Source organism: Dipodomys merriami, unplaced genomic scaffold (assembly GCF_024711535.1).
Source record: "Dipodomys merriami isolate MVZ:Mamm:240054 unplaced genomic scaffold, mDipMer1.0.p SCAF_1, whole genome shotgun sequence".
NCBI lineage: Eukaryota > Metazoa > Chordata > Mammalia > Rodentia > Heteromyidae > Dipodomys > Dipodomys merriami.
The window spans coordinates 61718262-61790200 of NW_027202270.1; the positions used below are offsets into that span (position 1 = coordinate 61718262).

Genomic DNA, 71939 nt, shown 5'->3' on the forward strand with positions numbered 1-71939 from the left:
TTCATTTTTATTGCTGTGGTTTGGAAATATTCCCTGAAAATCCTGTGTGAAAGCTTGCTTGTTAGTCTATCATACTAGCAGGAAATGATGGAACCTTTAAGAATTTGGGCCTACTGAAAAGACATTAAGTCATTGGGGAGGTGTGCCCTTGAAGGGACATTGGGATCCTGGTCTCTTTCTGACTCTCTTTTTGCTTCTTGGCTGCCAAGAGGAAAACATCTACCCTGCACTTCCTGAACCCCAAAGCTATATGGCCAAAAAACATCATTCAATGACACCTATGGAACCATGAGCTAATATAATACTTTCTTCCTTTAAATTGATTTTTCTCAGATAATTTGTCATGGACGGGGAAGACTAACATATTTACATTTGAGAAAAGGAAATATAATCAACAGTAATATTTTGAGAATCTTTAATATGTGAAACCTAGTACATATTTTCCAATCCACATAGCCAGTAAAGATCAAAGCAAAGGTTTATCTCAGTTCTGATTCTTAAGGTGGTACAGTTTCTATCATGAGCTAGCCTACCAGCTGTGTTGGTCCAACTCAGATAACTTTCTTTGAATATTGGCACCAAGACTGAAGGTCTTATTCTTCAGAAGGTTGAAAACAGCTGAGGTCAGCCTACCAAAAGGGGAGGCTGATACTATTTCCATTTCAATTCATAAAGTCCCCAAGCAATAAGATCTCAGGGACACTTTTTTTTTGTTTTATTTTTATTGGGGCTGAAGCATGTTTTTATTTAAAATTTCCTTGGAGGAGTTTAAGCCCTGAGCAGGATAAATTAACACTGACTTTATACATCAAACACTACTAAACTACTCCATGCAGAAATTCATGTTATTAAAATGAGTCCTGTGTGTGAGATCATTCTATCTTGTTACATTGCACACTAGGGCAAGCTAGTTGGAATTAATAGAAATGAATAATTAATGAAATAGAAAAAATATTCCTTTTAAGTTCCAAGATATGTCCTGTCCTGTTCTTCTTTTCCTGGCTTTCCTTATTTCCTTTTTCTATGATTTTGTGACATTTTGAACCATCCATTCTCCTTTCCATGTCAGACTAGCTATAATGGCAGTCCAGGCACAGGCAAGGAGCTAGCACTCTCTGTTAGGACATGGCATAGGAGACCAGAACAAATGCTCTTCTTTCTTCAGTAAAGGGCACCAAGGACTTCTAGAAATACTTCACTTTTCAAAGATGGACCCACCAGTCAGGCTGGTAAACAGGAAGAAGCCCTGGAGCACCCTAACTGAGATAAGACAAAGTTTAGATAGAACCCTCCCACTGCAATGACTGTTTCTGGTTAGTCTTTGAATTAGTATATGGTTAGTCTACAGCCTGTTAGTCATAGTACAGTCAAAACAGCACCATGGGCACCACCTGGAAACCTTATTAATAAAGAATCTCCAGGGGGCTGGGAATGTAGCTCAGTGGTAGAGTGGTTGCCTTGCATGCATGAGGCCCTGGGTTCAATTCCTCAGCACCACATAAGCAGAGAAAGCTAGAAGTGGTGCTTGGCTCAAGTGGTAGAGTGCTAGCCTTGAGTTGAAGAGCTGAGGGACGGCACCCAAGCCCTGAGTTCAGGCCCCACAACTGACAAAAACAAAAACAAACAAACAAAAAAAGAATCTCCATTCTAAATCTGCAGGATCCCAACATGTGATTAAACAAAATGTTTGGCAGATTCATATGGACATTGAAGTTTGAGAAGTACTGGTCTACATGATGGCCTTCAAGAAGTAAGTTTAACCCTTTTTTGAATCTATGGCACATTTTGTTTTGATTTGGTTTTGTTGGAAACAGCCTTGATACCTCAGATTCATAACTCTCCGGAGGCTGAGACAACCTCTCAAGTGCTAGGATCACAAGCACGTGGCATCACACCAGGGTGCGTCATCATCATTCTAAAGCTGAACTATGTGCTGACAGTCCATGTGCTAACAGTACCGCTGAATTCAACTCAACTTTGAAGTCAGTACTCAGCAAACCATTAAGTAAAGTGGAATAGCCAAAGTTCTATAAATATTATTATTAATTGTAATTGGTAAACTGGTGGCTCACACCTGTAAACCGAGCTACTCAGGAGGCTGAAATTCCAGTTCAGACCCAGCCCAGGCAGGATATTGGTGAGACTCTTATCTCCAATTAACTACCAAAAAAGCCAGAAGCAGTGGTAAAGCATTTAACAAAAAAGCTAAGGGCAGCACGCAGATTCCAAGTTCAAGTCCCAGTCCCAGTACTAGAAAATAAAAAATTCTTATTTAGTATTGATCATGTACTCAAGTATACATTATGCCTATAGTTTGAATATCTTGTGTAAATATTCACAGATACGTGATATATATGTTATATAACATTTTTCTCCTTCGTTTGATAGCAATGAACTCCTTCCAGACTACAGACTACATACCACACACACACACACACACACACACACACACACACACACACACACACACACACACACACACACACACACACACACACACACACACAGAGTCACCCCAGACACTTTATCTTCTGGTGTCTTTATCTTGGACTTACAGCTTCCAAACTGTGTAATATAGATGTGTGCTGTTTATGAAAGCCAACCATTATATGGTATTTTGTTACGGCAACCAAGTGGACTAAAAAAGTGTGAAAACATAGGAGGGAGTGAAATATGATTAGGTTTGAAAAACCACGAGAAAGCAACCTAATAGCCACTATCTTGTGCTCTTCCAAGACATCACATAGCAAAGCTGCTGTTTTTCCCAAGATATTATTAATCCAGTTTGAAGTTCACCCTTGGAAAAGTTTGGGATACTTACATCCAGCACTGTGCAAGATCCTAGGGGATTACAAAGGAATCAAGTAACACGGTTCTAATTTTCACATGGTTTGCTATTGCAACATACAAATGGAAAATATCTAAGGAATATATCTCACTCAGACAAACCTCTCCATGGTACATCACTGAAAGTAGTAGCCATTTCAGTTCATACTACAATATCTCTTTCTTTCAGTTTTTGGAACATGTTTCTTCTTGTTTGTCCTCCTTACATAGGTATCATTAAGATGAAAACCTTTTTAAATTTTCTTTTATGTCCCGACCCGCAGGACTTCAACGAGGGCAGTGAACCTTAGCGAGAAGGAATGAAGGGACAAGAGACACGAAGAAGGACAGCAAGACAAGGATTCTGATCAAGCTGCCGAATTTTATTTTTACACAGGGGTATTTATATGCTTAGAATAAGGAAGCTTTTTCATTGGGCGTAGCAGCTGCAGGATGCTTGCTTAGGGCAATGTGTAAAGGTGGTCAATAGCAGCTACCTGGTCTTTGGGGCAGGATGCAAAGACCAGATTTTGTAAATAGCCTCGAGAGATGTTCCATCGAGATAGTCAAGCTTATCATGCAGATAGACTCAACTTTTGGCTCCCGACACTTTTATGTCACCTGCAGTTGGTACAGTGATTATACCTAATGCAGGCTATTCAACTATTTTTTTCAAGTATTCTTTTTTTTTTTTTTTTTGTCGGTCATGGGGCTTGAACTCTGGGCTTGGGCGCTGTCCCTCAGCTCTTCAGCTCAAGGCGAGCGCTCTACCACTTGAGCTACAGCGCCACTTCCGGTTTTCTAGTGGTTTATTGGAGATAGGAGTCTCACGGTCTTTCCTGCCCGGGCTGGCTTTGAACCACGATTCTCAGATCTCAGCCTCCTGAGTAGCTAGGATTACAGGCGTGAGCCACCGGCGCCCGGCCCAAGTATTCATTTCTAACCAGTGTTAACACTACCAGAGAAGTCAAATGCTCTGGGCCCAGTGTGTAGGTGAATATAAAGTATTATGGCAGAAGCCAGATATTTTTAAATAGAACTACATGTAAGTCAAATAATAACTGTTAGAGAATGGCAGGCTTCATCTTGTTGAATTCTGCCTGGGTCACTGATATATCATGAAAATGTAACCGATCCATCAAAAAATTCTGTTGCATTGTATGAAGAATGAAGTATCATCTTTGACAAAGCTGTAAAGGGAAACATAGACATGATCTTTTTGGGGGGGGGGCCCTAATTTTTTTTTTATTTTTTATTGTGAACATACCATAAACATGATCTTGAAGTTCAAAAATAAACATTGATCCTTGAGGATTTTTCTGTTTTTACTTTTGTTGTGCCAATGCTGGGGCTTGAACTCAGGGCCTCATAATCTTACTTGGTTGGTTGGTTTTTTTTTTTCCATTCAAAGCTAACATTCCACCACTTGAGTCATAATCAGACTTCTTAAATATTGATCTTAGATATCCATGCCTAGAAGATACCAAGTAATATACCTCAATATTATAGTATAGTATACTATATTATAGAAATGAAGGAGATCTGAGGATATGCTGAGGTTTTCTTGCTTTATATGTACAATTGCACACTCTAGACTGCTTATGACAGAACTCTCATAGGATGCATTGATGGTGGCATAAACCCAACTATTTGGTTTGAACTATGGAGAAAGTGCTCAGAGAATCTTAAGTTCTTAAGAGTCTCTAAGGCTTAAAGAGAAGATAGCCTGAAATGCTGGAAAATAGGAATATCAAATTCTTGTGGTTCTCTCACCACAAATCCCTAATAAGGAACAATCAAGCAAAGCATCCAAATGAGTCAATGCAGCCTCTCACAGAGTTTACTTTTTAAGAAAGTCTGCAGGTATGAATGGCCAGTAAAGAAATGTTAGAAGAAGCTGGGTATTGGTGACTCACACCTGTAATCTTAGCTACTCAGAATGCTGATATCTGAGGATTGAGGATTGAAGCCAGCCTAGGCAGACAAATCTATGAGACTCTTATCTCCAACTTAACCATCAAAAAGCACCAGTCTTTTTTTTTGGGGGGGGGTCCGGTCGTGGGGCCTGAACTCTGGGCCTGGGTGCTATCCCAGCTATCTTCAGCTCAAGGCTAGCGCTCTACCACTTAATGTGCCATACCCCCTACCTATGTCCTTTGCTCTCTTAATAGGATCTAAATCTGTGTTCGATCTGCTCTTTTCTAGGCATGCGTAAGAACCTTTTATATCTCTTTATAAGAAAAAAGTAGCCAGGTACCAGTGACTCATGAATAAAAGTGTAGCTATTAAAGAGGTAGAAATCTGAAGAACTGAGCTTTGAAGCTAGTCCTTGCAGAAAAGTCTGAGAGATTCGATTTCTAATTAGCCAGTAAAAAGCTGGAGTGGAGATGTGGCTTCAGAGTGCCAGCGGTGAGCAGAACAAGCTGAGTGAGAGTGCATGGTCCCTGAGTCCTGAATTCAAGCCCTGGTAATAAAAAATAGAAAGAAAAGAAAGAAAGAAGGAAGGAAAGGAAGGAAGGAAAGAAAGAGAGAAAAAAATGATATTGAACTAAATAACCTCGTAAGTAGAGTTATCAAAATTATAACATTCGAAGTTCTAACTGGCTTTGATTCGTGATTCTAGAATCACGAAGGATATTGGTTTTATAGGCAAAAACAATGGGAGATGAAAAATTGGAACAAAAAATCGGGTTAGTCCCTTCAAAGTTACTTTTCTTGCAATGGTTAAGGCAGAGAGCAGTTTTTTTGTTTTTTTTTCTTTTGTTGTTGTTGTTTTTTTTTTTAATCAGGTTGTTAATTTTGGTCTGTTTGGGGAATTGGCTATTTTCTCACCCGATTTCTTGGTGTCTTGAAATTTCAGCATAAACTAGTAACTCTTTTGGTCTTAATCTGATAAGCCTAATATAGGAGATCCGTTCCAACTAATAGACTCCTGGAAATCTTATTTATCGAATTCATGCTACCTCTAAAGTTCAAGTTACAACACATGGAGATGTGCTTTCTGATGGGGTTGATGAATAGGACTTTCTTAGTACTCCATATGGGATTTATTACTTAGACAAGCCACTGTCAACTGAGTCCCATCAATCTTGTTGCTAGAAATGACTTTTGCTTCTGTTATGGGCACGAGAAACCATTTCTTTTGCCAGGGCCATGTGGATATCTAAAACTATTTCAGGGCGGTACTAAATGATCATTAGAGGCAGCTAATGGAGAATCTTGTCCGAAACGATTTTGGAGGCCGGTTGATTCTCCACCCCTGTATCATCGGAGTTACTAGACACACCCACACAATAATATAACTTAAGAATTTAGGCCTTGAAATTGTTTCGATACATCTCCTTCCTCTCACTTCTGTTAGGAAACACATTCCTTGAAATAAGCCAGATGTTTTTTTATCTTCAACGGAAAAGTTTACACCTAGTGAGCAGTTGTTTATAATCTTCACAACAAAATAAAATGTTTGAAACATTTCACAGATTTGGGTCATAGAAACCAAACCCAATAGCACAGCTTTCCCAAATTCATGGCCCTGGGGATGCTGGAAAAGTTGATCGTGGATGGGCTGTAAATATTATACTCAAAGTGATGATGTTCGACACATTATGTGGAGAGCTAGTAGGGGAAGAGAGATTCTGCTTTCAGCTTATGTGGCTCTGATCCATCTTTGCCATCCATAGGTTTTAGAGATCACATACACAAATGTGTTCTTTTTGTTTTTTTTTGTTTTTTTTTTTTTTGGGTCCGGTCGTGGGGCCTGAACTCTGGGCCTGGGCGCTGTCCTTCAGCTCTTCAGTTCAAGGCTAGTGCTCTACCACTTGAGCCACAATGCCACTTCCGGCTTTTTTCTTTTTGCTTATGTGGTGCTGAGGAATCGAACCCAGGGCCTCATGCATGCAAGGCAAGTGCTCTACCACTGAGCCACCTTCCCAGCCCCATACAAATGTGTTTTTTAAATTCAGCCCTTCACATTGTTTCTAGAAATAGAAGATTTCTAGAACATATAAACTTGAAAATAGAAACTATTTCCAGCAATACTTTCTGGGGCGCGTTGGATGCACAAAACCAAAGCGCTTCCATCATCACGTTTCAGAAATCGAAAGTGAAATGCGTTATCAAGTCTTGCTGGTGGCAATTCGCCAGAGCCGCCCGCTTCGCCAGAGCCGGTGCTTAGGTTTGAAAGAAAAATCTCCACTTGAGCTTTTCTTCTCTTCTGCCTTCTTTCTGGCGAAGGCACCCAGCTGTGAAGGCCCTGGGATCTCCACGCAGGCAGCCGGACCGGGACGTCCTGCCCTGCCCCGCGCCCTCCTTTCTGCCCGGCTTCCCGGAAGGCCAAGCTGCTCCTGAGAGCTGCGCTCTCTAGGCTGCTTGTCTGGGGTGAGTGGGGCGTCCGGTCCCAGTTGGGGATCCCCTGGTGGGGGGACGCCGGGGGTGGGGGGTCCAGGGCATTGAGGTCACATGTCCCAGGGGCGCACCAGCTTCCAAGGCCTTCACTTGGCCGTCTCTGTGCCTTAGCGCGCCCCCCCCCGACCCCCGCCCTTTAGTCGCCTGTGTTTCATTTGGAAAATTGAAAGTTGATTTATGTCTCCTCACTGCTTCCCAGAGTGTCTCCAGAGAGAGTTCGTTCTTAGGAAAACGGAGTTTTGAGGGGGATTATGCTCCTTGGCTGGCCCAGGTTTCTGGAATCACGCCTCACTTTTCAGAATACGCAACGTTTTGCTGGAAGTTGATACCCCAAAGAGAGCATTAAAAATTATAGGGCGTCATTATTTTGGCCCTAAATCCTGTACTCCCGTATTGAGTCCCAAGAGACAGAAAAAAACGTAACCTATGCTAAAGTTCTATGTCACCAAAGAGGGAGGGAAAGGGAGAAATATAACCTTTTCTTGATTATAAACTATAACTCTTACAGGAAAGTAAACGGATAGTAGCTAGTTCTGCACTTTCTGTTGTTTCTGCTCTATTCAGTGTTTTTCTGTCAATAAAACCAACTTCTGCTCAGCTCATCGGAACCCCCTCATTCTATTTTATAGAATGAAATATTGCTTGACTCTAGAATTGTAAACTAAAAACAGTTGAGATGTTAAAATTAAATCACTGTAATTTTGCCCATTGATTGTAATTTTGCACATTGATTCAAGTCTGAACAAGATGCATACATTCTATTTCCTTTCTTTGGCTGCTAGTCATGCATATAGAAAAATTTGATTTTACAAGATGGTGATAGATGAGTATCATTTGAGAACTAATTATGACAGTGATTTGTATTTTTTTATTTTATTTTTGTAATTTGTATATTTTAAGCTTAAAATTATTATAAAGGTGATGTACAGAGGGGTTACAGTTACATAAGTCAGGTAGATTTGTACAATTTGTAAAATTTTTAAATTAATTTTTAAATGGAGTTAGTGAGCATGTGGACTCTGTCTCTGTCTCTGTCGCGCTCTCTCTCTCCCTCTCTCACACACACACTCTGTTCATTTTTAGATTTCTATAGATGAGAAATCCTATCCAAGTCTCCCTGGGCTAAGGTCAAAGTGTTGCTTTCCTTTATGGGTTTCTAGAATCTGGCCACTCTTAGCTTAGTGTTCTGCTTTGAAGTCAGTAGCTTGGTACTTCTGGCTATTTTTCTGTCCTCACATTGCCTTCTTTCTCTTCTTTCTTTTACTTTTAGGGACCCTCTTGTTCATATTAAGCCTCCACCGCTCATTCAGGATAGTTTGTATTTTAGACAGGTTGTTGAATAACAACCTGAATTTAATTGCTGGCTTTAATTCTCCTTTGCAGTATTATCTAGTTTTTTACTTTTTAAAAATCAATTCTCAGGGTTAGGCCACGGATATCCTTGAGGGGATTCCGCCTACCACATGATTACGAAAGAGGAAAGAATGATCATACATCCCCCTCACTACATGGGAAATTCTTCCCATGGGGAAATATGCCAGACGTTTTCTAGGGGTATTTTACAGTAGACAATTTATAAGGAGAGCCTTTTATACAGCTGATAAGAGTATTGCCATAGTGATAATAATTTTGAAAAGCTATTAAATATTGTTATTGCTTCTGTGTTGTGGAAATGTAATTAGGATTTCACATGTATGTGATATCATATATGAACAAACACTCATGTGTTTGGTTTCCTTTTTTTTGTGGCAATCCTGGGGCTTGAACTCAGGGCCTCAAGCTATTCCTTCATGGCTGGTGTTCGAACCACACTTCTATATCAGCTTTTTGCTAGTTAGTTGGAGTTAAGGTTCTCTCTCTCTTTTTTTTTTTGGTTCTGGTCGTGGGGCCTGAACTCTGGGCCTGGGCGCTGTCCCTCAGCTCTTCAGCTCAAGGCTAGCGCTCTACCACTTGAGCCACAGTGCCACTTCCAGCTTTTTTCTTTTTGCTTATGTGGTGCTGAGGAATCGAACTCAGGGCCTCATGCATGCAAGGCACGCGCTGTACCACTAAACCACCTTCCCAGCCCCTCTCTTGACTTTCTACCTTGGACCTTTCTACTCCATGTGGCTTTAAATCACAATCCTCACATTTCACTCTGGAAATTTCTCCATCTTTCCTTGGCTTTCCTGAACTGGATACTTTTTATTTACTTAAAATATTATTTTACCAGGCTAGCTCATGCCTGTAATCCTAGTGACTCAGGAGACAGATCTGAGGATTACAGTTCCAAACCAGCCTGGGTAGGAAGGTCCGTGAGACTCTTAGCTACAAAAATAACCACGGGAAAACTGGGAGTGGTGCTGTGGCTCAAAGTGGTAGAGCCTTAGCCTTGAAGAAGAAAAAAAAAAGCTCTGGGTCAGTGCTCAGGCCTGAGTTCAAGCCCCACAACTGACAAAAAAACAACAACAGCAACAACAATGTGTATGTGTATAATTATATTGCTATTATTAAGGTATTATACATAGGAGTTACCATTTCATAAGTCTGGTAATGAGCCCAATTCTTCACTTCACTTTTCCCCATTTCCCCCACTCATGTCCCTGTTTGCAAGTTGCAGAGTTCACTTTCCACAGAGTATGATGACCTTTGTTCACCTTTCCTCCCTCCATTTCTGTGTACTGGATACTTTTTAAGGGGGACAGGGATATTAGACTGTGGAATGTGCCTCAATTTGAACTTGTCTAATGTTTCCTCATGAATAGATTTAGATAATGTGTTTTTGGCCGGGATATCTGTGTTTTGTTCTATTATATGTTACATGACTTTGATTTATTCCATTATTTACTTTGATTATCTCAGGATGGTAATGGATGCCAGGATTCACTACAGTCACTCTTTTTTTCTTTGAAATTGCTCAGTATTTTGTGTGTGTGTGGGGGGGTATTTTGAAACTAATATACCAAGCCTGCCTTATTTGCAGATTTATTACATGAGGATTTGACCAAGAGAGTTCCAATAAATAAATAAAAGTTAAAAAAGAAGTCAAAATCCAACTTTTAAATTCCTTCATGTGCCTTATACAGCCCCGCTGAAATGGAGAAACTGCATTAGTATCAGTTGTGTTTAAACTGTCAAACAACCCCCCACCCCCTAAATAGGAAAAACCATGTATAGGGCTATATACACATATACACAAATGTATTAACTAAAGTGTGGTATATTCAGAGGAGGATTCCAATGATGGGAATCCTTTGAGCAACTTACAGTTTAACAAAATGAATGCTAGGAAGCTGAACTTGGGTGTATGTTGGGGGTAGGGGTCAAGGAGAGCAGTTGCAGATGAATAGAGAGAGGAAAAGTGGCTGAATGTAGCCATAATATTCAGTATATGTATATATGTGAAATACGTACCATTCAATATAGGCACATATGGGAAATGGAAGTAAGGAATTTGAAGGGATGGATGGTGTTGGGAGAGATAAAGAATGATGAAAGGGGTCAAAATGCATTGCACTGATAAACCCACGTGTTGAATTGAAAACCCTTTGTACAGCTATTTAAAATAATAAAAAATGATTAAAAACAATTCTGAGCCAGGTGCTGGTGGTTCATGCCTGTAGCTCCTCAGAAGACTGAGACCTGAGGACTGTGATTAGGGCAGAAAATAAACCACTAAAAAGCCATAAGTGGAGTTTTAGCTCAAGTGGTAGAGTGCTAGCCTTGAACATAATAGATCAGGGATAGCACCAAGGTCCGGAGATTGAACCTCAGGACTGGTGCCAAAAAAAGAAAGAAAGAAAAAAAAATCCTGGTTCTTTGGAGAATATTATTAGATAGCAAAGCTGGGGTGCCAGGCTTGCTCACTACTTCCATCTCTACTTCCTACCTCCTACTCCCAATAGCCAAAACTAGGGTATGTATGTATGTGTATATATACATCCACACATTTTTTACTTCTGTTGCTACCTAGCCATCAATTTATAAACCATTCATCATGTATTATCTATTTATCATCAACCATGAGATTTCATTGATATATCCAGTTTCATTGAACAGGATTCATTATTATTTTCTTCCTTTCTATATTTGTAATTGCCTTCTCTGTCAGTGAAATCCCTGGTTCCTTCATCCTCTACATATTACTTACTTGATCAATTCCTTGAATGTATCCTTGGCACTAGGGACTCTTTTACTTAGATCCTGTATCTCTTTCACATTCTAGTTTTTATTTTTGTGGGTCATGGGGCTTAAACTCAAGGCCTGGGCTCTGTCCCTGAGCGTATTCACGTTGAGCCACAGTTCCACTTCTAAGTTTTCTATTGGTTGATTGGAAATAAGAATCTCATGGACTTTCCTTCCCTGATTGGCTTCCAGCCACACTCATCAGATCTCAGCCTCCTGAGTAGCTAGGATTACAGGTATGTGCCACCAGAGCCTGGCAGGTAATTGTTTTTGTTTTGTTTTTGTATTTTTTAAATGCTGTTCAATTTTCTGGTACCCCAAGCTTATTTTAGGCTTGTCTCAAATAATTCCTGTTCCAGTCCTAGCAGCCATTGCTCAAGGAGCAGATGAGAAACTGGGTGTTGGGGATTTTAAGCTTTATGAGAATCAAAAGTTACAAAAAAAAAAAAAAAAAAAGAGGAAGAACTTTGAAAAAATTTGGAAGATCAAAATAGTAGTCTTTAAAAATGGAGCATAATACTAGAAGTGGAATTTGAATTATGAAGAAATGTAATACAAATTATTTACTGAATACTATTGTATTTAAAGAATTTTAGAACCTTTTAACAGGTTTATGGATGTAAGCATTATTTGAAATTCAAACTTTGGATGCATAATGCTTTGATGTTAGAAAAAATTATTATTTTCATGAAAGAGTAAGTGGTAATTTTTTTTATTCTTGAATTTGCAAATTTTCTATTTTAAAGTCTTCTTAAAAATAATTACGGAATATGGAGGATAATGGACACAGCACAATCTGGACAAAGTATCTGAATAAGCAATTAATGAAAGATGAAAAAAATAAGGTAAGAAGGAAATGATCAGATTATTATTAAAAAGTAACTTATAGTTATTAGTTTGAAGCTAAAGCATGCTTTTTTATTTTATTTTTTTTATTTTTTTGTCGGTCGTGGGGCTTGAACTCTGGGCCTGGGCGCTGTCCCTCAGCTCTTCAGCTCAAGGCAAGCGCCCTACCACTTGAGCTACAGCGCCACTTCCAGTTTTCTGGTGGTTTATTGGAGATAGGAGTCTCATGGTCTCTCCTGCCCGGGCTGGCTTTGAACCTCGATCCTCAGATCTCAGCCTCCTGAGTAGCTAGGATTACAGGCGTGAGCCACCAGCGCCCAGCTTAAAGCATGCTTTGTATGCCTAAGTCCAACTTTATCATGAATTTTCAGGGTTATTAGACTTCTCAAAAGTGTTTAAGTTTTGTTGATTTTTTCCAGCTTTTTATTTACATTAGCTATTTCTCACTGACTTCCTTCAGTTTTTGCATTTGTACCTGAAAGTTCAGAGATTAGTTAATAATCTTCTGATTGGATTCAAGAGGAAACAGAGGTCTGGGTAACAGACCTCTGTTATATTTGGCAGATCAAGACAGCTGGATATTATGGGAATCATGGCTAATTATTATACTCTTTTTTTTATTTTTTATTTATTTTTTAATTTAATTTAATTTTATTTGTGAACATACTGTACAGAGGAGTTACAATTACATGGGCAGGATAATGCATACATTTCTTACCAAGCATTGCAGCCTCCTCCTTTGTTTACCCTTCACATCCCTTCCCAGCCTCCCCCCTCCCCCCCATCCCAATCCTATTCCTTCCCCCCCCCCCCACCGACTTTGTAAAGCTCGTTTTGGACATGACAACTTGTACTTCTCATTGTTGCAACAGGTTAATTATTATATTCTGAACCATAATAACTTGTTCACAATCATAGTGCAACTTATAGTTATCAATATAGCCTGGAAGGGAGTTTTAAGAACTGACCTAAGATTCAGAAGATAAGCATCTAAGTCCTTTCTGGAATTGTAAAAATTCCTGGGTGCTTGGTCATTGTGAAGTCAGCATATGCCTTTTCTCATATAATGGAACTATAAATTTGGTAATGTTAGAATTAGCAGTTGATGTTCTAAAATATTCAACAAATGCATTCTTTTAAATTTTTTTATTTTTATTTATTTATTTATTTTTATTTTTATTTTAATTTTTTGTGAACATACTGTACAGAGGGGTTACAATTACATGGGCAAGATAATGAGTGCATTTCTTATCAAGCATTGCAGCCTCCTCCTTTGTTTACCCTTTTCATCCCTTCCCAGCCTCCCCCTGCCCCCTCTTTTAAAATTTTTTTCAAAATATATTTTTTATTGTAAAGATACTGTACAGAGTGGTTACAGTTACATGAGGTAATGAGTCCATTTCCTATGGAGCATTGTACAAATGCATTCTGAATATGGGCATATTTATTCTTGGGGTGCCTTGCTCAGGAGGAAATTTGGCATCTTCAATTAACTTAGAAAAAAAGGGTTGAAGAGTTATTTAATTTTACCATACTATTCAATATTTCTTTTAGGGATCAACTGATGAAATTCAAAGGGAAAATATGAAGCTAAGTGAGGAGATCCAAAAGCTGGAAGAAGAAATACAAGAGGCCACTAGAGACTTCCAGGTACTTTTACAGTTTTTTTTTAATATCATGTTTTTATAGACTTGCACTTTGTACAAAGTGATTTAATTATTCATAATACTTTAAGCATTTATAGCCATTTATAGCATCACTATATATAATAGGGTCAAATGGAAAACTACCCAAATGTTCCTTCCTGGTGGAATGAATAAATAAATTGGTGTATAATTTGCAATTGAGAATGTACAGGCCACAACTGTGCACAACATCATAGATAAATCTCACAAAAACGATGCTAACCCAGTGAGACTGAAGAGGGTATACCATTTGCCTCCATTACAATAAAACCCAAATGAGCAGAATTTAAGAAGTTAGGACAGCTGTGATCCTTGGAGGTACATAGAACTTGATGTTCATAAGAGCCCAGGAACGCTTCTAGGGTATTGTTGTGTTCTGCCTATTGTCTGGGTACCTATCATGTAACTGTGTTAGCTCTATAAAATTTCATCATGTTCTGTGCTTTCCAATTCTATCATGTATGTGTATTTTAATATAACTTACCAAATTGGTAAACTAAATTAATTGCCAAATTAATAAAACTTACAAAGAGAAAGTTGGTCATTGGTGGCTCATGTCTGCAATCCTAGCTACTTAGGAGGTTTGGATCTTAGGATCATGATTCAAAGCCAACCCTGGACAGGAAAGTCCATGATGCTCCAATCAGTCATAGAAGCTGGAAGTAGAGCTGTGGTTCTACTGTAAGAAAGATAGCCTCAAACACCAAAGCTTAGGGACAGTACCTAGATCCTAAGCTCAGGCCCCAGGTAAACCCTTGCCTGTATGCATGCGCATGCACATGCGCATATGCACAACACAAAAAGTTACAGAGTTAAAGGAATTGGAGTATAATTCTGCAATTGAATGATACACAAATGCTCATTACCACTATGTTTTTGGATCACATACTTGGCCCTTCTCATGGAATCCCCTTCTTATTCTCTTTATTAATGGTTCTAGACTAAATAAGTTTCACAGTTTAAAAAAATTGGACAGATTAACTCTCCTAAAATGTCTCCTAAACTTTCCTGTACTTGCATAAGACATAACTTGGAGCCCGGTTTCTTTTTAAAAACCTAGATTATTAAAAATAAAACTGTCACTTTTTTGTTATTGAATTGGGAGATAGGAAGTGATGTTTCCTGAGTTTAGTAGATAGGTGACTTCTGGTAGGAGAGTGTTAGACTCTGGCTACTTAGCACCCTGGGTCTTTGGAAAACAGCCAGTCTAGTGTCCACACTTTACAGAGGACCCATACTGAGATCCTTCTGAGCTTTCTCACTGTAACTCCAGAGAACTCTTGACTTCTCAGTTGTACGGTATATTTTTACATGATTAGAAGGCACTCTGCCTTTTCTCAGACAATGCAAACTGTTTTCAATTTAGCCTATGGTTACTAGAAATTCTACTGAAGTTGCATTACATATATATATATATATATATATATATAATAGAGCTATGTGTGGCAGCTTATTCCTGTTACCCTAGGTACTCAGGAAGCCCAGATTGGAAAAGCCTAGCCTGGACAAAAAGTTCTCCAGATCCCATCTTAACTAATAGAAAGCTGAATATGGTGGCTTGTACCTGTCATCCCAGTGACACAGGGAAACTTAAATAGGAAGATCGAGGTTGAAGCCATCTGAACATAAGGAAAAATAGCAAAGGCAAAGGGCTGGAGGGTTGGGTAGGTGCAGGTGATTCATTTCTGCAATCCTAGTTAATCAGGAAACTGATAAATGGAGGTTGGAGATTTGACCTGAGCTTGGAAAGAAAAGTATACTAGACTCCATCTTCAAAATAAACACGTGAGGTATAATCACCTGTGTTTTATCAGATGAGCAGAAAAGCTCAAAAGCTATGTACATATGTATAAGAAGATGCTAAGCGAAATGAGCCCCAAGATATGGACACAAGAGGTCATTCTTTGTTGTTGTTTTTAATGTACTATGTAATTTTTTTGTTTCCTTGTATGTTCTTCCCCTTATGGTATAGCCTCTGTTGTCACTGTACTTGATTTTGGTACCTTGCATCTTGTATATACATTTATTTAATTTGGGGAGGGGAAGGGGAATAACAAAAGGCTGAAACAAGGACACAGGATGACCCATTGCAACAATGGTACTCACAAGACAACTTTACAGCTTTGGGGGGGATGGAATGAGGGAGGTGGGGGAAGGAAGGGATAGTAGGAGGAAAACAAAGGAGGAGGTAAGAATGCTTGATAGGGAATGTACTCATTACCTTACTCAAGTAACTGTAACCCCTCTGTACAGCATTTTCACAATAAACTATCTAAAAAATGTTGAAAGGCAGGTGTTGAGGAAAATGCAATTTAAATTTGACAAATTTGTATAATTCCCGGGGCCGTTCTTTTGGGATAAAATTATCTGAGGGTTATCAAGTATATTCAACTCTATATTTCATATTTTTTCCATGATATTAAGCATAATAATGATTTCCTGATGAGACAGTGGGTGATTGATTCAGTTATTCAAAAGATACTTATCCATATGAGTAATGTTGGCTTTGGGATCAAACACTAATTATTGAGCAGTTTAAACAATGATTACAAAAAGTGAGAGAATTACATATGTATAATTCCATCTGTGAGAAACTGAAGGATCGGCATTTAATTAGCTTACTGAGTAGTTGCACAGGACATGCAGTTGCTAATGTATTATTGGATGTCCATATTACATAGTCACTGGATGGAGTTATTTCTTGGCTTTATTTTAATTAAATCTTTCTGTTTGAACTAGATTAAAGAGGATATTCCTGAAGCACAGATGAAATTCACCTCAGTAAAGAAGTCTAAGAATAACAGCGAGTTTTTAAATGCCTCCTGTTCATTTCAAGTTAGTTCACAAATTTTCTATGAGCTACAGAGAGGACAGGCGCTCATCACCTTTGAGGAAGAAGAAGGTATGACTCATCTTAAAAATAGGACCATGTTACCTTTGGAAAGCACTTGGACTATCAAAGCTTTTTCATCTATACTTGGCTATCATGTTGTAATTTGCATTGATATAGTGTCCCTTTCACCCTTATAGGCAGATACCCTCATTTTGCAGATGAGAAACCTGACTGTAAGACATTAAGTATATAAGATTTAATTTCTTTTTTTTTTTTTTTTTGGGTCCGGTTGTGGGACTTGAACTCTGGGCCTGGGCGCTGTCCTTCAGCTCTTCAGCTCAAGGCTAGTGCTCTACCACTTGAGCCACAGCGCCACTTCCTGCTTTTTTCTTTTTGCTTATGTGGTGCTGAGGAATCGAACTCAGGGCCTCAAGCATGCAAGGCAAGTGCTCTACCACTGAGCCAACTTCCCAGCCCCAAGTATATAAGATTTTCTATCCTGTTAATTTCATGCAGCAGTGAAATAAAAGGATCAGCCACTGAGAGAGGGATGTCTGAGACTAAAATACAGTAGTTAAGATGCCCATTTCTAGGCTCTTGGTACATGTTTCCTAACTGGTAATGAGAGCAATGCTGTTGTAAGGTAGAAGGCCACAGTTATCAATGTGTTCTCAGAGACATCATCTCATACTCATACAACTCTACAAGCGCAAGTGGGTAGGACTGATATTTTTTTTTTTGGGTCCAGTCATGGGGCCTGAACTCTGGGCCTGGGTGCTGTCCCTCAGCTCTTCAGCTCAAGGCTAGCGCTCCACTTCCGGCTTTTTTCTTTTTGCTTATGTGGTGCTGGGGAATCAAACCCAGGGACTCATGCATGCAAGGCAAGCGCTCTACCACTGAGCCACCTTCCCAGCTCCTAGGACTGGTATTATACATACTTTATAGTTGTAAAAGAGATTCAAAAAATATGTAAGTGAATGGACAGAGCTTGGGACTGAGAGAGTTGGGGTGGTTTGTGATTTTTTTTTTTTCTCAGTTGTGGGGCTTGAACTCTGGGCCTGCATGGTGTCCCTCAGCAGTTCAACTCAAGCCTAGCACTCTACCACTTGAGCCACAGTGCCACTTCTGGTTTTTCTGGTGGTTTATCATCGATAAGAATCTCATGGACTTTCCTGTCTGGGCTGGCTTTGAACCATGATCCTCAGATCTCAGCCTCCTGAATAGCTAGAATTACAGGTTTGAGCCACCAGTGCCTGCTGGTGTGTGATGTTTGTCAAGTCTGAGATCCGAGAGCTCCTGTGCAAGGCTTAAGGAGAAAGGTCTGGCTTTCAGTGTTAGCTTTTGCCTCCACAAGTAAGTTTGTCTGAATTCTTTATTCACCACAATTTCTATCCACATATGTGGATAGAATAATAAACAATAAACATTAGCTGATATTATTGCTATGTAGAAATTTCCTACATAAGAAAATGGACGTTAAGAAGACTAGTAATCTGCTCAAGGTCCAGAGAGTTAATAGATTGCTAGGCTGAAAGGCAAACCTGGAATGTCATTTATTTTCTACTGGATCAACATGCCTCTAAGCAGGCCACAGACTCAGGCCTTCATTCTGGTATTTTGAAGGCCATCTGGTGTTGGGACCAGATGGCCTTCTCCTGACATCCACTCCATTATGGGAGCCTGAAACTAAATGTTCAAAGGAAGAGTCCAGAAGGTTAGTATATGCACAGATGTGGCCTACGCCCCATGTGCTTTCTTTCATTCTGGGGCCACCAATCTAGCTGAGAGGGAAGAGAGCGGGCCAAGAGCTGTGTTGGCAGAGGATGGTGGTGATGGTGGTGATGGTGGTGATGGTGGGTAGATGTTACTGGCAGACAGAAATGAGGATTTGGAAGCAAATTGTCACACACCACCTATCTAGGGAGGCTAGAATTCAGATTGTCTTCAGAAACAGCTATGTTATTGTATTTACCCTGTGTTTTTGAGGTCCCAGTCTCTTGGGACAACATTAGGCTTGCACACAGGAAAACAGGAGTTGGCTTTTGACTGTCAGAGTCATAAAAGTTGAGACACAAGTGGTCTTTCTCAGCTGTGTCACATCACCAGATGTTGGGGGATTGTGGGAAGAGAGGGAGGGGAAAGGATCATCTGAGTATTACTTCATTGATGTTTTCTGTTATTGTTGTCTGTTGCCATTAGCAAAGATTAAATTAAAAAATCCAAGTTCTAGAGTCACATTGTGGTACAGTGAGTCTGAATTCCCACATGGCAACGCCCTGCCTTCTAGCCCTGCTTCTCGTGTTCCAGCTGTGATGTGCTGACTGGTTGTCAAAAACACATGTGGGGTTTATAAGACAGAAAGTGAACATCTCTTATCTTCAAGATAAAGTAATCTCGGATAAGCAGCTCTATATGTCAACAGCTGAAGTGCTATAAACTCACATTACATAATTGAAAAGAAATACCTCATATTGATTTTAAACTGACTTTAGACTTCTAATTGTTCTTAATTATATTACTGAATATCTCCCGTATGTCTGGATAAATTATACTTGATTTAGATATACGAAAGCCTCTAACTTTTTTTGTGCCAGTCCTAGGGCTTGAACTCAGGGTTTAGCCACTGTCTCTGAGCTTGTGTGCTCAAGTCTAGCACTTTACAACTTGAGCCACAGCTCTACTTCTGGCTTTTTTTGGTAGTTAATCGGAGATAAGGGTCTCAAGAATTTTTCTGCCAGATAGCTTTGAACCAGAATCCTCAGATTTCAACTTGTGAATAGCTAGGATTATAAGCTTGAGCCATCAGTACTTGGCTTAACTTTTTTTTTTTTTTTGAGGCACTGGGGATTTGAATTCAGGGCACTGTGCTAGGTAGGCAGGTGTTCTGTCACTTGAGTAACATCTCCAGCTCTTTCTGCTGCTTATTATTATTATTATTATTGTTTTTTTGGGGGGTCTGGTCGTGGGGCCTGAACTCTGGGCCTGGGCACTGTCTCTCAGCTCTTTAGCTCAAGGCTAGCACTCTACCACTTGAGCCACAGCACCATTTCCGTCTTTGTTTTTTTTTTGCTTATGTGGTGCTGAGGAATCGAACCCAGGGCCTCATGCATGCATGGCAAGCGCTCTACCACTGAGCCACCTTCCCAGCCCCTGCTGCTTATTATTTTGCTTTCTGTTTGGACCATGATCTGCCTTCCTGATATATCTGAGATGATAGACACATGCCAGCATGTCCAGCTCCTTCAGTCAAGATGGAGTCTCACAGACTTCTTATGCTCCAGCTGGCTCAGAAACTTGATCCTCCCAATCTCCACCTTCTAAGCCAGAATATTCCCTAAATCCTCACTCAATTATGTAAGCCAATGTAGTCTTTAGTATATACCTTTGGAAAGACAGCCAAAAATGAATATACATTTCTGTGGTGCTAGGAATAGAAATGGGTAAGTAATGATAAGATTAACTAAAAGTAATATTCAAATTGGTACTGACGGAGTTTTCCTAGCTTATCACTGAGGAAAAATTTCTGGTTGAGCTTTAATGTCCTAAAGGAATTCTATGGTAATGCTAGTAGTCAACAGTGGAAAGGAAGGGTGTGTGGTTGAGAGAAGAGGAGCTGGGTGCTGCTGGCTCATGACTGTAATCCTAGTTCCCTAGGAGGCTGAGATGTGAGGATCCTGGTTCAAAACCAGCCCAGGGAGGAAAGTCTGAGACTCATTTCCCATTAACTCCCCAAAAGCTGGAGTGGAGTTGTGGTTGAAGTGTTAGAGCACTAGCCTCAAGCATAAAAATTCAAGGACAGTTTTCAGGACCTGATTTCAAGCCCCAGGAGTGGCACGCGCGCACGCGCACACACACACACACACACACACACACACACACACACACACACACACACACACACACACACACACACAATCCATGCCTTCACCATCTGTATTTATCTCCTTTGTTGGCAAGAGGGTTAATACTTTGAAATCCCAAGAAAAATGCTAGAATTTAGATCTTTGAAAATTACAAAATTTAAACAGAGAAAAGTACATTCTTAAAGAAAAAGATATTCCAGATGGTAGGGGAAAAACAAAGGAGGAGGTAACAATGCTCAATAGGAAATGTACTCATTACCTTACTCAGGTAACTGTAACCCTTTGGTCCAGTATTTTTATAACAAAAAAAGGTATAAAAAAGAAAAATATGTTCGAACCGAATAATCTGCCAATTATTTTTCAGTTGCACAACGTGTGCTTGCAATTGGGAGACACTACGTGAAGATAGGGGATGTAAATTTGGAAGTCATAGCCCAGCAAGTTCCCCTGAACACAGGAGTCAGATTCCAGGTAACAGTTATCAAAGCTGCTTGGAATTTAGTTGAGCGTGTGCAGCCTTCTTATCTGTTCTTCTGAATGTGACACCATTTCCCAGGTTCATGTAGATGTTTCTAAAATGAAGATCCACGTCACAGAGATTCCTGATGAGTTGCCTGAGGACCAGATGCGAGACAAGCTGGAGCTGAGCTTTTGCAAGTCCCGGCTGGGAGGAGGCGAGGTGGAGTGTGTGCATTATGATAAGCAGTCCCGCAGTGCTGTCATCACCTTTGTAGAAGCTGGAGGTACTCACCCTTGAAAAAGTCAGCACTGCATGAGAAGCTGTCACAACCCATGCGTGGCAGGCTCTGTGATTATACCCATTATATGGGAATGGGAACGCAAGCACCCAGCAAGATACCCAAGGCCACATAGGAAATAAGCAGCAGAACCAGTACCCAGACAGGGATAGTCAACTTAGAACCTGCACTCTGGGTTTTTTTGTTTGTTTTTTTGTTTTTAGCTGTGATAAAATACTGTACCAGGAGATGGTACCATGGTGAAATTGTTCCTAACCTCCCTCCCTCCCTCCCTCCCTCCCTCCCTCCCTCCCTCCCTCCCTTTCTTCCTTCCCTCCCTTTGTGTTTGTAGTGGTGCTTGAACTAGAGCTTCATGCTATCATTGCTTTTTCCTCTCAAGGCAGGAGCTCTACCACTTGAGCCACGTCTCTACTTTTGGCTTAGTGTGTGTGTGTGGTTAATTGGAGGTAAGAGTCTCATGGACTTTTCTCCCTAGATTGTCTTTAAATTGTGATCTTCAGATCTCAGCCTTCTGAGTAGGATTACATGTGCAAACTACCAGTGCTTAGCCAGAATTTCATTTTTTAAAGCTTAATACTATTCTATTGTGCTATTTGTGTGTGTGTGTGTGTGTGTGTGTTGTTATCTCCTTTGGATGTGTAACTGGAAGCAGAAATGCCCAATAATCTGGTCATTCTTTACTGAACACGCTGAGGAATTGCCGTATCCACTTTACATTCCTCCCAGGTTCCATCTCTCTACATCCTCACTAACAAGGGCTGCACTGAACCACTTAACCCCACTGCCCATCCATCATGGATTACCAAAAGGAATTTAAAAAAATGACTGCATGTTCTCAAAAACTACTTTGTTAAAACAGTTCAATCTTCACACACTGCTTTTATATTCCAGGAGAAAAAAAAAAAGCTGCTATAAAAGCAATCAGCAGATTGCCTGTGGCTTATGCCTATAGTTGTAGCTGCTTAAGAGGCTGAGATCAGAAGATCTTGGTCCAAAGCCAGTTTAGGCAGGAAAGTCCATGAGACATTTTTCTTCAGTTAACTACCAAATAGCTGAAAGTGGAGCTGTGGCTCAGTTGATAGAGTACCACCCTTTAGTAAACAAGAATGTCTAGACTCTAAGTTAAAGATCCAGGACTGGTGTGCGTGTGTGCGCGCGCGCGCACACACACACACACACACACACAAATAAAAACCAGACTGTTGTTTGCTTCGGAGAAGATGGATGAATATTTGCTATTTGCCTTCATTTTTACCTCTTCCATCCATGCGTCCCCAACCTTACTGGTTAATATCATTACTTTAATAACTGAAATAAATTAGCATCATTAAAATATCACTGTAATTATATATATCTATATATTATATAACTATATTACATATAGTTATATAGTAACATATAATTATAGTATATATAATTGGGACTTGCATTTAGGGCCTTATGCTTGCTAGGCAAGCATTCTACCACTTGAGGCATAGCTCCAGCTTTTATTACTTCAATTTTTCAGATAAAATCTCTTCCTGCAGCTGGCTTCAGACTGCCGTCCTTCTATACATACCTCCCACGTAGTTGGGATTATAAGTGTGTGCCACTACACCTTGCCAAAATACATTTATGGTTTGTAATATATCTGATATTCTAGCTCACTTTTGTTTACATAGTACCTTGAGAAAGTGAAAGCCCTCTAGTGTTGCTAGGATGTGTGGAGATGATCATGTCTTCTCTGAAGCTCAGGATAGGTCTATCTAAGAACATCATCACTCTCTGTGCAATGATTGGTTGCTCTGGGTAGCTTAGGACAAAAAGAACTGTTTAAACTTGTTTGGTCTTGTGTTTAAAATCATGTACTATGAAGTTTTCAATATGGACGGTAGCATGTTTTAGAAATTAATCACTCAATTCAGTGTTTGCTTTGATATTAGCCTAATGGAAGGAAGTTTTAACTTTGGTTTCTGTTGTTAAAGGAGAACTTTTCTTTTTGTTTACTTTTAGTTGCTGACAGAATTTTGAAAAAGAAAGACTATCCTCTTACTATAAATCAAAAGTGCCATAGAGTTACTGTTGCTCCATTCATAGAAAAGCACTTGAAAAAGTATCAGGTAATTTTTTTTTCTTTTCTTTCATTTTGGGAACTCACTGTCCAAACCTAGGCTGCAAAAAATAAAGAATAATTTCTGTCTCCTACTGCTTCAGACTTTAGCAGTGAGGGAGCTCAAAAATTGTTTCTTTCCTCCCTCTCTCTCTCTCTCTCTCTCTCTCTCTCTCTCTCTCTCTCTCTCTCTCTCTCTCTCTCTCTTTCTCTCTCTCTCTCTCCCCATCCCCACTCCCCCTCTGTCCTGGGGTTTCAACTCAGGGTCTTGGCACTTGCTAAGCAATGCTGTATCATTTGAGCCATGCTCCTACCACTTTTCACTTCAGTTATTTTTCAGCTAAGGGTGTGTGTGTGTGTGTGTGTGTGTGTGTGTGTGTGTGTGTGTGTGTGTGTGTGTGTAAGGGTGTGTGTGTGTGTGTGTGTGTGTGTCTTTTCCCTGAGCTGGTATTGGCTGTAACTTTCCTGCCTATACTTCCTCTGTAGTTAGTATTACAGATGTATACCACCATGCCCAGCTTGTTCTTGGATATAGGGTCTTGCTAACTTTTTTTTTTTTTTCTGGACTGACATCATATCTGATCCTCTTGTTTCCACCTCATAAGTACTTGAGAGGACAGATGTGAGCCACCATGATGGGCTTGGTTCTTCATCTTGCAACTTCCAACATCCATTTGGTTGCTAAATCTTGTCAGTCCTACCTGACTATCCCTTACCTGGTCTTGCTGCTCCTCTAGCTGCTCTGCTGTCTGTCCTCTGTCTTTGTAATACCACCAGAGTTTCCTTGCTGAACCTCAGATCTGCCTCTGATGTTCCCCTGCTCAGAGAGGCTAAGACTCCCTATCTCTCCTAAAATAAAATGCAGAATATGTGAGTGCAGCTTTTGAATGGGAACTTTTGTAATTCAAAGCTTTTCAATTTTTTAGTTTACTTTTTATTCCTTCCTAGATCTTTTCAGGAGTGTCTCAGAAGACGGTGCTTCTGACTGGGCTGGAAGGCATTCAGATGGATGAAGAGATGGTGGAGGATTTGGTTAGCATCCACTTTCAGCGGGTGAAAAACGGAGGCGGAGAGGTGGATGTGGTGAAGTGCTCCTTAGCTCAGCCGTATGTGGCATATTTTGAAGAATAGACCAAAGGAATGATGAAAACTATTGCTTTTGAGTCCAAATCACTACCAGGGGTAGAGAATCTTTTTTTTTTTTTTTTTCTGAAAGGGCCATTTGATGTGTGATGTTAGCTGTTATTGATGTTTATGTTGCTATGACAAAACTCCCTAAACATACTGAATAGTTGCCTTGACAAGGCAAGAGCAAATGATTTTTGTGGGTCTTAACTTGCAAGCTGGACATTCCTCACCCCTGAAACATTAGACAGAAATGATGATCCTTTCTCTTAAAAAAATAAAAACTTTAATTCCTTTTTTGTTATTTTACTTTATTTGAAATATCTTTTTTAAATGTTTTTTATTGTGAGAATACTGTACAGAGGAGGGGTTACAGTTACATGAGCAAGGTAATGAGTACATTTCTTAACAAGCATTGTTGCCTCCCTTACCATCCCTTCCCTCCCATCTCCACAACTACATTCCATCCCCCACCCCCCAAATTGTAAAGTTCATTTTTTGACATAGTGTCTTGTACATCTCATTGTTGCAATGGATCAGCCTATATCCCTGTTTAAACAGTAATATCTTGATACATAGCCTAGGCTGACCTCACATTTATGATCCTCCAGATTTCTAAGTGCTGAGATTATAGCACAACTCTTAAGTCCTCAGAACTGAGCCTGGTATGCTTTTTTTCTCATCAGTTGGAGTGCCAAATGTTCTTCCTGTGAGTGCACCAAGTATCCTCTCTTTCACTAGATCTTATATACATAAAAAATAGTATACGGAAACTTGCTAAAAAGTGTTAAAAATAAAGAAGGAAAGTGGAAACACAGGGGCTAAGAAAGAATCATTTGAGCTTTATCAGTGTATATTATATGCATGATGTAAATATCAAACAAAAGTTTTCTGTATAATTTATGCTAATAAAAATTTATAAAGGTGTGTGTGTGTGTGTGTGTGTGTGTGTGTGTGTGTGTGTGTGTGCGCGCTGGTCCTGTGCCTTGAACTCTGGGCCTGGGAGCTCACTGTTTCTAATCTTCTGTGCTTAAGTTTGGCTCTCTACTAGTTGAGCCATAGTTCTGTTTCTGGCTTTTTGGTGGTTAATTGGAGCTAAGTGTCACATGAACTTTTTTTTTTTACCTGGGCTGGCTTTGAATCATGATCCTCAGATCTCAGCTGGGATTACAGACATGAGTCACCAGTACCAGGCCAAAACAAAGAAACAGGACATCATTTTTAAAAAAGTGTTTTTTTCCCACACTTTGGTTGGAACTAATTCAACAAAATGAACACCAAGAAATGGACACAAATGTTTTTTATTTTACTTTTTGTGTTTTTTTTTTCCCCTCTGCTTTCCCCTTTTGTCCCTGTTTTTGATTTCAGTACCTTTTGTCTTGTATGTACAAGTTTATCTGATTTAGAGAGGGGAAGGGGAAGCATGGAAATGGTGGGACAAAGGGCGAACCAATTTAGCAGTAAGTGTCACTAGACCCTATGTTGAAAATGAACGGTACAACTAGGGGGGAAGGGAAGGGGGTTGGGAGGGAAAAAACTGGGAGCAAATGAGGGAAAAGGTGACTGTTCAAAAGAAACATACTCAATTCCTAACTAACGGAACTCTAACCCCTCTGTACATCACATTTACAACAACAACAACAACAACAACAACAAAAGAGATTGAAGACGCTGGAATGCAGAGCGAGGTGAACACAGTGCTCATCAGGAATTTCGCTAGTTGCTGGGGGAGGCTTGAAAGCACAATATAGGTCCTGCCCTTTGGGGTTAAAATGTAGTGGATGGGAGATTTAATTTAATAGAAGCTCCTTAGTCTAGAAGAGGAGAATCCCCAAATTTACGCTGGGGAATCTTCCGGCCTTTTACCAACGTGCTTTCAAAAGTTGCAAAACTACCCTGGGGTGTGTGGATCGGCGCCGACAGCAGCCGTCCTAAACTGTCCTAAGCCGGGGCTCCCACCGAGGCCAGGCGCGGAGGGGCCGCCCCCCTCTCTTGGTTCCGTCTCCCAGGGAAGCAGGAACCGAGAACCGAAAGCAAAACCTGCCCGCCCGGTCCTCCGCGCGGCGAAGGCGCCTTCCTCTCCGCCATGGCAAGTTGCGCTTGTTTTGTTTTTGGAGTGTTTGAGGTGCAGGGGCCGTGCCCCTACTGACCACCACGGTTCCCCCCCCAAATAGCGCACGGTCGGGTGAGGTTGGCAGGATGCGCGCGGGGCGGGGCCGGGCGGGGATGAGATGCGCAGACAGGCCCTGGGTCCTGGAAAGCCACGCGCCGGGAAATCCAAGCCGGGGCGGGACTCGCTGCACCCGCCGCACGACAGACACTGCTTGCTCCCGAAACTTGCATCTGGCGGTGCGCGACTGGTCCGACTCACTGGGGTCACCCCGCACCGAGCGCGCGCCCCGCGCGCACCCCGCGCCGCGGGGACTCACTTCGCGCTTTCGGGCAGGAGTCGCCTCGCAGGCCCGGTTAAGATTCAACTGTGGTCTTCCCACCGCTGGGGGTGGAGGTGAGGGTGGCGGAGGAAAGCGGACGGGCGACCTAGAAACGGAGGGCCACGGCTTTCTTTTGAACAGAACCGGTGGGGAGGAATTGGAACCGAGGACACCAGTTAGGAATGTGTCCTGCGAGCTCTCCTCCGGTGGGTTCTTCCGTCGTCTAAGTTTTATTTCTGCAGAGACACAAAGGGTTTTCTTATGTTTCCGCCATCTGTGCTGGCCAGGAAGAACAGTTAGCGAATTCAAGATTAAGTCTCGTGTGTGTGCGCGCGCGCACGTGTGTGCGCGCCCAACCTGTGGTTTGAAATCCTCAAGTGGTGAAATGCCAGTGCCAACGGGTAAAGCAAGATATGGTCAATGGGAATAAACGTATGGTTTTAGGAAAACAATTAACAACTGCACAGAGTGTGGGTTCGAATTAATTTCTCCTTAGTGTCTTGCTTTAGAGAATAAGTTTTTTTTTTTGCTTCATACCTTTATTTGCTTTCAGACAAAATGGTCAATAGTCCCTTAGGATGTACCGTTGATACATCTTCCTGTCAATTTGCTAAAAATCCTATTTTTGTTTCAGAATCGACTTTCACAGATTGATTTCAGTGAAATGATGTGTGTTAGCCATACATCTCAAACATATGAAAGTTAAGATGAATAGCAGCATACCATTAATAACTAATCAGATAATCTATAAAAATTAGTAAGTTCTTGCAAGCCTCTGTGTGTGTGTGTGTGTGTGTGTGTAACTAGGGTTTGAACTCAAGGCCTTATGCTTGCTTGGCAGGTGCTCCCTAACATGGGCACACTTGCAGCCCAGGCTCTTTGGTTTCAGTGATAAATTACATATTGACATGTGAATTAAGAAGTATATTAATATTGATGGTAACATAGAAGTAGACTAAGATTTTCTGGACTTAAATTGATTGCAAGTTTTTCTTTGACAGCGATTCACAGCAAAAGGGAAGATCATTCATCAGCCAGTTATTCACTGAGGCTGGTGTGGCTGTCAGAGCTTTATCAAGATAAATCTAATGAAATAAAGATCCTGGAGAATCAGAAAAATGTCTTTGCTCATTTCCCTCCCCCTCCCCTCTTGTATGGGAGAATTCACTTGGGACTGGAAGGTGGGAGCTTTTAAGTCTTCTGTAGTTTTACTGTTTCACTCTGCAATCTAGACAAAATTATTTTCCTCCACTGAAAGTTCTCCTGTAGCAAATATCCACCCAATTTGTATGTACTTTTTTTTGACAGAGACATTGCCTTTGTTTTATGTCTGTATGAACCCAGATATTTTAATGCCCCACCCCATTTTGTATTTGCTACAAACTCTTCTTTTTTCTTGTTACCTCTGCCTTATCAAATTCCATTTCAAGTCTTTAAGCCAATTAATCCTGCTTCACAATCTGGAGTGGCATTTATTATAGTTTTAGGATTTTTCTTTTATTGTGGTCTTTGTCTTTTTCAAATTATGTGTTGGCCTGTTTCTCCAATAGGGCAGTAGCCCTCCCTCTTTCATGAATGCCAGGCTTTTTTGAAATGATTTATTTATGAGCCTGTCTCTTTTCACTTCTATGGATAGGACCCCAACCCTCATTATGAAGCCTGTTTGAGAGTCCCATGCATAATGAATATATTTTTGCTGGAGAGTTGGGTTTCAGAACAAGGGATGTATACTTTCTTTTCAATAGTACCCAGAATATTACCAGGCATAAAAAACATAATTAATGCAATATTTGTTATTTGGTTAAATAATTAGAAGATATATGTTCTAAGAAATTCTAGTGTACATTGTAATGAGTTTAAAAATACCATTTCACCAGTTAAGTACATTTTCAGTACCTTCTTTTATTAGCTATCAGCTGAATCACCAGAGAGATGATAAAAGAGAGCTGCATCATTTTCTGTTGAATTTTGCTATGATAAAGGAAGATAAATTCAGGGACATTCTCACTGCTTTGCTTTTCAAGTTTGATAGTAGTACTGTAATATTAATTTAAAATTTTCTTTGAGTTATTTTTGTGACTGATAAAAATTTCATGTGTGGATATTGCATGATTTTCTGTAGGAGATTATTCTTCCTTTTATCTTTTTTTTCCCCCTCAAGTTCTGTTAGCTTTTCTTTATTCTTACATTGGCAGTTGATTACTATTTCTGTTTTATTCTCTAGGCATTATTTAAGTCTTTGGTATTTTAAAAACTTAGCAAGTCTTTAAAACTCAAAAGTCAAAAATCAATAATGTTCATGTAAACAGTAAATACCAGGCACAACAGTGTCTAATTATGTGCTCTAATTACTTTTTCTTGTTTTGGTCCAGTGTCAGGTGTAATTTTACTTTTCCACTTACAGGAAAATATATTCAGCAGCTGGGACAAATGAACTTTTGTTTTTCTTTTTCTTTTGTATTCCATAATCTACTCAAAATCATGCCACAATTTAGTTTGCTTCTGATCTTAGGCTGCCAGAAAAGTGTGGAGGATTTGCTCAGGGATGCTCAGGTGTTCAAATCAAAACTTCCCTAGAGAAGTAAAATGACCCTTAGTATCTTTCCATGAAGTTCTATGTCATCAACCTTCACTGTCCTATGTTTATGTGAGCTCAAGCTTATGTGGGGTGTAGGCAGCCTTTCAAGTCCTGCTCCTCCTCCTCCTCTTTCTCTTCCTCCTCCTCCTTCTGTTCCTGTTCCTTCTCTCTCTTCCTCCCTTTCCTGTCTTTTCATTTCTAACAGTCTGGAGATGGTCATCATTTTCTGGCAACTCCCTTTTGTTTATTCTAGATTAATGGCTTCTCTCTTTTCTTTTCCTTCCATACACTGCTGAATATTTTCAGTCTTCCAGAAATTGAAATCTTGAAATCTCCCATTCTGTTTGATTTTCTTATCTGGCTTTATATAACTTTTCATTTTAAGGGGCTTTGGGTTGGATAGGACTCTGTATGTGTGCTTAAGCTATCATCTTATCACTCTCTGGGAGGTGGAGGTGGAGGTAGAATCTTGTTCTAAGTTCAAAGTCCTCTTCCTCTGGATGGATGGACAGCCCAAAGCTCCTCTGTGGTCAGTTAATCATAACTTGGGTCCCAGGAGACTCATCAGTGTAAGTAAGACAACTTCTTCCTGAACTTTGATGCAATTAGGCTGGACTAATTGTATAAGCATTGGAAAAGTGGAGAGGCCCACCACCTTAAATGGGTCAGGAGACAAGTGGAAATGTTTAAATAGAAGCCCTTTAAGTGGATAATTCTAGAAAGTTTAAAGAGGATGGATCCAGAAAAAGATTTCATAGTTGGTGATCTGCACCTAGTCTGATGGCAGAATTGGCAGTATCATGTTCTCTTTGTGGTTGAGTTTCACTTCTGATACCATGCTACAAAGTGGGACTTACTTCACTGCAAGTAGTCTCTATGCTATTGCCAAGGATATATATATATATATATATATATATATACATATATATGTGTGTGTGTGTATACACATACATAACATATATATGTACATATGCATACATATACAAGGAGATATATGTGTGTATATATGTGTATACACATATATACACATATATATATACATATACCTATATACACAATATATACATATATATCCACATGTATATATGCATGCATGCATGCATGCATATATGTATGTATGTATGTATGTATGTATGTATGTTATATGTGTGTAAGTGCTTGAGCCACTTGAGCCAGTCCTCAGCACTTTTTAGTATCACCATGCCCAACTTTTTATTTCAGTTAAGGCTTCTCCATTCCTCACCCTCCTCAGGCTGACCTAGCTTCAGTCCTCCTGATTTCAGACTCCTGAGTAGCTAGGCCAGAAGCTAGTGCTTAATAAAGAATATTATCTTTCTTGAAGAATAAATTACTGCTTTTCTTACAGGCATCAGCTTTGAGAATCAAGGAATTCACAGCTTCTGAAAGAACTATAGTAGTTGCTGGTCTTCCTGAGAACCTTGTTAGTAATCAATTGTTGGCCACATTTGTGAAGAGTCACTTCCAAGATATTAAGAACAAGGGTGGTGATGTTGAAGCTGTGATCTATCCTACAAGAACCAAAGGAGTTGCATATGTAATTTTCAAAGAAAAAGAAGGTATTGTCAAATAAAAACTTTATAGTCTGAGAAATATCTCTTCAATGAAATTAAAAGTTTATTTTGTTACGATGAGCCATGGGATTGGTAAAATTTAATGTAGCTTTAAAAATTTTATTCTCTCATGAATATGGAAGCATCCAGTATTGGATTAGTCCAAATATACAAAAACAATAAAGCATTAGTTACTGGTGTGATAAAGTTGTTAATGACTGGCAAATTTTGAAAACTCTGTTTTAAATGTGTTTTTGCATATATACCTTGGAACATAGATATTGTAAAAAAGTTGTAAAGAACAGAAAAAAATGAAGCAAAGACCCACATAAATGATAAAAGGATATCATAAGCAACATAAGCAACATGCCTTCTCCAGCCTTCTTATAGCTTAGTGGCTGTGGAATAGACTGCCAGGGAAAGACCCATCTTCACTGATATGTATTTATGTTTGTATATTTTTACAGTGAATATAGGAGTACTATTTAGAAATATATAAGGAATAACAAAGGGACACCATTAATGGATGGGGCTGTTTTATTTTGGTCTGAGATCATCTGATCTCAGGTAACCAAGTAGCTGGTATTACTGGTGTGCATTACCATGCCTGACTGGAAAACACTAGTGGTGGTAGTAGTGGAGGTGGTGTTGGTGGTGCTGAGGTCTAAGGTCACAGAAACTGAGATCATCCAGTGGATGGATATTGGTTCGCAAAGAAGTCTAGGACCTGAGTTTTGAGACCTGTCAGCATGTAGAGTATAGTAAGAGATGGAGGATTAGCAAGGAAGACTGAACAAGTCATCCAGGAAAAGGAAAACCAGGACAGTGAGAAATTCTGCTTAGCAGAGGTAAAGTCTCCAGAGAGGGGGATTTACTGTCAGGTTTTTGTTTTCTATTCATGTGTGTTTAGAAAACACCTGCATGTGCTCTTAAAAATATGATTAAGGACCTATTAACATAAGCATTGAACTATTAGTATACTGTGCCACTAACACTATTGATGCTAATGTTTCTACCTAGCTGCAGAGAATGTTGTGAGAAAAAAGGAACAGCGCCTAGGTAGGAAGGCCGGATATGCTCAAATCACAGTCTCTCATCTAAGTGAAAAGGTAAGGTGAGACTGGAAAGTGATGTTAGTCCTGAGTCCCATTTCTTTGATGAAGTCTTTCCCATATAAGAGACCCAAAACACTTAACCTATGATTGCTTCCTTCCCTTCCGTTCTGTTTCCTTTGGTTTCCTGCCCTAATCTCCCCTTCCTTCCCCTCCTTTTCCCTTCCTTTTCCTTTTGTGCTTGCCTGGCAAGCATTCTACCACTTGAGCCATGCTGCCTGCTCTTTTTATTTTTCAAATAGGGTTCGGTGCTTTCCTTTAGGACCAACCTTGGACCACAATCCTCCTATCTTTACCTCCTACATATCTGGGATTATAGGAATGCCCTAGTTTACCATTAGGGGGAAAAAAGCAAATCTCTTCATCTGATGCAATGTTAAAAGCCAAATTGTCTTTTGGAATTACAAATTTTTCCTCCTGTATTCTTTTTTTTTGGGGGGGGGCAGCTCTGGTTGTGGGGCCTGAACTCTGGATCTGGGCGCTGTCCCTCAGCTCTTCAGCTCAAGGCTAGTGCTCTACCACTTGAGCCACTTCTGGCTTTTTTTTTTCTGCTTATGTGGCGCTGAGGAATAGAACCCAGGGCCTCATGCATGCAAGGCAAGCGCTCTACCACTGAGCCACCTTCCCAGCCCCCTCCTCCCCTATTCTGTTTGATATTTTTAAGGTGACTGTGAGCTTTTGTGCTGTCACTAATGAATGATGCATCATTCTGAAGGTTTATTTTGGGAGAAAGATTTAGGATGGATATTAAAAAGGAGCTTTGAATAGGCAGTAAAGATAGTAATAAGAGAAAAGAAGCTAAAATGCCAAGTATTGGTGTATCCATTGTATTCAGTAAGAAGCTCAGGCATCTGCACTCTGAACTTCACATTGGAGACAGGCAGGCAGGGATGAGTGCAAAAGAGCCTGTGTCTCTACAGACCTGGAGCAGTTTATGTCTACGGAGTCTGAGCAAGACTTGATTTCAAAACAGCACTTTCTGTCACAGAATTCTTTGACCACCTTCATTTGGGGATGTAGGATGAATGACCATGACCCGTGCGGTCTCCTTGTAAAGGGATGCTCTGGCCCAATATGCCATGCATCTGAAACCTGGCTAATAACTGCTGTGGTGGCAGGAGGAAGGAGAGAAAGTCATTTGTTTATGTTGTGTGTTTTCATATTTCCCACTTTTTAATTACAGGTTTTCAGCTCTATAAAGGCTCTCCTGGATCTCACCATTTTTCAGCATCAGTTTGTACTAGAAAGGCTGGCCATGGATCTAGAAAATGAAAACCCTACTTTATGCTTCAGTTCTTTGGAACCCAGTGGAAAGATCTACGTGGAAGGATCGCTTCTCGCTCTCAAGAAGCTCCATGAGTCTCTGCTAGCAAAAGCCCGTTCTCTTTTAGAAAGAAGTAGGAATTTCTCCAAGGCGGGGAGAAAGTGGAATACTCAGAGCCCCCAGAAGGGTCCCGAGGAAAATGCCAACTCGGTGGCCACACTCAAGACTCTCATTCCTATGTCTGCAGGAAACAGAGAAACACTCGTGCTGGACACAGATGTTTATCTTTACCTCAAACAGAAGTGTGAGCTTTATGAAAACACCCTGCGGAGATTTTGTATTCACATTCAGGAGAGGGTGAGTGGTGAGCTCACCACCATTCACCTAAGAGATGCCCAGGATGGGTCCAAGCCCGGCGGCGCCCAGCGAGGGAGGCAGCTCATCCGGGAGTTGACCCAGAACCTTCTCCTAGAGCTCCGAAAAGAGACTTTTATTTTGGAAGGAAAGACAAAGAGAGAGAGAAACGATCTTACACAGGCATGTAAACTACTATGTTCAAAGTACCCGAAGGTTCTGGTTAATGTTTACAGCACACGCATTGACATTATAGGGTCATCTTCTGACACTTACCTGTTTAAAAAAGAGGTCGTGAGACAAACGGGGCATGTTCTGTCTGTGATGCCGAAATCAGATCTAAAAGACACTGGGATATGATCAATGACCCAGGATTCTAGACATGCGCACACAGTGAGACCAAAAGAGGGTACTCTTAGGAGAGAAGCACAAAGGTGCAATGCCTAAATGCCTCTTCATAGTTATATAACATAATGCACATTTTGAAACGAGCTCCAAGATATAGAAATGAGATCTCTCTCCCTCTCTTTTTTTGTAGTTTTTAGTTTTTGATGATTCTGTCTTCTCACCTTATGTATGGTTATTCAAGTGTACATCTTCAGAAGGGTTGTGGAGAGGGTACAGAACTAGAGGGAAAAAGGGTAAAAAAGTGCAACATTAGAGCTCACTGGACACTGATGAAAGTGAACTATACTATAAGTGAACTATATATATGTATATATAGTTTTATATATGTGTATATATATATATATATATATATATATATATATATATATATATATGGGTGGAGATGGGAGAGAGGGACGGAGAGCAAGGGAACAGAAGATACTGTATGAAAGGAAATATACTCATTACCTGACTCACACAATTGTAATCCCTCAGTACATCATCTCTATAACAATAAAGTAAATTAATAATAAAAAAAGAGATCATAAGTTAATAGGGCAAATGGTGAGTTTGTGAAATTTCAGCCATAGTGACAATAATAGCTGCTTTCTGTATTGAGTAATGGCAGTGGTATTAGCTGATTTCATCCTAAGTGGCTGTCTTCATTGTAATGATTGTTGTTTCTATGTTATAGAGGAGAAGCAAAGAGAACTTAGAGAAACTAAAGCTCTTACCCAAAGTTAACCAGCTGACAAGGAATGAGGGTTTAATGTAATGTATCTGAAAACAAAGATACTATGTAAATAAAATTTATTTAAATAGTACTATCTAACAATGCTATTTAAATCTAATAATAGTATTTATCAAAATAAATAATATCTAAATAAAATGTCTTTTTTTCTGTAACTCCAAATTATTAGAAAAAAGTAACAAGTGGGAACTTTGGATGACGATTATTGTATTGAATGTTTACACAGTTCGCATTTACTCATTGTAAAATTAGAATGCTGGAAAAAAATCACCTGGAAAATTACTTTGATAATAGTATTTCTTTTTTTTTTTGTGTGCCAGTACTTGAACTCAGGCCTGGGCGGTATCTTTTAATTTTTATCTTTAAGGCTGGTGCTCTTCCACTTGAGCCACATCTCTACTTCCAGCTTTTTTTGCTGGTTAATTTGAGATGAGTCTTATGGCTTTTGGGGGGGGCGGGGCTAGCATTGAACTTTAATTCTCAGATCTCAGCCTCCTGAACAACTATGAGTACAGGTGTGCACCATCAGTCCCTGGCATAGAAACATTTCTAACATAGGTAATATTCCTAAACTAAAGTCCAGTGTATAAAGCTGCTGGACACATGACTATTTTTGTTGCTACTTATTTAGCTTATGTGGTTACATTATATTAAGTATTCTTTCTTCTGTTGTAAGTATGAGAAAACTTGGAAGAAATCTGTAAGATCGCTCTTGAAGGTGCTTCTCGGTTTTTATTTTATTTTATTTTATTATTTTTATTTTTTAATTTAATTTTATTTGTGAACATACTGTACAGAGGGGTTACAATTACATGGGCAGGATAATGCGTACATTTCTTACCAAGCATTGCACCCTCCTCCTTTGGTTTACCCTTCACATCCCTTCCCAGCCTCCCCCCTCCCCCCCAATTGCTTCTCAGTTTATATGGCATTACATTCAGATAAGCTTTGCAAACTGAAAATCCTGTGAGTCAGAAATGTACTTCCTACCTATGACTTACTGGGTTTCCTGTCTCAGCCACACAGCACCCTGGACACTTCCCTGTACCATCACCAGGCTGGCTGGGAACTGGTGCTTACTGTCAATGCTCAGCATTGGTGGAGTGTCATTGTACATCATTAGCCTTGGAAACTAAGTCCAAATGCAAAGTACAATTTCTACTGAGCGGGTACTGCTCGCTTACCATAGTAAAAAAAGGTGTAGAAAATTGGCATTAAGAGTTTCATCGCATGAATTATGAACAAACACATTCACTCCATAACATTCTACTCCTGATCCTGATTCCTGTCTTTGTTGCATGTCACATGCCTTCATTTCACACCAGAAACCCCAGACTTTTTTTTTTTTTTCCTGTTTTGGGTTGTATTTGGGTTTGAACTCAGAGCTTAGTGCTTGCTAGGCAATGCTCTACCATTTGAGATACACCCTCTTCCTTTTTACTTTTAGGTTATTTTAAAATAGGATCTTATACTTTGCACAGAGCTGTCCTGGACTGTGTTTCATCTATTTATGGCTTTCATGTATTTGGGACTATATCTGGGTACCACTATGTCTGACTTATTTGTTGAGTTGGAGGTCTCACTAATTTTTTTTCCTGAGTTGACCTTGAGTTGGGGTCTTCTTGAACTCTGTCTCCAAAGTAGCTGAGATTATAAATACAAGCCCCACCTATACAAGCCCCACCCCCAGCCGGACTTCTTATATCTTAACTCATTCTAGCATCAACTCCAAAGGAATCTAAAATTCAAAATCAGGTACACTTTAGTCTATGGCAAAATCCATCTCTAACTATGAAAATTTGAAACCAAGGGAGTTTTGAGTGTTTAAAATAGAATGGTGGGAAAAGAATAGAATGGACATTCCCATTCTTCAAGGGAAACAGGCGTTAAGGAAGAGGCTATGGGTTCAGAGCACCACCTTGCAAAGTACATAACACCTTAAGGCTTGAAAGACTCAGTCCAATGTTTTGCTCTCTCTCTGGAGGGGCTCACCAGAGCCCCCAGATATAAGCTGTCACTGGAGAGCAAATCTGCCAGTGATGGTGTGGGGTTTCCCACCTTCAGAAGACAGAGCAATACATTTCTATTGTTTATAAGCCACCTACTCAAGTTTTGTTCTAGCAGCCTGCAGTGACAGAGACAGGCCAGAGAGTGGGGTCATATAGCCACCAAGCAAGGAACAACCAAGGGCAGCTGGGATCCCCCAGGGGTTGCAAGAGGCAAGGAAAGAGATTTCCCTGCAGCCTTCAAGAAAAGCATGGCGTGGGGCTGCGAAGGGGCTCAGTGGTAGAGTGCTTGCCTTGTATGCATGAGCACCACATAAGCAGAAGAAGCCAGAAGTGGTGCTATGGCTCAAGTGGTAGAGCACTCGCCTTGAGCTGAAGAGCTGAGGGACAGCGCCCAGGCCCAGAGTTCAGGGCCCCACGACCGACCAAAAAAAAAAAAAAAAAAAAAAAAAAAAGAAGAGCATGGCCATCCTGACACATTGATTGTAGATTTCTAATGTCCAGAACTGTGACAAAGCAAATTTCTGTTGCTTTAAGTCACTGAGTTTTTGGTAAGTTTTTTTCCAGCAGCCCTGGAAACTCATAGATTTGGCTTTCTTGGAAAAAGCCTTAGGACCTCCATGCTTGCAGATGGTTTTGGGTGTGGGCCTCTAGTGTTCATCACCCTCTCCTTGAGGGCAGGAAGTTTTCTTTTATTTCATCCATTCCCAGTTTGTGACAGAGTTCCTAGGCCTATGGAAACATTCCACAAACTCTTATGAAATCTATGAACAAGGTTCATAATCTTTCAGAATGTACAACAGAGCTTTGCATTTAATAAGAATTTAGTAACTAAGTGTCCATGGGTGCAGGACCTTGGTGTCTTTTGGTGCTGAGGTGTCTTCCTCTTCAACATCATAATATTCATTTCTTACTCTTAATAGAACGCGTGCATTTTCTACTTGCATTTGTTTTGCAAATGTGGGAAATTGTCTCTGGCAAGACAAACTCAAGTAACATGAGTATCCTTCTCTTATATTCCTATCAGGCAAAATTGTTCCTGGCACACAAGGTCAGACACAAGGCATGTTCCTTGCGCTTGCCTGAAGTGCTTTTCTCCATTTACCTGTCTGTTGCCTAGGTTTTCCAGTGGGGTCCAAAATCCCTGTAATTTAATTTGAAAATGGTGAAAGTTTTTTTCTTGGTCCATCTATTCTGGTATCTTTTTTTTGTCAGCTGTAAAGAATTCTATTAATTTCTGACATTACAACATTTGAATCAGTAGAAAGTAGTAGGGAGCTTGTAGAAGTGTGTTAGGAGTTTTCTGCCGTCAACATTTCCAGTAATGCGGACAAGAGCAATAGGGGAAGGATATGCTGCCTTTTGAGTTTCATGAAACTCAATATCAGAGGAAACTAGCCTAAGAAGCATTTTACTGGTTTGGACGCTACCAAGGCATTATGCACTCATTGCCTGTCTTATGAAATGAAAACTTGGTACAACACCTTCATAATAATAAAATTATATTTAAAAGAAGAAATAGGGATGGATGGGAAGAAGGATACAAAATTGTATACCATATTTTTTCAAACTTTTTTTGTCTTCTTCCAAAGTTTTTTTTTTCCCTTTAAGTGGAAGAAGACAGGATCAGAGGGAAGCAGGGGAAAACATACAACAGAGGGGCCCAGCAGCTATACTAGACATTGATGAACGTGAACTAAGTAACTCAAGGGGAGCGATGGGAGGGAGGGAATGAGAGGGAAGGTGGGAACAGCTAACACCAAACAAAAGGAAAGAAATGTACATATCACCCAATGTGGAAGAAATAGTTGTATTGTCAAGGCTCATAGAATTCACAAACTTTATAGACCAGGATAATGACAATTTGCCTTGTGAACGTTAAAATGTGTTTGTGCTTTGACTAAGAATCAATATCTCCCAATACTGTGAAATTCGTGAAATTTATGTAATCACTTAATCTCAATAAAAATTATAAAAAAAACAATGGCGTGGAAGCATGGTTCAAATGGTTGATCACCAGCTGTGAGCAAGAAAGCTGAGCCAATGGTGTGAGAACCTGAGCTCAAGCCCTGAGACTGGCAAAAATAAACTAAGTAAATGTTTAAAAATAAGAGATTTTATAAGAGGAATAAGTAGGAAATTATATCGAGAGGATATATTTACAGAGGTTGAGGGAAACCGCATTTCTGATGACACTAGTTCATGGTGTAGGTGTCGATAATTTGGTAAGCATGCTTACCCTTCTTCCTTGCCCCCACCAGCCACCTCTTAGTTTTAAAACTGCACATCTTACCTACTTTGCTAAGCATTTAGGAGTCTGTGTTCACACCATCCCTTGTATTTATTTATTCCTTTTCATTTTCTAGGTCATCTCTATTTAGCTTATATGTTGGTTACTGCAATATTCCTTTCACTGATCTGCTTGCCTTGACTCTCCTACCCATGTCCTCAATTCATCCTGTACACCACTAGAAAATTAATGTAGGTCTGGGAAGGTGGCTCAGTGGTAGAGTGCTTGCCTTGCATGCATGAGGCCCTGGGTTCGATTTCTCAGCACCACATTGGCAGGAAAAACTGGAAATGGTGCTATGGTTCAAATGGTAGAGCACTAGCTTTGAGCTGAAGAGATCAGGGACAGCACTCAGGCCCAGAGTTAAGGCCCCATGACTGAAAAAAAAAAAAGAAAGAAAAAAAAAAAAGAAAAGAAAAAAAAGAAAATTAATGTATCTGAAACAAATAATAATAGTAGGGGAGGATTAAGCTGACTGGCTAGTATTCATTATCTTACCCTGAAATTTCATTGCAACATATTTATTCTTACATTTTTTTTTTATCCACCCAGGCATGTGTTTTCTTTATGCTTATGAAAAATGTAGAATTTCATCCTGTGTTAGCTGATATATTCTGGTTTATTGATCATTTACTTTTAACTTGGCAGTACTTGAGTTTGAACTCAGGGCCTGAGCTCTACTACTGAGCCATACCTCTAGTCTTGGTGTGATTTTTTTTTTTTTTTTGTCGGTCGTGGGGCTTGAACTCTGGGTCTGGGCACTGTCCCTCAGCTCTTCAGCTCAAGGCGAGCACTCTACCACTTGAGCTACAGCACCACTTCCGGTTTTCTGGTGGTTTTATTGGAGATAGGAGTCTCACGGTCTCTCCTGCCCGAGCTGGCTTTGAACCGCGATCCTCAGATCTCAGCCTCCTGAGTAGCTAGGATTACAGGCGTGAGCCACCAGCGCCCGGCCATGGTGTGATTTTTAATGTCTATGTTCAGATGTGAATTTTTATTCTCCTCTAAGCTTTTTTTTTGGGGGGGGGGTCCGGTTGTGAGGCCTGAACTCTGGGCCTGGGCACTGTCCCTGAGCTCTTCAGCTCAAGGCTAGCGCTCTACCACTTGAGCCACAGTGCCACTTCCGGGTTTTTTCTTTATGCTTATGTGGTGCTGAGGAATCGAACCCAGGGCCTCATGCATGCAAGGCAAGCGCTCTACCACTGAGCCACCTTCCCAGCCCTCCCCTCTAAGCTTATAAGCATCGCTTCCTTAGTGGCTGCTCTGTGCGTCAGGACACTGTCGATGTGGTAGTCACATGGGTGGGAATGGAGAACAGGACATTGTAGCTTTGTAGGTTTGAGATTCAGTTTTAGCAACGAGATTTACTTACTGGCGGTGACTTTGGGCCTTCGGTTTTCACATGTACAAGATGGGGGATAAAAGCTATGACCGCCTAAGAATTTGTAATAATAAGATGAAGTCTTTAGGCTAGGGCATTGCTTTTACTAGCTGATGGTAGGCTCAGCTGGAACGTGATTATCAGGCAAGAAAGACCAGCAAGTAGGCAGATTACAAACACTGAATTTCTTAATAATGAGGACCAACTTCACCTAAGAGGAGAGAGCTCTAACTGTGAAGACAAATATCCCAGAGGCACGGAATGTCCTGAGGACCTGCTCCTGCTCCTCTGGTTTGTAGTAAACACTGGTGAGGCAACTAGAACTGCCAATCTATTTTCTTCATCTACAGAAACTACTACCAGATCACTGATGGCTGCTGGACTTAGACACCTCAAGACAAAAAGCATGTGTTAATGACAAGTCACTGAAAATGATTTATTGAGCACATTGGTTTCCATGGCAAGCTAGGCAGTCAGGAGAGAATTCTTTCTTCAGGCATACCTTCTTCTAATCAGAAGATGTTTCCAAGATTTTAGAGAGGGGAGATCTCAAAAAAGAGAAAGGTGTTTTTATAATTGGGGAAAAAAAGATAAGCAGAAATAGAGTTATTCAAATGGTAGACAAGAATGTGACTTACGTGTTCCAGTGTGATAAGAGAATAGATCATTTAAGATTTAAAGTACTTTTCTGACTCTATGCCACAGTTTATCACATACAACAGACTGCAGAAGTATACCCTACCAGGGCTGGGAATGTGGCTTAGTGGTAGAGTGCTTGCCTAGCATGCATAAAGCCTTGGGTTCGATTCCTCAGTACCACATAAGCAGAAAAAGGCAGAAGTGGTGGCTGTGGCTCAAGTGGTAAAGTGCTAGCCTTGAGCAAAAGAAGCTCAGAGAAAATGTCCTGACTTCAAATCCCAGGACTGGCAAAAAAAAAAAGTGTACCCTACTGCACCCCTAATCTGCTAAAGAAAAAAAGTAGAGGAAAATTTGAACACTGAAGGATCAATATATTCTAAGCTGGTCCAAAGCACACAGGAGGTTTTCTTAGTGTGGTAAAGCCAGATAACAGCTCTCTCCCAGGATGAAGAAGTAGAATCATGTGTTTTTTTCATGCCTAGTAGAAAACCCTCCTCTTTCCCTAAGCATGGAAAACATCAGAACAGAATTCTGATATTCACTAGCAAAATGAGGGTATGGAACAATGAACCATGCTTGGTTAATCCTCTGTCTCCTTGAGGAGACCTCCAGGGAGGGCATTCTCTTGGAAAAAAGGTGTTCCTTACCTTGGTCTTCTAACTACAGAAAAAGTCCTGCAGCAAGAGCAGATCATGGCAAAATGCTCATGTTCTAGTTGACCTTTCTTACTGTGGATGAGTGTCTTCTTCATGTCTATTTATTACTGTTTTCACATTTTTTTGTGTGCATTTCTTTGGCCATTTCATTTTTTAAAATGGGACCTAAGATTAGGGTTAAAGTACTGCATAGGATTCCTAGACTCCAAATGGCTTACATGCCTTACAGAGAACGTATTTATGTTAGATCAGCTTCAATCAGGCATGACTTAATGCTGTTGCTTGAGACTTCACAACTGTCTAGCTCTGTGTCTGTCTGTCTGTCTGTCTGTCTTTCCTTCCTTTTACCTTCTTTCCTTTCCTCTGTCTGTTACCTGTCTCTCTCTGTGTCTTTCTATCTGCTCACCGGTCTCTATCTGTGTCTTTCAAGGTGGAAAAGGGGTAATGTTTTTTTTCTGTACTGGTGTGCTTTGTTCCCCCCCTCCCCCCGCCCCAATTTTGAGCTGCTTTCATCTACTCTTAAAAAAGAATGCAGTGAAAATAAGGTATTGTTGGGGTGGGGGTGGGGATTCCTGACTCCTTCTAACTACCTTCAGACAGTTAGAAAGAGAACAGAAACCCCTCAAATCACTTCATGTGACTTCGACATTCAGAATGTCCGAGCAGAGTGGCAAAGGAGGTGGGGCAAGGGGAAGGAAGGGGGAGAGCTGCAGGAAGCCATCTCTTCTAGTGCCAGGAGGGCTGGAGAGAAAGCCTCAGCCCATGGGAGGGGCAGGTCATGAAGAAGGGAGATGTAGGCTGAAGAGCAAAAGGGAGAAGGGCGCTACCACTGCCCTTGGAGAATGGAACCGAACACCTAGGAGCAGTAGTTTTCACAGACTATAGACATTTGCAATGCTGTGGGCAATGTACTCAAAGAAGCCTTCATGGTGTTCCTGGTACAGCTGTGCCTCTTCATCCTTAGACTTTACCCTCCTGAAATACTGGAGTGGACTATGCTGAGAAGCAACCTATATTAAATCAGGTGTCTTTAAACAGAAACTCACATAAAACAAGGCTATGTATTGATCACTTTCCGCAAATGTGATCATAGGCTCTGGGATGTATGTCTTAGGGGTTCTGATTTGGTATTCAGGGGTCTTGGTGACTTTGGGGAGCATGGTACCAGCAATCAATAGGACAGACCATCAATTACTTCAAAAGGATGAACCCACTAGGTCACAGACGTGTCACAGCGGTCAGTGGTCCTTCTGTGGGAACTTGCGCAAGGACCAGAGTGCTAGTTCTTACAGGGCCTCCTGGCCTCAGCAAGCTGCCTTACACGTACACCCTTGACAAGGGCGCATGGGAGGGCTGGCAGGGGGTGGCACAGGTGGAACAGTAATGCACACTTGTGATGGTGCCATGCTCCCCAGCCATCTACCACAGACTTTTACCCTTGGTCTTTCTTTTGTCCAGATATATAGAAAACTGCTCATGCTAGCCTCAAAAAGATTTGTAAGATTTTCTACTTTCTTACTCTCATCTCCCCAACATATAATGGCAAAAATAAAACAATCTGACACTGGTACATTTCCCAAGGCCTAAGCTGTCTCCTTAGAGCCAAGGTTGCCCCGATAGGAGTGATGTAAAACACGGAAGCAGTTATCTGGGGCTCCCACTCGGGCCATTCCCAGAATAAAATCCTCAAGATTCATGGGGGAGTGAAGAGTAAATAACATGGCCCACAGTCAAGTCAGCTTTTGCTGAGCTGCTTTTTAAGAATGTATCTATGTAATGATTTAGGGCCAGGTAATGATTTATTTTAAAAACCACAAATACAAAAAATAGGATTGCCATGTGGCATTGTAGCAGAAAATGCTTGTAGTTCCAAATGCTCAGAGATAGAACTTATTTTAGGCATACAACTCTTATCTTTGGTTCAGATGGAGAGTCTTATGAACTCTGTACCTAGGTTGGCTTCAAATCTTTTTCTCTGCTGAAAAAAAGAAGTTATGATTACAGGTGTAAGCCATTGTGCCCAGGTCATGTGCTCTTTTTAAAATAAAAAAAATACTTTTTTAGATGTGGTCTTTCTATGTAGCCCATGCTGGCTTTGAATTTGAGTTTTTTTTTTTTTTTTCTGAACTAGCCTCACAAGTTTTTGGGATAAGAAGTGTGTACCAGGAAGTGGTGCTATAGCTCAAGTGGTAGAGCACTTGCCTTGAGCTGAAGAGCTGAGGGACAGCGCCCAGGCCCAGAGTTCAAGCCTCATGACTGACAAAAAAAAAAAAAAGTATTTACAAAAGCAATTATTGGACAATATTTTCTTTCAAACTTAATATTTATAAATAATTGACATGTACCAAATTCACATATCATAAAACAATAACTTATTATATAAAGTGTCATAACTGATATAAAAAATAGAATGTAAGAACATGAAAAGACATACCTAAACAAGGAAGACATATTTATCATGAATAACCTTCATCTTTCGGGTTAACCTTAAATTCTAACCCAAATGTTGTAATGAATAAAATTAAAGAGGTATTAAAGCAAGAGGGATACCTTGAAATCAGCAGCAAGGCAGTCTAGCATAGACAATAGTAATGCTATTTTGACTGATAGAATACGACTTTCCCCATGATAGAATGTCTTAGTGAGGAAATAAGCCCTTAGCTTTTGTCTGCGCTTGGCATACAAGAACTTCTATCTCTCAGGATTGAAAATACTCAGTGTTAACTAGTACAATGGTAGAAATGCTCAGCTAATAGGGTATGCGAGGTATGTAACATTTGCATCAGGATTATTTCTGTATTTCTAAATGGGCTTGAGACAGTTAAATTCTAAGTGAGCACTAGAGGGCGCCAGATCCCTATGTGATGAATCCTCCTTTGTCCAGGAGCTGAGCCTAGCTCCAGCCCTCACTTGACATCCCCTGTAGACCTGTGAATTGAGGGCTCAGCCAAGTCCACAGACACAATTATACACAGATTATAAATTCAACAGCCACAGACTTTAGGATAAACTGTTTCACATTAAAAAGGATTTAAGAGATCTATTATCTAACCACCATGTGTGAACCTTGTTTGGATCATGATTCAAGCAAGCTAGCTTTTAAAAAGGTATTTGTAAGACAACTAGGGGAATTTGACCAGAAACCAAGTATTTTATTGTGAAATTATTCTTTATTTTTTGGGGTGTGATAGTATCTTGGTGATGCTAACTTTCTTCATGTATTGGAGATATACACAGAAGAATTGTGTGTGTGTGTGTGTGTGTGTGTGTGTGTGTGTGTGTGTGTGTGCCAGTCCTTGGGCTTGTGTGTAGGATCTGGGTACTATTCCTCAGCTTTTTTTGCTCAAGGGTAGCACTCTAACACTTGAACCACAGCTCCACTTTTGACTTTTGGGTGGTTAATTGTAGATAAGAGTGCTAGGGACTTTCTTGCTCCAGCTGGCTTTGAATTTCGATCTTCGAATCTCAGCCTCCTGAGCAGTTAGGATTATAGGCATGAGCCACCAGCACCTGGCACACACAGAAGAATTTCTGCATGAAATTATATGACATTCTAAAATGTTCAGAAATAGGGCTGGGGAGTGTAGTTCAGTGGAAGAGAACTTGCTTAGCATGGGCAAAGATCTGGATTTGCTCGTGGTACTGCAAAACAAAGTAACAACAAATATTTCCCACCCCCTTCTAATTCCCTCACAATAAAAATACTTTCTCCTTTCTCCCCCCCACCCCCATCTCTGTCTGTCTCTCTTTCTGTCTCTCATTTCCCCCCTGCTCCATCATGTGTATGTGTGTGGCAGTGGGGATGACAGCAGAAGCAATACGATAAATAATAACTGATAATTATTAGAACACAAGTTCATTCTACCATCTCCTCTGCTTTTGTATCTGAATTTTCCACTACAAATGAAAAGAGAAATAAGTACTACATTCTTACAAGGTTTATAGTTTTGATTATTGTCATTTATGGCAGATTATATTTTCTAGTTTGTAAACTCAGATGTTTGAGAATATTTGACCCTTTCCCTTATAATCAAATTTAATCTAGTTTGAGCCTCTATTCTGTTTGACATCTAAGTAAATATCCTTCAGTTCAGAATGGTCTTGCATTGAATTGTCGAAGACTTCATTTAGGATAATCTGGTACCAAGAAGCTCAAATGAGTGTGTGTGTGTGTGTGTGTGTGTGTGTGTGTGTGTGTGTGTGTGTGTGTGTGTGTGTGTGTGTGTGTGTGTGTGTGTTTTCCTGAACTCTGGGCCTGGGCGCTGTCCCTCAGCTCTTCAGCTCAAGGCTAGCACTCTACCACTTGAGCCACAGCACCACTTCCGGCTTTTTTTTCTGCTTATGTGGTGCTGAGGAATCGAACCCAGGGCCTCAGGCATGCAAAGCAAGCACTCTACCACTGAGCCACCTTCCCAGCCCCTCAAATGTATTTTGAGTGTGTGTGTGTGTGTGTGTGTGTGTGTGTGTGTGTGTGTGTGTGTGTGTTAGTGGGAGGGTATGGGTAAATGGAAAAAGGAAAAGTGGACTAGTACAGTCATAATACTCAATGTATGTGTGTGAAAAAATGAAATGGGAAACAATGTGACGAGCGGGGACAGGGATAGGTGAGGGGGGATGGAGAGTGATTGAAGGAGTGATTCTGATCAGGATCTGTACACTTAATTTGACCCATTAAATGGTAGCTCCCTTATATAATCATTTGAAGATAAATAAAGATTGAAAAAGTGAAAAATTGAAAACAAAAAGATAATCTGGGTTTTCCCACCTTTGCCTAACAACAGAGTTGCTGAGTCAAACCAGGGAGTGAGTTGGGGCTGGGTCTTGACTACCATTTCCTTCCTCCTTCCCTCCCTCTCTCCCTCCACCCCTCTCTTTTTCTCTTCCTTTGACTTGGTAGGTGCTCTACTATCGGAGCCACACCTTCAGGCTTGGTTGCTACCGTATCAGTCAGATGACCATTGCAAAGCCCCTGATCTTCCTAAGGGCCAGTGTGCCATGACAGCCAGATTGACTGACAAGGTTTCTCCAGATCCACTTCCCCAAAGCACTGCTGAACCTTTCTTGGGCCAGGTAAACATGCAGAGCTTCCCCTTGGGCTTTCTCAGTCCTGTCGCTTAGTCCTTTCTACCCACTGCTCAGTCATCAGATGTGTCATGGAAGGCTAGAGGAATTCAACAGGACTTTTGCTACTTCTGCTCATCTGGAGCAAGCACTCACTGCTTTCAATTTCTTGACAAGTCTGGAGGCATTGGGGTTCAAGCCTCAGGAGAAAGAGACACATTTTAGCTTCTTTTATTATATATGTATATACACACAATATACACATATGTATATACATGTATATATGTGCATATATGTACATGTAAATGTACATTTATATGTATATAAAACATATATACATATATGTATATATTTAAATGAACATTTATATGTATAAATGTGCATATATATAGACATGTATATACATATACATATATATTTGTTGTAGAATGGAGGTGATACTCAGGGTTTTGTGCTTGCTAGGCTGATGCTTCACCACTTGAGCTATTCTTTCAGCCCTGTTTTTGCTGGTTATGTTTGAGATTGGGTTTCATGAAATTCTTCTCTGGCTGGTCTCAAACTATGATTGTTCTGACCTTTCTGATCTCAGCCTCCCAAGTAGCTAGGATTAAAGGCATGGGCCACCAACACCCAGCGTACAGGGCACCTTCCCAAGAGAACACTGAAGTGCCTACTATCTGTCCTTGTAGCTGGTGGTGTCCCTTTCTTGTCTTGCGGGGGCAGGTTTGACACGTAAATCTTTTATAAACTTATGATATCATCATGCTAAAGTCCTTCAGAAGTCTGGAGGTTGAGAAGATTCATGGGTTCACAGAAATTATGAAAAAGACTTTCTTCAACACATATAATAATAAAACATGATTCTACTGAACAACTACAATTAAAAACTGAATATTTCCTCCTCATAAATGAACAAGCTAGGAAAGCAGTAGTCAACAGAGGTTAAGAATGAAGGTAGGGGGCTGGGAAGGTGGCTCAGCGGTAGAGTGCATGCCTTGTAAGCATGAGGCCCTGGGTTCAATTCCTCAGCACCACATAAACAGAAAAAGCTGGAAGTGGCGCTGTGGCTCCAGTGGTAGAGTGCTAGCCTTGAGCTGAAGCTGAGGGACAGCGCCCAGACCCAGAGTTCAGGCCCCATGACAGGCAAAAAAAAAAAAAAAAAAAAAAAAAAGAATGAAGGTAGATTGCACCTCTGTATATCACCTCTTTAATAACAGTCACTAAATCTAAAAAAAGAATGTAGATTGTACATATCTCCTACTTATAGAGTTTTGCTTGTCTTTTTATTTCTTTTATTTCTTTTTTTCTTTGGTGCTAATCCTGGGCTTGGGGCGCTATCTTGAGCACTCAAGGCCAGTGTTCTACAACTTGGGCCACAGCTCCACTTCTTTTTTTTTTTTTTTTTTTTGGTGCTTAATTGGAGATAAGAGTCTCACATACTTTCCTGCCTGGACTGGCTTTGAATGGTGATCCTCAGATCTCAGTCTCCTGAGTGGCTAGGATTACAGATGTGAGCCACCAGCATCTGCCTTTGCTCCTCTTTTTATAGCATTCTCTTTTGTATCTCATGAGTTTTGAAAAAATAAATACCATTTAGTCTTTTGAGGAACTGCTATACTGCTTTCCAGAGTGGCTGAACAAATTTACATTTCCACCAATAGTCACATCCCTGCCAGCATCTATTTGTTAATTTTCTTGATAATGGCCATTCTAACTGGAGTGAGGTGGAATCTCAATATCGTTTTGATTTGCATTTCTTTTATTGCCAGAGATGTTGAGCATTTCTTCATGTGTCTATTGGCCATTTTTATTTCTTCTTCACAGAAGTCTCTCTCTAAGTCTTTAGCCCACTTATTAGTGGGGTTGTTTCTTTGAGAATTTGTTTTGGGGGGTTTAATTTTTTTGATCTTTAAGTATATTCCCTATGACCCAGCAATCCCACTCCTGGGCATTTGTCCAATTGTCCACAAACCATGCCACATTAAAGCTACCAGCACAACCATGTTCATTGTAGTATTGTTTACCATAGCCAAGATGTGGAATCAACCCAGATGCCCCTCAGTGGGCAAATGGATCAAGAAAATAGGGTATGTACAACAATAGAGTTCTATGCTACCATTAGAAAAAATGATATTGCCTGGTTCATAAGTAAATGGAAAGACTTGGAAAAATATTAAGTGAAATAAGCCAGACCCAAAGAAACATAGGTTGCAAGATTTCCTTCATTTATAGTAATTAGAATATTCCTATAAATCATAATGGAAGGTAAAAGACAAAAAAATTACACTTGGACATGATAAATTAAACAAGACTCTAAATATTCACACAGTGAGACCAAAGTAGGATATTCTTAAGAGAAGATCACAAAGGCTCAATAGCTATGTGGATATGATCATAAAAAATGATGTTTATTGAACTGAACTCAAAGCCATGGAAACAAGAGTTTTCTTGTACTTTTGTCCCCCTTTGTCATTGTTTTTGATTTCTGTACCTTTTGTCTTGTATGAAGTTTATCTGTTTTGGGGAGGGAAAGGGGGAGCACAGAAATTGTGGGCAGGAAGTGGTGCTGTGGTTCAAGTGGTAGAGCTCTCGCCTTGAGCTGAAGAGCTCAGGGACAGTGCCCAGGCCCAGAGTTCAAGCTCTACAACTGACAAAAACCACAAAAAACAAAGAAATGGTGGGGCAAAGGGTGAACAAATGCAGCAGTGATATTCACTAGACAGTATGTTGAAAATGAACCATACAACTTGTGGGGGATGGGGGTCAAAGGGGAAAAACAGGGAGAAAACAAGGGAAGACATGACACTGTTCAAAAAGAAATGTACTAATTACCTGGCTTATGTAACTGCACATAACCTTTACAATAAAAATAAATACAAATTAAAAATATAAATTTAATGTTTTGTGTTATTTTGAATTCATTATTGACTTTAGAAGTGGGATGAAAAATACTTAATAGAAGTATGTCCAACATTACTCTGTCCTAGTGAAATAGGTTCAACAAATTATGGCACCAGCATATTTGTTATATTGGTTTGTTAATAGTAAGATGTGCTTGTAGTAAAACATGTTTTCCAATAGTTTTGGGAAAAAATACACAGAAGATAGGTTCTGAGCTAATCCTGAATATATGTCTTTTCATTTAGGGGTGAGGCATAAATTTAGTTAAGGTTTTAAAATTCTAAATTTTCTTATTAATAAAAGTAGCCAACATCTACCATGCAATGCTTGGGGAAGGTTAAATAAGAATATTTATATAAAGCATATAAAGAAAATTAACCCTTTGTATGAAACTTATACATGGCAACCATTTTTGGTATTAAAAACACCAAAATGAACAGAAAACCTTTTATGTGATTTTTGCATATAGCTATTGCTTTCTTCTAAGACTTTCTAAGTTATTAGCTCATGTCTTAAAGGGCTACAGGGAAATCTGGATGCAGCCCCAGGCACTGAATCTACCACAACTTAAAAAAAAATCATTCTTTGGTGTTTATTCTGAGGTATCTGGGGTCTAAATTCCTTTGATATGTGAAGAAATAACTGCTTTTGCTTTTATTCTCAGTATGGTTCATCCTTTATGAACTGTCAGTGGAAAGGAAGCAGATGAAAGGCAAAAATTCAAGCCCATAATATCACCATGGCCTCATGAAACAGGAAAAGAAACCCAAACAATTTATAGTGGACAAGGTTCCAGATGTTGATTGCCAGGGCCTTCTGTTCAGATTGAAAAGAAAATCCAAATAAATGCCATGTTCTTCTCCTGCATTTGTCAGAAAAAGAAAAGTAACTTTCCTCATCCCTCTCTGCCTGGATGGCTTTGGCATTCTGGATAGGAGAGAAGAAAAATCACTGCTCTACTTCCCTCAGATGGTTTGACAGTGATTCCATGCTGACCTGGCTTCTGATTCCTCTTTGCTCATAGATATTTGATTTCAGCTCCCTGGGAAGCAATGTCCAACTTTGCAATCATCCTCTTTCCAGAGGTGGTAGGGTATTAGTCAGGTACCAAGAATTGGCTGATAGTAAGAAACTCCAGTCTCAGAAACACATGCTTCTCTGTCCAGATGCAATCTGTTAACTAATCTTATGCACCCAGAGAGTTTCATTATGGTTTAATGCATTAATTTTTTTTAAAGTGGCTCTGTTAAAAAATATCATTCCTTCAGAAATCAATTGATCTCACACTACTATTTAATGTAAACCTTTGAGACAAGGGAATTTTCAAAACATAGTTTTGTGGGCACTAATATTAGTTTTCTGTTGCTTCTATAAACTGTATGATTACATTAGATAACCCAGATAACCCAGATAATCCCCTTATTCCCAAACATTAACATATTTATATCTTTAAAGTCATTTTTTTAGATAAGGCAATATTTTAGGGTTTTGGGGATTAAAATGTGGATGTCTTTGGGTGGCATCATCTACCTGTCCTCTAAAAACTTCCATCTACCATGTAAAATGCATTCACCTCATTCTATATATTCCCCAAATTTCAACCCATTATAATACCAAATCAAAGTCCAGTCTCGTCTAAATCTCATCAGCTAGAGATCCCAACTCTCATCATGTATGGATGATGCACAGGTTTTACAGTCCATTAGTAGGCAAGACTCCTCTCCATCTGTGTGCCCGTGACACTCAAGAATCATGCTATCCATTCTCACATAGGATTGGAATAGGGATAGAGTGACCAATATAGACATCTTACTTTTAAAGGGGAGAAAATGGAAGGAATAATAGCTCCAAGCCACTTTAAAACCCAGCAGGTCAAACATCCATGTTCAAAACCTGGAATCATTTTCTGTGTTTTGCAGCTCTGCCTTCTGGGATGGAGGCTCTGTCTTTAGGATCCTACTTCTTTTTTCATGAAGGGTAACATGTGTTTGCAGATGAATAATTTTCCTGCCTCTGGAATTGGGAATGCTGACAGTCTTTTTTTTTTCTACATTTCCTCTCTGTCTCTGCAGCAAATACCTAAGGTAATCAGCTTATGAAGAGACAATATTTGTTGTGGCTCAGAATTTCTGAGCGCTTTCAGTTTGTGTAGAGTTGACCTTGCTGTGTTTGGGGCCTGTGGTGAGCAATACACCAGCATGCAGACTGAATGGCAGAGCAAGCAGCTCTCATGGCAGCCAGGAAACAAAAACAAGAACAAGGTGAGAGAGTCCCTTCATTCTCTTCTAAGAGAAGACCCCACTGATGTAGGCCTCTACCTACACCTCTCAAAAGTTTCACCGCCTCCAATAGTACCATGGACTGAGGAACTCATCTTTAACATATGGGCCTTAAGTAAGGGACATTTTAGCTCCAAATGACAGCTGTCCCTTTAGACTGAGGTGGCAGTATTTCTTTAATATTCTGAAGAACTTTGTAGGTCTCCCACACATGGCATAGGAATTTAATCCATTAGATCAAAGTCTCCTCTGCAGGTATTTTCTGACTTCTGCTGAGAGGGCTGAGAGGGAGTCATGAGTCACATGGGAAGCTCTTCAGATAATCCTCTCTGTGACTGAACAGTCTCACTTTTGCTTCTTTCTAAACACTAGCAAAAATAAAATTGCTCAGCTACAGCCTCAACTTCCTTTTCAGAGACTAAGTCGGGCCTCCTAAAACATCAAGAACTGGCTTTTCTTTAACAAATCCTTCTTCAGTTTAGTTTTTTCTTCTTGCATTTTTACCATAAAAAGCACAAAACAGGTCACTCCTTCAGCACTTTGGAAATCTCTTGACTTCACCTTGAAGCTTATTGTTGTGTGATCACTGTACAACCACAGGACACAATTCACTGAAGTTTTCTGGTACTGTATAAAAGGATTCCTTAGCCGGGCGCCGGTGGCTCCTGCCTGTAATCCTAGCTACTCAGGAGGCTGAGATCTGAGGATTGTGGTTTAAAGCCAGCTCCGGCAGGAAAGTCCGTGACTCTTATCTCCAATAAACCACCAGAAAACCAGAAATTACGCTGTGGCTCAAGTGATAGAGTGCTAGCCTTGAGCTGAATAGCTGAGCTCAGGACGCTCTGTCCCAGAGTTCAAGCCCTACAACCGACAAAAAAAAACAAAAACAAAAACAAAACAAAAGGCAAAAAAAGGGGATTCCTTTGTCTGTAGTTTTAGATCATCATCTCCCCAGTCTTTCTTAAATGTTCATGTTTCTACACACAGTCTCAATGTTCATGTTTCTACACACTGTCTCTTCACATCTTAGGTGTCACTAGAGATTATAGCGTTTTTCACCTCATGTTCCCTACTTTTTTCCTGAAACCTTGCTAGCAGAAGTACTAATATCTCCATTTTCAGAAAGTGGCACTGTGGCTCAAGTAGAGCACTTGCCTTGAGCTGAAGAGTCCAGGAACAAGGCTCAAGCCCAGAGTTCAAGCCCCACGAACCCCTCCTCTCCCACCAAAACAAAACAAAACACTAGCTACTCAGGAGGCTAACATCTACAGGTTTGCAGTTGGAGATCAGCCCAGGCCTTAGCCTCCCAAGTTCTGGGATTATATTTCCAGCAATAGTTTATCAGAAGTGGGGAACCTTTCAGCCAACAACCATTTGCATATTTATAACATTATTCAAGGGCCATACAAAATTGTCAATACAAGCAGTTCAGCTAAAGGCAAATGACAAGAAGCATAATTGTCTGTCCTGTCATGGAAAAAATGATTTTGGGGGCCTTATATGGTCTGCAGGTCTTATATAGCCCAGATGCCAACCTCCTCAATCCCTGATAGGCAATGCAGAGTTTTTCTATTATGTCCTTCATATTTTCTCCACTCTGTCCATTACACAATTCCAAACCCATTTCCATGTTTTAGGTATGTGGATAAAAATCTGTATTCATTTTCTACTGCTTTTGGAATGAATTGCCAAAAAACTTAGTGACTTACAACCAATATACAAGTTATTATGTTTGAGATCAGGACTTTGAAAAGTATCCTGAGGCTAAAAGCAAGGTATTATGAGAGCCGGGCAACAGTGGCTCACGCCTGTAATCCTAGCTACTCAGGAGGCTGAGAACTGAGGATCATGGTTCAAAGCCAGCCCAGGCAGGAAAGACTGTGAGACTCCTATCTCCAATAAACCACTAGAAAACCGGAAGTGGTGCTGTGGCCCAAGCAGTAGAATGCTCGCCTTGAGCTGAAGAGCTGAGGGACAGCGCCCAGGCCCAGAGTTTAGGCCCCACGACCGGACCCCCCCAACCCCCCCCAAAAAAAAAACACTAGTAAATTAATCATATCTTCAAAGTCTCTTGCTAGTAACATAGTCCTACATTCTGAGAATCAGGGTATGATGTTTTAAGGAGTTATTATTACTATTATTTTGCTGGTCCTGGGGCTTGTACTCAGGACCTAAGATTTTTCACTCAAGGCTGGCACTTGACACTACCACTTGAGCCATAGCTCTAATTCTGGCTTTTCAGTGGTTGATTGGAGATAAGGGTCTCATGAACTTTTCTACCTGGGCTGGCTTCCGACCACAATCTTCAGATCTCAGCCACCTGAGTAGCTAGGATTACAAGCATGAGCCACCTGCACCTGGCTGAGGAGTTATTATTTTGTCTACTAACTATCTCATCTTAACCATCTTAGGTTAGATTCTCTCCAATCATGCACTGAATTTTGGTCTGGACTGCAAAAATGTGTATTAGGAATTAAGGCCGAGGAAGGAAGCAAAAACGAGCAAAGGAAAAAGTTGTATTGTAGGACAGACTTGATCTAACCTTGGCTTTGGCTAACTGAAGGCCAATTGCTGTCAAAGTTGTACTGTGCTGAGCCAGACTTGTCAAACTTGTATACTCCTATATTGCTTAGTCACTTAGTGCTAGTTACAGCAAGGTACCTTTCTGTAGTAGAGACAGACCCTAGAAAAGTCCATAGTGGGAAATTGTTTTTGTTTTTTTGGGTCCGGTCGTGGGGCCTGAACTCTAGGTCTGGGCACTGTCCCTCAGCTCTTCAGCTCAAGGTTAGCACTGTACCACTTGAGCTACAGTTCCACTTCCGGCTTTTTTCTCCTGCTTATGTGGTGCTGAGGAATCGAACCCAGGGCCTCAAGCATGCAAAGCAAGAGCTCTACCACTGAGCCACCTTCCCAGCCCAGAAATTGTTTTCTGATTGTTTATATTAAGTGAAGTAAGTAATACTCAAAGAAACATAGGTCCCATGGTTTCCCTTATCTGCAATAACTAGTATATGTCTAGGACAAGCAGAAGAGGTAAAAAACTATGTACATATGACCATATAACCTGATGCTAAGAGACCTGAGATAGGGATAAGAGGTTTTATCTTTGTTGCTGTTTTTTATAATGTACTTATAATGTAGTATGTGGCTTTTGTGTGTGTGTGTTTCTTTGTATATTCTTCCCCCATGGTACAATCTTTGTTGTCACTTTATTTGATTCTGGTGTCCTGCATCTTGTGTATACATTTTTCTAATTTGGGGAGGAGAAGGGAAAAAACAAAATGCTGAACTAAGAATACAGGATGACCCATTGGAACAATGAGATGTACAAGATAGTATGTTGAAAACGAACTTTACAACTTTGCGGGGGGGGGAGGTTGAGAGGAGGGAGAAGTTGGGGAGGTGGGAGGAAAGGGATGATAGAGGAAAAATAAAGGAGGGTGTAACAATGCTTGATAGGAAATAGACTTATACTACACTTGATCTTAGCCAAAAGGCCAAGAAGCAATAGGAAATGGACTCATTACCTTGCTCATGTAACTGTAACCCCTCTGTACAGTATATATCTATATATACATATATATGTATATATATATATATATATATATATATATATAAAACAAAAGAAGAGGACATTGTTCTTTGAAAGAGGATCTGGATTGTGTCTTTGGGCATTGTCACACATGGTGTGGGTCATGATGAATACAAAGGGATTGAAGGATTTAGACCTATGTTTCTGTGATCTTTGAATATTGAGTTGGAAGCCTCTCCTAGGCCACTTTCAAGTCCTGAAACAGCAGTGATAGAATTATCACAATCTTTCCATTTCCTAACAAATGGGGCAATGCCATTCTTTCTGATGGAGGGAGGCATAGAATTCCAGTGTGTATATATAGCACATTTTCTTGATCTACTGAGTGGCATCTGGGTTGGTTCCATATCTTAGCTATGGTAGATAATGCTGCAATAAACATAGTTGTGCTGGTAGCTTTAGTATGGTCTTGTTTGTGATCATTTGTGTAAATGCCCAAAAGTGGGATTGCTGGGTCATAGGAGAGCTCTATGTGGAGTCTTTTGAGGAACCTCCATACTACTTTCCAAAATGGTTGAACAAGCTTACACTCCCACCAACAATGCAGTAAGGTTCCCTTCTGTCCACATCCCCTTCAGCATCTGTTGTTATTAGAGTTCTTGATTATAGCCATTCTAACTGTAGTGAGGTGGTATCTCAATGTTGTTTTGATTTGCATTTCTTTTATGGCTAGAGAGGTTGAGCATTTCTTCATGTGTCTATTGGCCATCCTTCTTTCCTCTTCAGAGAAGTTTCTCTGTAAGTCTTTAGCCCACTTATTTATTGGGCATTTGTTTCTTTGAGGATTTGTTGTTGGGGGATTGAATCTTTTGAGTTCCAGGTATATTTTAGATATGAGACCCTTGACGGTTATATGGCTAGTGAAGAACTTCTCCCAATCTGTGGTCTTTCTATTGATCTTGCTAGCTATGTCCTTTGCCATGCAGAAGCTCTGCAATTTCATGCAACCCCATTTGTTCAACCTTTCTTTGATTTACCAGGCCCAAAGAAACATAGGTCCCATGCTTTCCCTTATTTGCAATAACTAGTATATGTCTGAGACAAGCAGAAATGGTTAGATAAGTTGATGTTAGGTAAAATGAACCCCAAGATAAGGATTCATATGTTTTTTCTTTCTTGCTATTGTTTCTAACATATTTATAAGATGATTTTCTTTGTTGTTTTGTGTGTCCCTCTCCCACGATATAACCCCTTTCACTGTATTTGATGTTGGTATAATTTGTGGAGGGGAAGGGAAAAAACAAATTGTTTAAATAGGGATACAGGTGGACCCATTGCAACAATGAGATGTACAAGACGTTGTGTCGAAAAATGAACTTGACAACTTTGGCATGGGGATGGGGGGATGGGGTGAGGGCGGAGGGTGGAGAGGAAGGGGGGAGGAGAAAGGAAGGGATGGTAAGGGGAAACAAAGGAGGAGGCAACAATGCTTGATAACAATGCTTGTACTCATTGCCTTGCTCATGCAATTGTAACCCCTCTGTACGGGATTTTTACAATAAAAAAGAAAAGAAAAGAATAACAACAAGGAAAAAAATTATAATCTTTAGAGCATTCGGTTAAATTAGGAAAGAGCTCAGTTGGAGTCCAATGACCAATAGCCATCATGGAAGCTTCTTCTTCATAGGCTTAGTTCATTCCTTCTAGTTCTAGTCAAGTTTATTCAAGGCTCAGTCATGACCTTCTGCCTCTGTGCCATTATTCATCATCATTATCATGATCAAATTTAACATTGCTATTATTTATTGAAACTTCTGTGCCAAGCACTATGCTAAACATTTCCCATGAAACATTGTGTGTAATCATTTCAATAGGTGAAAACAATTGAGGGAGCAGGCCTGGGATGTGTACATGTGTAAGCCCAGGGACTCTTCTGGAGATATCACATCTGAATATTTCACTCAGCAATAACAGGCATTTTCTGGCAGCTCTCATTTTGGCTCAAAGTCCAACATGTAACCACAGCATTTTATTCATAGCATGAGGTGCATTGAGACCAATTGTTCAACCTAGTGCTAGATACTGTGTCACCCGTATGTTCTGATGTTCGTCTGGGGGTATTGGATGTTTTGATTGTCTGAAAATTCAGATCTGAGTCTCTTTCTAGATGGAGCTGTGGCCAAATGAATAAAATAGGATGAGAACTTTGAAATGAGGTTTGTACTAATAAGGTCTGATTGCAAATTAAAAGTGACAATAAGGTTGGAAAGACAAGTCAGATAGTCTAGAAACTATAACCAAAAGCAACTCTCCCAGTTTCCCCTCATGCTATGAAATTTTGTTTGTGTATGAGTGTTTTCCAAGCCCAGTGTTTATGATGATCGGAAAACAAGTCATCTAATTTGACACATTGTATATAAAGATATTTGCAAACATGCTCATATTTTATGTATAACCTAATGTCTCTTTGAAGTTCTGGGCTGAGCATGAAAATCTGTCCCTTTCTTGTAATTTTGTGAAACCAATGTTTGACTCTTTGTAAACAATGGCAGAGTATCTGTGAAAGACAAATTAAATCCTCTCATTTTGTAATTTTGGTTTCAAGTTTTTAGGTTACAGGATTCAAGTCTCTTGCATGATTGCAGACTGAATGTATACATCCTCAGTGCTATTCTCTTCCGAATTCTCTGTTTATCTTTGATTTCCTGAAGTATGCATGTGTAAACATGATTTCAGATTCTAAAGATGTATGAGCTTTTATTTGGTCTTCATGAACATTTTGAGTTTTCTGGTAGCAAGTAAACTTGAGAGTAAACTTTATTGTTATTATAAAGGTGATATACACAGCGGTTACAGTTACATGAGCCAGGTAATGAGTACATTTTCTTTCATACAGAGTCATCTGTTCCCTCATTCTCTCCAGTCCCTCCCTCCCATCTCCACCCACAAGTTGTAGAGTTCACTTTCATCAATGTCCAGTGTGCTTCACTGCTGCACATTTTACCCTTTTCCCTTTGTTTCTGTGCTGTCTGTCTACCCTCCCCAAGATATTCACATGAGTACACCATATAGATGGTAAAGAAGGCAGAATCATTAGAAAAAGAAAAAAGAGAAAAAGGTCTTTTGTTTCTATATCTTAGCAGTTTGTTTCAGTATGTATATTATTTTACATAAATATGAAGTGGCACTTGGGCATTGCATCCTTGTGACTCTCTCCTGACTGTCCTCTTTTTTGTCTCACTGTATGAGAGTTTCTAGAATCCTGTGTAATTTGACATATCCCAGTGCATCTTAGCTCTAACTTCCACCACCTATCAGAGAGAACATGCACTGTTTGTCTCTCTGATCTTGGCTTACCTCACTTAATGTGACTTGTTGTAGTTCATCCATTTTCCTGCAAATGACATTATCTCATTCTTCCTAATGTTTGTGTAAAATTCCATTGCATATAGGTAATACAGTTTTTGGATGTTTTGGATATGCAGGTGTCCTTCCCTTTCCCATGTCTTATGCTCCCTTCCTAAGCAACACTAGGCCTGTTTAGTAAAGGCAGTAAATAATCAGCCTCCATCCCCCTTTACTTTGAGATGGTATTCCTTTGCGGGCAGCCACCACCCTAAAAGGCAGCATGATCCCCTTAGAGTGGCCTTCAGGTCTGGGCAGCTGCAAGACTCCTTATCCACTACTTGGGCAGCAGCCATAAATTCTAGTCCACCATGATAAAGCCCTTGGTCCGTATGTCCACACTGGAGTCTTTGCCTCCTAGTCTCTTCTAGCCCCTCCTAGCCTCAGTAGGTTATATAGGTCACCTCAGACAATAGCTGGCACTTCTTCTCACTTCTCTCTTGTGAGAAGGGGTCTTGCCAGTCCCTTTACTGGCAATAAAGCTTTTCTTTGTACTTGGATGTCTGTGTGGCTTTCTGGCAAAGTCTAATATACTCTAACAGTCCTTATCATATCCTGGCTCATGATGTGCCTGGTAGAAGCCTAGGAGTGGTATGACTGTGTCGTAGGAACCTTTCAGAGTGGTTCTACTAGTTTACATTCCTACTAGTAGTGCAGTAGGAGTCCTTTTCCCCCATATCCCCACCAGCATTTGTTGTTGAGAACAGCTTTCTTATAGAAACAGAATTGCTCATTTAAATAATTAATCCAGTCCTTGGGAGAGGAAGTAGGTACCGATAACTCTATATATGTCTTATGAACATATGTCTTAAGAACAATACTTTAGAGCTAATAGACACATTACATTACCTAGGTAAAAGCCCTGTGACTAACCCTTTCAGTTCAGCCTTTTATCACTTTGATTACAACTAATCACCACCTACGGGGAGGCTTAAAGCAACACAGGTGTATTCTAGTTCTGGAGGTCATAAGTTGAAATATATCTTACAGAACTACACCTAAGCTAAAATTCTCAGGTGAAACCTCTTCCTTCTGATTGTCAGCTTTGGAGGCAGCCTGCATTAGTTAGGCCACAGCTCTGGCCTCTGAGTCTTTTTTTGGGTACAGGTCCTGGGCTTGATTTCAGGGCCTGGGTGCTGTCCCTGAGCTTTTTTGATCAAGGCTAGCACTCTACCACTTCAGCCACAGCTGTACTTCTGGCTTTTTTTGGGGTATGTGTGTGTGGAGTTGTTTAATTGGAGCTAAGAGTATCATGGATTTTCCTGCCCAGGTTGGGTTTGAACCACTATCTTCAGATCTCTGCCTCCTGAGTAGCTAGGATTACAGATGTGAGCCACAGGTGCCCAGCTGAACTTGAGCCTTATAGTGACAGGCAATCCTTTACCAAATACACCCCTACCAATACCGTTGCTTTGGTGATTAAATTTCTAACAGAAAAATTTTGGAGGAGACATAAGTATTTAAACCATAGGGGAGGTGGCCTTTTTTTTTTTTTTTTTTTTTTTTTTAGTGTATCTTGGGTCTGTTTACTACATCCCCATTCACACTGTACCTTCCAATTACACTGGCTTCAGTTAGACATTTTAAGTAGTTCCCACTTCTTCCCACAGCAAACTTATGTTTACTGCAATGCTTTCCAAAGCCTCTGTCTTTGGAACCAGTGCTTCATTCTACTTTTAGCTCTTGCTTCTTCCTTATGTCTATTCTCTGTCATGATAGACTCCAATTTGCTCTGTTTTATTTAATTCCTGGGCCCTTGCTTATGTTGGTCCTGTCACTGGGAATGCTTGTTGTTCATTCATTCTGAATCTCATTTATTTTATGAGGTTCATATACACATCTTGCCTCTTCTCTGCGACTATCCCTGATGATGGTCCTCTTTGTTTCTCTCATCCTGACCCCCTTCAAACATTTATGTTTTTTGCTTATATATACCCTCTATATTTTAATACTTTTAAGTTTCTGTTTTCCTTGCCTTCTTATTTTGATATAAAATTTTGAAAGTAGAGGAAATTTTTTTCTTCTGTATATTGAATCATCTTTTTCCTTCTGTATATTGAATCATTGTGGCATGGTGCTCACTACGTAGTAATTACAAGTGAAATGTTGTTTCATTTGGAGTTCTCTTTTGGTAGGCTTATGAGTTTCAGAGCACTCCACATAAAAACCATGTGCAATATGCCATTTGCTGACAGAGCAACAGGAGATTCTCAGGTTCTGTCCTACAAACTGAGTGATGCTATCATATTTACTTGCATTTCAATATCTATGATACATAATATTTCCATCCCAACTTTCTTAGCTCAAGTCATGGGATTTGATATATGCTATCATGGGACAGACCTGTCACCTAGTACCTCCTGTGTCCCAGATGCCATCCTATTGTGGTCTGGTGCTGTTTTGGCCTATGTCCCTTCAAATTATGAAGGACTAGGCTGCTCTTTCTGAGCAGAGGATTGGCATCTTGCCATCAGAAATTGTTGTACTGGCCTCAGAGTGAGACTTTCCTGCAAGATCATCATTGAAGAGCTGAACACAGAGAATGGATGTTCCTCAAACTTAAAGTAGGCCACATAGAGTTTTTGTGTATTTTCTTGCTACTAACTAGTTGCTACTAACTAGTAGGACTACTAGTTAGTATTACTAACTGGTACATCAGGCGGATTTTTGCCTAAGGTTTGTTGTCATTATAGTAAACCCACTACAGAGGAAGTTGTGGAGGAGATGATACCCCACTTACTGCTGATTATGAGTCTATCAAGGAGGTGTTCTGCATTTACCAAAGAACTTGACAACTGCTGAATAACCAATTTGGCTAAAGTTAGGAAAAAGGATCATCATTACCATTTGTTTTATCAGCCTAGATTATTATTCATTTTATATACCCCCATGAATATACTAAGTATATAACACTAGGGGACAGATTAGTGTTGCAGCTAGAAATTGAATCCAGTTAATCAACTTGCAATTTTTTCTTTACACTAAACAATTGAACTTGGTCTGGTGATGCACACATGTAATCCCAGCACTCAGGAGGTGGAGATGGGAGAATTTCCAGTTAGAAGCTAATCTAGACAGAATAATGAGATCTTGTTACAAACAAACAAAAAGAAAACACAAACCACAAAGACAATTGTTAAATTTTTATTCACCCTGAATGATTGGTAAAAATGTCACATATAAAGAATTTAACTTTCCAAATGGAGAAGGGCAAAAGAAAAATGCTTATACACTTTAAAATTACTAAAACAAAAGTGCCTCTCTCTAGGACTAAAAGCGCTGAAAAATAATGCGTATCTTTTGCACATTAAGTAGGCACGTTTCCTGCTTCTGTTGCTGTGGAAGAGAAGATAAATAGAAAAGAACTTATTGATTTCCTCCAAGGCAACTTACTATTGGAATTTCCCTGACAAGGATTCTATTGTCCAAATCTCTCCAGGTAAGAGGTTACTATTGACTGCAAGATCACAATGGTGTGGGCAGACAATGGAGTACTTACATAGTAATTGATTCTTGAGTATATACATGCACAGAAATATATATACTCTATTTATATGTAGATGAATACATAATATTCTACAAGCAGTTTCATTTCATTTCAGCCAATTCATTTTTTTCTATCCTGAAGCCTCAAATATTGCATGTTTTGTTTTTTGTAAGAAATACCTAAGCCTTGAAAGAATATAAATATTGATTATAATCGAGTGCCAGTATAATATTTCCACTTTGTAGAATGGTGATAGATGTTAAATGGCAATTAATTTTTTTTGAATTTTTTTTGAAATTTTATTTTATTTTATTTGTGAACATACTGTACAGAGGAGTTACAATTACATGGGCAGGATAATGCGTACATTTCTTACCAAGCATTGCAGCCTCCTCCTTTGTTTACCCTTCACATCCCTTCCCAGCCTCCCCCCTCCCCCCCATCCCAATCCTTCTCCTTCCCCCCCTTCCCCCTCCCCCCCCCCCCCCCCCGCACCGACGTTGTAAAGCTCGTTTTGGACATGACAACTTGTACTTCTCATTGTTGCAACAGGTCCACCTGTATCCTTAAACAACTGGTTGGCAATTAATTTTAACTCAAGCTAATTTAAAACTAAATTTTTTATGTTCATTTAAAAAATTTTTTTATTGTAAAGCTACAATACAGAGGGTTACAGTTACATGAGTAAGGTAATGAGTACACTTCCTATTGAGCATTGTTACCCCCTCCATTGTTTTCCCCCTACTATCCCTTCCCTCCCTACCTTCCCCGAGGTTCTTTTTTTTTTTTTAATTGTGATTAAGTGATTACATAATTTCCCAAATTTCATAGTACTGTGGAATAATGATGCTCATTTAAAGTCACAAGTTCATTCTAACTTTCCTGGAGCAAATTGTCTATCATGGTCTATAACATATAACGGTGTACACATATACACCATACATGTGATCAGCAGCATGGGGATAGTTAGTAGTGGTTTGACCAGATGAATGGAAGTTCTTTGTTTCTTGAGTCCTGTTAATTTTGTCATATCACCTAACATTTTGGATTTAACATCAACTTATCAGGGAGACCATGTACCGTTTGTCTCTTTGCTCTTGGCTTACCTCACTCAACATGATTCCTTCTAGCTCCATCCATTTCCAGGCAAATGCCATTATTTTGTCATTTCTAATGGCTGCATAATATTCCATTGTGTATAGATACCACAATTTTTGGATCCATTCATCTGTGGTGGGGCATCTGGGTTGTTTCCAAATCCTAGCTATTGTGAACAGTGCTGCAATAAACATGGAGGTGCACGTGTCCTTGTATATTGGTTCCTGTTGTTCAGGGTAGATGCCTAGAAGTGGTATGACTGGGTCGTAAGGGAGGTCAATCTTTAGCTTTCTATGGACCCTCCAGACTGCTTTCCAAAGTGGTTGTATAAGTGTACATTCCCACCAGCAGTGTAATAGGGTTCCTCTTTCTCCATATCCCCTCCAGCATTTGTCGTTGGCTGATTTGTGGATGTGGGACATTCTGACTGGGGTAAGGTAGTATTTCAGGGTTGTCTTTATTTGCATTTCCTTCACCACCAGGGATGATGAACATTTTCTCATGTGTTTCTTTGCCATTTTTATTTCTTCATCTGAGAAGTCCCTCTTTAGTTCCCTTGCCCATTTAGTAATTGGTTTGTTAGGTTTGGGAGGGATTAGTTTCTTGAGTTCCCTGTATATACAGGATGTTAACCGCTTGTCTGATATATTGCTGGTAAATATTTTTTCCCAATTAGTTGGTTGTCTTTCTAGCTTGGTTGCGATAGCTTTATCTGTGCAGAAGCTTTTTATTTTAAGGTAGTCCCATTTGTCGAGTCTCTCTCCAATTTGTTGTGACCCTGGGACTCTGTTCAGGAAGTTCCTTCCTGTGCCTATTAGTTCAAGTGTCTCTCCTACTCTGTCCTACAGTAGTTTCAGAGATTCAGGTTTAATGTTAAGGTGTTTAATCCATTTTGAGTTGATGTTGGTGCATGGTGATAGGCTGGGGTCCACTTTTAGTTTTCTGCATTTAAAACTAAATTTTAACTAAAGTTTCAGGACAACTTATGAAATACTTCACACAGTAAAATAAGGAATTTGGTTCATAGGAATAAGTACTGATGTTTGATTTATGCTCTGTTAGCAAAATATGATCCAACCATCTGCATCACTACAGATTATGGGAAATTTAAGTAATAAAAAAAAACTGTGTTTCAGAAAAAGTGCTGCAATGCAAAATGTTCTTAAATTTTCTTACTAGCTGGTAAGCTCATCTAAGCTAAGGAACATCCTTAATCATCATCTAAGTAATAAACCGGCTGTTGCTCAGCTGGTGGCACAGCGCAGAGTTGCCCACGTGACCAGCAGCCCTGTTCACAATCAATGCTTGTGTTACTCATATTGCCTAATGATGTGACTTTAACTTAGTGGCTCTAGTTTGAAACTATAGTTTATTTTCCCTGGTCAAAGAATTCTAATATATATGAGATCCTTTTTAGACTGCTAATCAACTTAATATTTTACTCTTCAATTTAGCTATGTGTGTGCACGCGTGTGCATGTGCACACACAGATATTGGGACTTGAACTCAGGGTGTTACACTCTCACTTGCCTTTCTACTCAAGGCTAGTGATCTACCACTTGATACATACCTCTGATTCTTGCTCTTTGATGGTTTATTAGAGGTAAGAGTCTTCCAGATATTTTCTGCCTGGCTGGCTTCCAACTATGATCTAAAGATCCTAGTCTCTTGAGTAGCTAGTTTTACAGGCATAAGCCACTAGCAGAACTTAATGTGGAATTTTGTTCATGGGTTTCAGCAATGTGTGTAAGTAAAGATTGGGGATATATAACTCAAAGTAAGATAGGACACTCATCTCTGACATTCACTGGACTCCTCCATACATAGCTATCATATGGATACAGTGAGCTACTAAAGTGGGTTCTGAACCATCAGGGGACTACTATCTCATCTGCTAACTCAAGCTTTTGCCCATCAGTGCTCAGACTGTACTGGTTACAGGGAGTAGTTTTGAAATGGTTCAAACATTAAACAGTTTAATGTTATTTTGGCAAAACTGGGATTTGAATTCAGGGCCTTGCACTTGCTAGGCAAGTGTTCTACTGCAGACTCATGTCCCCATCCCTTTTGTGCAGTGGATATTTTTTAGATAGTGCCTTGCTTCTTGCCAGGGCATATGCCTTAGCTAGAATGACAAGCACATACCACTATGTCCAGCTCTTTCCATTAAGACGGAATCTGTGAATTTCTCTGTTTGGCATGGTCTAGAAGCATGATCCTCTCTACCCAACCTTTTAAATACCTAGAATACAGGCGTGAGCAGCTATGCCTGCTTAGCTTAGCACTTTTGATTAATGGTTGTGAGAGTTCTTTCTATGTCTAGTAAAGAATAGGAATTCATATGGTCTTTGGTCATTTCTGGAAACTTCTTGCCTCTACAAGAAAAGTTCTCTGAAGAAAAAAAATCTAGCACACGATAAGAAAATCTCAGAGAAACACTGGCGTGAAAACTGAAGTGTAGTGTATCTGAGATCATGTTATTTCTGGACATCTTAGTTATTTCAAGAAAGAAATTTATTTTCTAGATTTAGCTAGTCTGACTTTTTGTTTAAAAAGTTTTCAAGTTTAACTTTTGTTAAAACCACCTCGAAATATTCTATCTCGGAGGAAACAAGGATTTCTGAGATCAGAAAGTAGCAGATTGAGCTAATATGGTCACCCATATGGTGTAAGAATTTTGATATTCTGGAAAAGTAGTTTAAGAGGAAATAATCAGGAAACTTACAGCCACAAGAAAGGGTATAAGTTTTCAGGAGAATGCTCTGGTCATCTGGCATGTGTATCTGATCTTGGTAAGCCCTAAAGGTCAGAGGGTAGAGCTCTAACCTCAGTGTAGAGTCAAGAGATAAAAGTCTAAGCAGAGGGAGGAGCAGGCCGCAAGGTACCCGCACAAGTTGGTTGTTCTCTGTAACAGAATGGGTCCGTGAAAGGACTGTATAGACTGACCCCACAGACTGTGAGGATGCTTTGCTCTGTCTCGAAGAAGACATAAAAATTCTCATTAGAACTCCCTCCTGCCCAACCATGTATGAGTAGGGATTGAAATGTACAATATTCACATAATGCAAGAACGTCTCATCTGAAATATAAAAAAAATAGCCTCAAAAATAGTGTAAAACAACTTTATACAAACATTCTCATGCATACGATATGTAAATAAAAACAAACTCAGAAGGACAGTGTGTAATATAAAGTGCAACAAAAATAAAGAAATTGGTAAACATGTTAAATTTAAATAAACACGGGCTCTAAAAAGAACTCCACAAATAGGGCTAGGCATGGTGGCTCATGTCTACAATCCCAGCTGTTTGGGAGATAGAGGTCAGGAAGACTGCAGATCAAGGCCAACCTGGGCAAAAAGTTAGTGGGAACTCATTTCAGCAAAGAAGATAGGAATGGTGGGTCATGGGAAGCATGGGCAAAAACATGGGCAAAAACATAAAACCCTATCTGAAAAGTCATGAAAGAAAAGATGATTGGAAAAGTGCCTTATGTGGCAGAGCAACTGCCTACTTGAATTTAACCTTAGTACTACCATCATTAACAATGAAAATAACAAATAAATAAAACTCCACAATAAAAAAAATGATGAGGGAATATACAGGGGGTACTTAAAAGCATAGTAAAATTAAAATATTGAAAAACAATAAATAGAAGATGGTTAGGGATAGTTGGAATTAAATTGTTAATCATTTTGTATCATTTGGGAAGATTACAAAAATACTAATTTTAGACTTTTAGCTAAATATGCAGGTTAAAAATTCTAAGTTATCATTAAGAGAATAGAATACCTATTAAATAGTCTATATTGAAATAAAAATAAGTACCTATGTGTGCATTTATTTTATTTCCCTGGTGGCTTATGTCTGTCTATAGGAGGCTAAAATCTGGAGATGTCAATCTAAGGACAGCCAGACCAGAAATGTCTGTGGGAGTTCTATCTACAATTAATCAGCAAAAACCTGAGTTGAAAGCATGATTCAAGTGGTAGAGTCCCAGCTGTAGTAAGAAAAGCAAACAAGCATGAGATCCTGAGTTCAAACCCCAGTCTTAGGATAAGAAAAAGAAAAAAAAAAGAAAGAGAAATAAAATCCAAAAAAACAGTGAGACAATAAATTTAAAGCATAGAGAGAAATTTGGTCTAGATATTTATAAAAAACTCATTTTCAGAGAAAGGCTCAAATAACTACTCCATAAATTGACTAGGAATTACTAAATTATATGTGTCATGAAGAGAGAGAACAAAACAACACTAGGGAAAAAGGAAGAGCTCTAAGTATTGCTGCTGGAGGGGGTCAGCCAAGTTTCCAAGTTTCTACCACTACTTTGGAAACCTTAGATGAAGGAAACATCTTCTGAAAAAATTTAATCATTTCAAATTAAATCAAAGAAAAAGTAGACTATTAGACCAAGATTCATTAGTAAGTATTAGTAAAATAAAGTCATCTTACATAAAAATGCTAATTACTGATGAGACAATGTAAAGGTAAATTTTAAAAATCTTCAAGGCAGAGCTTACTTGGATGAATTTTCTTTCCCTAGCTCATTTTATGACAATTACATATACATATATTTCTCATATATATGTATATAAAGATGTGCAAAAGATTTATTGCAGAAACTGTTGGGACTGAGAAGGGGGGGAATAGAAAGAGACTGAATGAACTTCAAATCAGGACCTTGGTGTGAATAGAAGAAAAGAGGAAGGGGCAGAAAGGAAGGAGGGAGCAGGAGAGGAGGAACAAACAGGAAGAAAGAAGGAGGGAATAAGAGGAAGGACGAGTGGGCAGGAAGAGCTTCTGATTGTAGCACAATTCTCAGCCTGGCCCATATAGAGTCTTGTAAAAAAAATTAGATGCAATTATAAAATTTAGATTAAAAAATGAAATGTCCAAGGACAATGTATGTGTATATATATATATATATATATATATATATATATATATATATATATATATGTCAGCCAACAAAATTTGCAACTGGTGATCATGATGAAATATACCATGTTGATTTAAAAGGTACTATCCACAGACTAAACATAAATGTAATGTGTAAAAAACCCAAAACGAACAAGTCTCCCCTCCCCAGAGCCCTCACCAACCAGGAATTTTTCCTTAATCTGAGTAATAGTGTTTGTCAAACATCCATTAAGTGTTATATTTAGTGGTGGTACATTTGAAAAGAAAACAGACAACGTTCTACTTTGCAGACATGCTGTTTATTTGGGGTTTATTTAGGAAGACTGGGGAATGTTCTCTTTTATATCCCTGAGAATTCTATATTTGAAAACTTTTGGACTGAGTGATAAAGCACAGTTCTGTCAGAAAATCTGTGATCTACAAATAGTTTATTCTTGGGTGTCAAGCAGTTCATCTGAGCACTTCCAGATATTGATGCTAGATGTTTGGTTTTGACATTCAGACAAAGACAGCCTGCTTATATCTTAGAACATTTTTAGTTTAAACTCATTCTAAATCTGGTTATATATACATTTCATAAAAGAGCCTTTCCATATATAAATAAAACATGAAGTCATTGGAAAGTCCATGACCAAGACATTACCATCAAATTATGTAATAAGTTAGCAGTGACTGCTGTATAAATTATCCCCAAGCTGCTGCTATTGTGGGCTATAACAAAGAAATAAAACAGGTGTAAGGATTGGACATGAAGAAACAAAGCAGATTGTATTCATAGATGAAATGATTGTCTACACAGATAATGCCAAAGAATTAGAACTAATAAGGAAACACTGTAAGTTACTAGATATGTTATAATTCAAACCAGTTAATGACATTCTATTCAGGGATAAAAAGCCATTAGGAAATGGAACGAAGATAGCAATATCACATACAATGTCAACACAGATGGCAAGGAACCTATTGATAATGAACAAAAATTAAACAAAATTATAAATGATCAAACCAACTATGGTGTACGCAGGGGTGGGATTCAATGGTGTCATCACTTACAACAATTAACAGTTAAATAAACAACAAAAAAGTGAACACCAGGAAGCTGAGTGGAGGTTGGGTGAAGAGGATGGGGTGGATGAATAGAAAGAGGCATGGTGGGTAAGTACAGTGGTTACATTCAATGCACATATGTGGAAGTGGATCTAGGAAACGAGATAGGTGGAGTTGAGTAAGGTGGGAAGGGTAGAGATTGATGGAAGGGATAACACTTTTCAAGATCTAATGTACCCATTAATGGATGTGGGAAATTGAAATACCATTGTATAACAATTTGAAGACAATAATAAAAAAAGAAAAAAATGTGTAAAATCTTCTAAAGTCACACAAATTTATTGAAAAATATGAAAAAAATCTAAATAAATAAGAATCATTTTCTGCCTTGGGTAAGTTTTTCTAATCCCATCTGGCAATAGTCATTAGATTAATTAAAAATGGAGTTATAAAGGAAATAACAAAGCTTTTTTTTGTTTTAAATGAAGCTTCAGATCCTCAGATAAAAATATTTTGAGGAACAAGACAGCAGTCTTGCTAACAGGTAGTGAGTTAATTACTGTACTTCAAATACTCTACTAAGAATAATAATTAAAGTATGTACTTTTTTTGGAGACAAGTTCTCACTAAGTAGCCCACTAGCCCCAGAGTGTTAGTAGGAGAGCTGTGTATTACTATGTTTGCTAAAAGATATACTATTAATGTAGGGGTCAATAGACCTTTGGACCTAAATTAATAGCCCAGAAACATATGGACAGATGAAAATTTGATGCACTATTGTAAATTCCTCTTTTTTGCTAGGGAGGACTTCTTCAAGTAGTTTTCCAGGTTCTGTAACAAAATCCCAGTAGGTGTTGACAAGCTTCCTATATAGTATCTCAAGTACACTGCACACAATTATGGAGTTACCATAATAAACCCTTTTGTACTATTGATGCATGCTAATAACAAAAACTATCTTAGACTAGGGTAATATTTTGGAACAGGTATTTTATTACTGTTTTTTATGTTTTGCCATTTATGGTTTCTTTCAATTTTAAGAAATCATTTTGACCAGTTTTGTTAGTGTTTTTTTTTTTGGGGGGGGTCTGGTCCTGGGGCCTGAACTCTGGGCCTGGGTGCTGTCCCTCAGCTCTTCAGCTCAAGGCTAGCACTCTACCACTTGAGCCACAGCACCACTTCCGGCTTTTTTCTTTTTGCTTATGTGGTGCTGAGGAATCGAACCCAGGGCCTCAGGCATGCAAGGCAAGCGCTCTACCACTGAGCCACCTTCCCGGCCCCCAGTTTTGTTAGTGTATACTTTTTTTTTTGGAGGGGGGGGTCAATCATTCCTTTTATCTAGATCTTCAAATTTACTAGTATCGAATTATACTATTGTCCCTTAAAATTAAAAATAGCCTTCTTTACATATATCCCTTTTCTTGATTCTAGCCTAATGTTATGTCTTTTCACTCTGTTCTCTCTCTCTCTCTCTCTCTCTCTCTCTCTCTCTCTCTCTCTCTCTCTCTCTCTCTCTCTCTCTCTCTCTTTCTCTCTCTCTCTCTCGTGCATGCGCGTGCTTCTTCTCTTGTGGGGCTTGAACTCTGGGCCTGGGTGTTGTCCCTGAGCTCTTCAGTTCAGGGGAAGTGCTCTACCACCTGAGCCACAGTGCCACAGAGCCACAGTGGTTAATTAACTAGTGGTTAATTGGAGATAAGAGTCTCAAGGACATTCCTGCCCCAGCTGGCTTTGAACTGTGATCCTCAAATCTAAGCTTCCTGAGTAGCTAGGATCACAGGAGTGAGCCACCAGTGCCTGGGTTCTTTCTCTTTAATCAGGACTTACCATAGTTTGCTTATTTATTGATTGATTTTTATTATCCAGTTTTAAAATATACTTTATTGATTTGGTGATTGAAAAGGAGACACAAATAAGTCTTTTTCCCCTCATCCTGGACCAAAAGAAAAATTTGAGTTGTTCACATTTTTCTGTTGTTGCTTTTTTTCCCCTCTTATAATTTTTTTCTCCAATAGACGGAAGTTATTTTGTGGTCTAGTAAGATTTCAAATGTCTCAGCTATTGCCTTGGAGATGGCAGTAGTGTTTTGTCTTTAACAAACGAATAGAACTGGAATGAAAAATCATTGTTGTCTTAGTTATTATTGTAGAACTTTCCATAATCCACATTATTATACAACAATGCAGAGACTAGCCATAT

The 71939-nt window shown here is 39.7% G+C and overlaps 2 protein-coding genes and 1 pseudogene across 6 annotated transcripts; 2 read left to right on the plus strand and 1 right to left on the minus strand.

Moving 5' to 3' along the window:
* Nucleotides 1-6934: 6934 nt before the first annotated feature.
* On the plus strand, nt 6935-24902 carry Nmi (N-myc and STAT interactor). Of its 2 annotated transcripts, XM_070023421.1 has the most exons (8): nt 6935-7203; nt 12141-12239; nt 13795-13890; nt 16665-16827; nt 20986-21092; nt 21178-21364; nt 23372-23478; nt 24417-24902. In XM_070023421.1, the coding sequence occupies exons 2-8, from the start codon at nt 12165-12167 to the stop codon at nt 24597-24599; spliced, it is 918 nt and encodes a 305-aa protein (XP_069879522.1). In that variant the 5' UTR covers nt 6935-7203; nt 12141-12164; the 3' UTR covers nt 24600-24902. The 2 variants fall into 2 exon arrangements, with proteins under 2 accessions (XP_069879522.1, XP_069879529.1); XM_070023428.1 differs by lacking the exon at nt 12141-12239.
* Nucleotides 24903-26227: 1325 nt separating this feature from the next.
* Rbm43 (RNA binding motif protein 43) lies at nt 26228-35126 on the plus strand. Of its 4 annotated transcripts, none has more exons than XM_070023453.1 (4): nt 26228-26281; nt 30970-31180; nt 32195-32283; nt 33470-35126. In XM_070023453.1, exons 1-4 carry the CDS (start codon nt 26270-26272, stop codon nt 34262-34264), a joined length of 1107 nt encoding a protein of 368 aa, XP_069879554.1. In that variant the 5' UTR covers nt 26228-26269; the 3' UTR covers nt 34265-35126. The 4 variants fall into 4 exon arrangements, with proteins under 4 accessions (XP_069879554.1, XP_069879562.1, XP_069879547.1 ...); XM_070023461.1 differs by lacking the exon at nt 26228-26281 and adding an exon at nt 26604-26682; XM_070023446.1 differs by lacking the exon at nt 26228-26281 and adding an exon at nt 27116-27231.
* A 20540-nt stretch (nt 35127-55666) lies between these two features.
* LOC138835528 (U2 spliceosomal RNA) lies at nt 55667-55764 on the minus strand (annotated as a pseudogene).
* Between the last annotated feature and the right edge of the window lie 16175 nt (nt 55765-71939).

Bases quoted from the DNA above. Each gene is read 5' to 3' on its own strand.
- Nmi (XM_070023421.1), top strand. From the start codon at position 12,165: ATGGAGGATAATGGACACAGCACAATCTGGACAAAGTATCTGAATAAG. The intron at 12,240-13,794 runs GTAAGAAGGAAA...TATTTCTTTTAG, and splicing joins TGAAAGATGAAAAAAATAAG to GGATCAACTGATGAAATTCA. The intron at 13,891-16,664 runs GTACTTTTACAG...TGTTTGAACTAG, and splicing joins AGGCCACTAGAGACTTCCAG to ATTAAAGAGGATATTCCTGA.
- Rbm43 (XM_070023439.1), top strand. From the start codon at position 28,144: ATGTCTTTGCTCATTTCCCTCCCCCTCCCCTCTTGTATGGGAGAATTC. The intron at 28,207-30,969 runs GTGGGAGCTTTT...CTTTTCTTACAG, and splicing joins AATTCACTTGGGACTGGAAG to GCATCAGCTTTGAGAATCAA. The intron at 31,181-32,194 runs GTATTGTCAAAT...GTTTCTACCTAG, and splicing joins AATTTTCAAAGAAAAAGAAG to CTGCAGAGAATGTTGTGAGA.